The following is a 68,905-nucleotide window of genomic DNA, read 5'->3' on the forward strand; positions in this document are numbered from 1 at the left end:
TGCCAGCTGCCAGCTATCTTGCCATTCTTTATGTTCAATCTAAGACAGAGATGTCCACTCTGCTTGTGGGGAAGAGAGCACCCTATAGTCGCTGGCCCAAGACGCTGCGACCAAACATGACACCCCCAGCCCTTCTCTCCATAAGACCAGAAGATGTAGGAGCAGATTTAGGCCATTCAGCCCATCGAGTCTGCTCCAGCATTCAATCATGGTTGACTTTTTTTCAACCCTATTATCCCACCTTCGCCTTAAGCCCCATACCAGTCAAGAACCTATCAATCTCTGCCTTAAATACACCCAATGACTTGACTTCCACAGCCCTCTGTGACAATAAATTCCACAAATTCACCACCTTCTGGCTGAAGAAATTCCTCCTCATCTCAGTTTTTAAGGGATGTCCCTTTATTCTGAGGCTGTGCCCTCAGATTCTAGACTCTCCTATTAATGGAAACATCCTCTCCACATCCACTCTATCCAGGGCTTTCAGTATCCAGCAGGAACTCTCCTCCTGTGTCAACACCAGGTTCTATCTTATTTCAGTGTTATTTATTTTCTCAGCATGATGCATACCATCTAAAATTGTTGCTTTAATTTACAAGTTAGTTAACCTGAAGGGAATTCTTGGCCTTGGTTATCACTCCTAATGACTTCCTTATGGAGTTGTGTCGTTTAGACTCTTCAAAGTATGATTTTGTCTCATTTTGAAATGCCTGATATCTGACACAGTTGTAGTTTGAATCCTTTGGGTAATGAATGGATGTAACATTTCAATTGATGCCAGCATGTACTGGGGCTTGAGGGGTGGTTTGTAAATCTGTGACAAATTAATGTGAGACATTGCTGTATTAGAATGAGATGGGCACACTGAGGTGCTTATTTAGAAAGAAGATGCATTAGTGTGTATTTAGATATCCCCCAGATATCACACCACAGATATTTTTCTTCAGATGTCACACCCCTGATAACATACTCCAAATTTTACAATCCAGACGAGAAGATCTAAGTATCATTCACCAGATGTCACCCTCCGGTGTCCTGCTGCAGATGTTGTTCTTCACATGTCACGTAACAGACTGTGCTCCAAATTTCACGTAGCAGATGTGACATTACAGATGATTCACCAGATGTTTTAATCCATGTCACAGAAGAGATTTAACATGCTAGATGCTGTACTCCAGATGTTACTTATCCAGATGGTAGATTTCATTCCACAATCATTGGACTTTAGGTGTTACAACACAGCTGTCCTGCTCCATATGTGAAGCCAGATGTTAAGCTCCAGAGATCAAATGTTTGCGTACCTTAATAGCTGCCTCTGACCTACATCTAGAAGCTTAAAATTATGTTGCAGAATACCTAGTTCTTTAATTGGACAGTTAAACTCTGATTGGCTTGAGACAACAATTAGTCCTTTTGGATCACATCTATCCCTCAGCAGTAGTTATACATAATGCACAGCAAGGAATTACATAACTACTTAGAAATTATGCCTGGACGGTTGTGCTAGAACTCTGGTAGTAGGGGCTGTTAGTGGAACTGAATTTTGCAAGTGTAACACAGGCTGTATCTGTGATTCAAAAGCACATTTAATGCTGCAATTAGGGATTGAGGTGAACATCTTTCTAAACTGCAGATGGTCTGACTTACTGTGACCAATCTAATGGAGTGACACAAGTGTATTAGATTCTCATTCTTGGGGTAAAATCCTTGGGATTGCACATTCCGATCCCTGTAATTCTCTACAGCCCTGCAAGCTTCCAAGGTTTCTGCATTCCTTCATTTCCCAGTCATTCTGCATTCTGACTTCCTTGATCTCCTGACTGTGCCTTCAATGGCCTCAGTCCTGAGTTCCAGAGTTCCAGAATTGCCTTCCTAAACCATTCTGCCTTCTCACTTCCTGCTTCTCCAAGAAGTCCTATTCTAGGTTCCTTGACCAGGCTTTGACTGGGTATCATTGTTTTTGCTTGTTATGTGCCTGTGAGGTGTCCCAGGACATTGTCCTACTTTGAAAGTGTGGGATGTTGTTGGAAAGTTAAATTTGTGGGACAACAGGTCTGGCAGGTATTTATCAAGTTTCAGATGGTGCATCCAAAACCTCTCACCCGACAGACAATGAAAGATAATCTGACATTCCAACCAGCTCCAATTCTATACATTTGAACTCAGCAGGAGGGTTCATCACCAGGTCAAACTGCTGTCGAGACTAGAAGTAAATAATTTGGACTAAGTGCCAACAGTGCAGTCCGACTTCGAAGAAAAGGAGACGCAGACACCAAAATAAAACCCGTCTAGCTCTTAGACACAGCGTTGTACAGACAGTCAGAGAGCCAAAGGTCACAGAGAGAGAACAGTTCTGCACCACACCAGGCTATAGTTTAGAACTCAATGAGGTCATTCGGTTTAACTTTAAGGTGATTCATCAAAAGAGGATAAGTTGTATGCTCACTTTTGTTGCAATTATAATCTGATGGCTTTGTTTTTTTTTGGCTATTTGTCTGTTGTGTCTTCATAGTGCAACTCTCAGGCATGAATCAAAAGTTTATAGGATCAAGTACAACTCCATAGTCCGATGTTCCCAAAGTATCACTGAGGGTGTCCGAGATACCATGTTTCAGATGAGACTTTAAACTAAAGCCTGTCTATCCTGTCACCTGAATGAAGCAGATGTCATGATGTTGTATCACGGAGGAAAGGAGATGATGCCCTGATGTCCCCCAATACTTAACCCCTCAGGCAACCCCAATGAGAATGGGATTTCCTAGTTTTACTTTAATTCCGTTTGCAGAGAATTGCTGTGTGAAAGTTGCCTGTCTCTTTCTCTTAGCTTTCATCAATGACTATGTTTCTAAACTTGCAACACTTCTTTGCCAGCTGTCTTTCTCTTGACTTATTACAGTATTTTCGAGTCTAGGTCCTCTGGATTCCTAACCAAGTAAACTGCCGAATATTGAAAACTCTGTGGGGTGGGACTGGTGGAGGGCGAAGGAAGGTTTTGCTCAAAAGGTTACAACCATTTGATATGGTCTATTATGGGAGGGTCTGGAATAAAGGAAGTAGGGTTTCAGTGTGCAGTTAGTGGCTGGGCTGGGGTAGGTAGGTAAAATGGAGGGGCAAGCACTTTAAGCCTGCATTCATCTGGGAGAAAGCGGTAGATGACAATAGTGTGGAAACACGGGCTGAAGTTCCCCTGCCTAGACTGTGGAGGGAAGTAGCTGAATGTGGGGAACTGGTGATTTTCTTCCCAAAAGATTTTTTAAAAATCAGATATTTTTGTCTGGGTTTGATGTTATTTCTTCTTTATCTCATTCTGGTGTTTTCCAGATGTTGGGGGAGAGTGGGTGGACACTTCCCCTGTTCTCAGCCGGCCCTTGACCAGGGCAGGAGGGGGTGGATGAGAAGCAGGACTGGCTGACTTTGTTCTATAATTGGAATGCATCGCTTGAGCTTATGGTTCAATGGTACAGCCAGCTGGTGGGGGAATCCAGAACTCAGGGGACCGGTGCTTAGTTTCAGAATAAGGGGTCATCTTTTGAAATAGAGATGAGGATGAATTTCTTCTCCTGAGGATCATGAACCTTCAGAATTCTCCACCCGAGAAAGCTGTGTAGGATGAATCACTGAATTCTGAGATAAATAACTCTCTGTTCTGTAGGGGAGACAAGAATTACGGGGAACAGGCAGGAAAGTGGAGCTGAGACTAGGTTCTGGAGAGGCATGGTCTTATCGAATGACAGAGCAGGTTCAAGGAGCAGTGTTTCCTGTTTCTGCATCTAGTTCTCATTATTTTTTCCCAAAATATACTTTATAGTGTATTTGCAAATGTTATGGATGCAGGATATTCATGTGTTGCCTATATCATTACGTGCTCCTGTTCCTTTTGTTCTTGTACATTCTGCAGCTTAACTATCTGAACTGTCCACTAACTGCTGTGTCACCATATCTCTACCATTCTCTTTCTCACTCTAATGAGCATGGAATAAATATCAAAGGGCTCTCACATAATAGGGAAAACATTCATATCTTCAATGGAATTTCACAGCTCAAAGGCTCTGTCAAAGGAGGAAGTCTGTGGTTACGACATATTAAAGCAAAACTTTTCTCTTTGGCTATTGATAGCAAGGGTTTTCAAGTCTCTTTAACATCAACACCTGCATCGGACCTTGTGTCTAAAACAAGGGCATGTATTGTTGGGAAATAAAATTAGTTTTCTTCAAAAATGCTATTAGAATTTCTTCCAGGCACTTGGGCGTGTGCAATCCTTTTTTTCTTGCCTGAATGCATTAAAAGGAGAGAGGAGGAAAAACTTACTTCAAGCAGAAGCCTGAGTTTCACTGTCGATGGATTTGTTTCCAGAGCTTATCTCAACCCGTACAATCAGCTTTTTACTGGGTCACATTTTATAGTTGCTCCTTGCATCTATGCACCAATTGCTCCTCTCAGTGTATCAGAGCTTTGAATATACTAATTGGAGATACTAGAGTAGTATTTGGCAATTGCTCAGAACATTCACAGCTATAGTCTACTTCTCCCACAACATTTTTGATTATTCCTCCTCCCCTTTTAAGCTGTTAAATATACTGCACTTCCCATCACGTCTAACATTTACTCCTCTTTGTATCATGGCTGGTGGTGGGCTCCTTATTGTTCTCAAATTTGCCAGATCCATGCAAAAAAACTAGTGGCTTCACTACAGCAGCTCATAAATGAAATATTGTCGATTGGAAATTTGATATCTTAATGTTTCTTTCAGCATTATGAAGTGACAAACATTTCTGGTTCATTTTGCTTAAATTGGGAAATGTGATTAGAGACTTCCTGTTGTTATAAAAACAGGAACTGCTGGAAACACTCAGCAGGTCAGGCAGCAGCTGTGAAAGGAGAAAATGAGTTAATCTTTTGGGTCATGGACACTTTGCCATGTTCAGGTAGAAGGAGAAGCTCTTACTAAAGACATCATTGCACTGAAGCATTTGGCAAGCTCCTGTGGTTTTGGTACCTTCCTAAATGATGCTTTCTGAAATCAGTTTGTTTGTGGTCTCCAAAAGGAAGTTTATAACAAATTGTCACAAGATGATGTAACTTTTAGATTGGACACTGGCTCTGGAACTTGCCGATCGAGATACCAAGGGGTTGGCACACCATTCTGACCCAACCAGGGGTGCTGTTCCGAGAGTCAACACAGTACCAGGAGGGAACACTAGTGCCAAAAGTGGGCCTCCTCCATTCTATCAGCCAATGCCAGTCCTCAAAAGCCTGATACAATTGTCATATGAGCAGGTTAGGGTTGTGGTAGAAACTTCCAACAAAGTTCCTGTAGACACAAGAGACTGCATATGCTGGAACCTGAAGCAACAAACAATCAGTGGGGTTGAAATCCTGCATCAGGACTTCAACCAGGAACATCAGCAATTCCTTTCTTCCCACAGATGCTGCTCGACCTGCTGAGTTGCTCCAGCAGGTTGTTTGTTGCTCCAACGTTCCTGTAGATTTTGTAAGCAAAGGTGTCACATTTGTGAAAAAGTGGGCACTTAGAGTATGCATAACTGCAAAACCCACTGTTTGTACACAGGATGAGATTAACACCAGAGAGGTCACTGAACCAGAGGAAGCTGCCTCCCCTCCATGGACTCTATACTTCTCGTTGCCTCGGTAAAGCAGTCAGTATAATCAAAGACTCCACCCATGCTGGACACTCTCTCTTCTCCCCCCTCCCATCGAGCAGAAGAATCAAAAGCCTGAAAGCATGTACCACCAAGCTCAAAGACACCTTCTATACTGCTATTATAAGACTGTTGAATGGTTCCCTAGTACAATAAGGTGGACTCTTGACCTCACAATCTACCTCATTATGGCCTTGCACCTTATTGTTTACCTGCACTGCACTTACTTTATTCTGCATTCTGTATTGTTTTCCCTTGTACCACCTCAATGCACTGTGTAATGAATTGATCTGTATGAACGGTGTGCAAGACAAATTTTACACTGCACCTCAGTACAAGTGACAATAATAAACCAATTCCAGTTCCAAGAGCAAGTTGGGTTATTAACTGCCTATGCAACAGAAGAGAGAACGTATCTCTGGACCTGACAGGAAAATCAATGAGAATGTAGCTAGACACTGGACATCTGTGTCACTTGTGCCAGAGCATAGGAGATGTACAAGGAGAAATTTATTACGTGGCCCTTGCAGCCATTATACATTCACCTCTTGTCATATAGAGCAAGCAAAATTCCTGGTTGTGGGAGAGATTCAGATTCCAGTGATAGTGAAGGGAAACAGCCCTGCTGTTTATTGGTACAAAGCTAGGAAGAATAGATCAGACTAAACTGGGAAAAGATCTTCAGCCTACAAAGCAAAGCAAAGCAAGTGTTCCACAACATGTACGCAAGCAGGAAGTAACAAGATGGAACAATATACTGTGGACTTATCTGTATCATCAAGCAATATTGCTACAAAATAAAATGGGGTCCAGTCCTTTTAAAGGTTTTTGACTTAAAAAACATGCTGGGCTAAATTCCTAACACAGCATCCTTTCTTTCATTATAAAGGACCAGTTATCCACAGATCAAGGCTGTATTCTGTGGGGTTACACAATCATAGTATCTCCACTGTTCAGTAGATGGTTACTGACTGATGTACATGAGGTGCTACCCTGGTATTCGTCAATGGAGGCCTTGGGACAGGGTTACCTCTGTTGGCCAAGACTGGACAAGATGTACTGAAATTTGGTAATTGGTTTATTATTGTCACTCGTACTGAGGTACAGTGTAAAATTTGTCTTGCACACCATTCATACAGAATAAAGTGAATATACTGAATGCAGAATAAAGTGTTACAGAGAAAGTGCAGTGCAGGTAGACAATAAGGTGCAAGGCCATGACAAAGTAGATTGTGAGGTCAAGAGGTCCATTCAGTAGTCTTATAACAGCGTTATAGAAGCTGTCCTTGAGCCTGGTGGTACACGCTTTCAGGCTTTTGTATCTTCTGCCTGATTGGGGGGGGGGGGGGTGGGAGAGAAGAGAGAATGTCCAGAGTGGGAGGGGTCTTTGATTACATTGGCTGCTTTTCAGAAGCAGCGAGAAGTGTAGACAGAGTCCATGGAGGGGAGGCTAGTTTTTGTGATGTCACTTGTGAGTCAGTGTGGCTGCATCTGTGGTCTGGGGCCACTCCACCATGGACTGCATTCACTGCAGAAGCGGACACACAGCATTTTCTGGTTGTGATTTACACCATTCAACATGGCTGGAAGTGTTTCCCACACAACTGACCACCACTGGCAGGACTGTGCATCTTCTGAGGTATTTCTTTGCATCATATGGATTACCAAGAGGGAGCTTGTGTCAGATCCTGTCCCAAATTTGTTGCACAAGAATTTGAAACAAAATGGGGTCTACATATTTTGTTGCTACCTTATCCTGCAACTAACAGTACAGTTGAGTGGCCTGGTCAAACCTCGAAGAGATTCTGAACAAAACAGAATGCTCAGTCTATTCCTTCTACCCAATAGTTGGCTCAATCTTGCTCCAAGTGGCCTTGCTCAAGCCTGATGTGTCCTCCACTATTTCCAACTATCACCTGCAGTAATTGAGAACTCATAATAAGATGAGCAGGCCTGTCCAGATGTTCTCTCATAGCAAGGGTGATGTCTGGGATTTCAGACATCCAAGGACAGAGGTCATCAGAAAGTGTAAGGGATCTTTGACCTACACTGTATGGGTGGAAAATAGATGTGTTCACATTTACATGGGCCACTTCTTATCTTCATGGGTTTCAACCCTGCTAGCAGATGTTCTTCCTGATTAAGACAGAGTCAGGAAAGATTTTGTTCCTGCTCGTGGGACTAGAGCAGAACCTAGTCCACTTGGTAATGATCGTCTAGCCTCACCGGTATCTGTTACCCCTGAACAAATATGCAATAGAAGGCACCAAGACTGGCCTTTAAACTGGACATATCTGTCTGTGTTAGTTGGCAACAAATTTTATAATTGGGTAGAATAATCCTTTGAACTTGTTCTAGGGTTGAACATTTACTTCATCCTAGGAGTTATTAGCACTGTCTGTGTATTAACACATGTCCTTGTTGGTGAGTAGTCATAACTTGTAAACTCTTTTTAAGGGAATTTTAAGCTAAGGGAAAGGAGAACAGTTGTGCTCTTAATTGAGTTTGTCTACCCTGGGTTGCTGTAGTGCTGATTTACCAGCAGTTAACCAGCGCTTTCTCTGTATTATTTGTAACGGTTATTGCAATGACCTCATTCTCTGCATAACACTCCTTTTGGAGCATTGTTCAGTATCTTGAACATGTTGCCCTGGAACACCTGTTGATGGGCCCTCTTGGAAAAACATGATCTTCATGGATTTGGAATGCATTGCCCAATAGGGACGTGCAACTAGATTAGATAGTAATCTTCAGAAGAGAGATGGATAAATACTTCAGAAAAAAAACATTGCTGGTTTGTGGGAAAAGAGCGGGGAGAGAGGACTAAGAGCAGACCAGATGACCTACTGAAATGAGTTCTGTACCTCCATATTTTATGAAACTAAAGAATCCCTGCAAATTCACCTATTTTCTCAGTTATTCGTTTTCACCCTGCATCGTGCTGCTAAATGTAGTGACCCATACAATTGTTTGAGATGCAATAGTATTTCGATGTCTCAACAGATAGATTTCCCAGAGCAGTTCGTGTGAAGGATGTGTTGTTGCTCAGTACTCTCACCAGATGCCATCTCCATCACACAGGAATAGAACACACAGACGTTGAATAAATATCTCTTCCCCTCTGATGAAGAGAAGCAGTGATATCAACTGGAATGTCCCAACAGAGAGATGAATAAAAGAGAAATAAGAGAAAATTGGGATTAGGATGTGGAAGAGGGAGGTGATCTATTTGCTTGACACAAAACGTTTGTCTTTGTTTTGAAATTCCCAAGTATTACTACTATACAAGTTGACGAAAGTTCACTCAATAGTGCTCAGGAACCTTCCTATGATTGCAGTGCATTTACGCACAAAATTATCTGAATGTCAGGTCTCTCCCTACAATAAATTGTACATTTTGTTACGCTGATATAATGCATTCTGCAGTGGCATTTGAGAAGATTTATGACCTAACATAGAATAGGAAATTGCATCCTGATTCAGCTTTGGGTAAATTTACTTAGCATTCTACTAAAAGCTAATGATAAATGGAAACATAACCTCTCGGTTAGGCAAGATCCTATTAAACTAGTAATTCAGATGTGCAATGCCACATCATTAATATTATGTGTTTATGGAGAATGCCAAGGTACATTCAAGCAAAGGTTTAATGCTCCACCCTATAGTAAAAATGCTGAAAGTACTGTACATCTGTTAAACAACTCCTTCAACTTGCAGACATTCTAGACAGCCATGGCTCAGTGGCAGGACACCTCTGCGTCTACCGGTCAGGGGTTCAAGTCCCACTTCATATAGTACAGAGTGAAATTTCATTGCAGAATATGGATGGGGACTCAATGCATTGGGCCTCTTTAATATTGAGACACAAGAAATTCTGCAAATGCTGGAATCTGGGGCAATATGCAAAAAGTGCTGGAGGAACTCAGTAGTCAGGCAGCATCCATGGAGGGAAATAAACAGTTGATGTTTCGGGCCGGAAAGGAAGAGGGCAGAGGCCAGAATAAGAAGGTGGGGGGAGGGGGAGGGATCATGGAAGGGATTCCTCTTTAAGTTTATGTATTGCTCTTTAATATTGCCAAGTTTTCCAAATTCTTGCATAAAGTAATGCTGTCTTTTGGACAACATGTTAAGTCAAGGTCCTCACTATTCTCACAAGTTGACATAAATGATCCTTTGGATCATTTATTTTGAAGAACGGAGGAATTATCCTTGCCATTATTTATCCTTCAATCAACATCACTAAGACAAATTAATTGACCATTATTACTTGCTGTTTGTGGGAGTTTGTTGTACACAAACTCTCTGCCAAATTTCCAACATTACAATGGAATACACCACTCATTGACCCCAAAATGTTTTGAGATGCCTCAGTTTGTGAAAGGTGTTTCAGAAATGTGTTTGAATGAATCAAAATTTTCTCCAGGGTAAGGTAGGTGAAACCACCCAATATTGGCCACAGTCAGATCCTATCTACCTTTGTCATTAACTTTTTTCAATCTCTCCAAATTTCACACTATGTTACATCTACTGTTGTGGAAGCTGAATGTGTGTTTATCTCCTGATATTCTTTGCCTTCAGATTTACTTTTCCAATATGTTTTTTGCCACTTGCACCATTGGTAAATTGCTTTATTATTGTCACATGTACCGAAATAGAGTGAAAAACATTGTTTTGCGTGCCATCCATACAGATGATTTCATTACAACAGTGCATTGAGGTAGTGCAAGGGAAAACAATAACAGGATGCACATAACAGGATATGTTACAGAGAAAGTGCAGTGCAGGCAGACAATAAGGTGCAAGACCATAACGAGGCAGACTGTGTGGTCAAGAGTCCATCTTATCATACTAGGGGACCATTCAATAGTCTTATAACAGTGGGATAGAAGCTGTCCTTCAACATGGTGGTATGTACTTACAAGCTTTTGAATCTTCTGTCCACCTCTGGCTCTACTCTTTTGGTTAGAATTTCTTCCTTGGTTATTTAAGTTCTGGATTGTGATTCCTGCAGGAGCAAATCCCAATAAACACGGGACATGCTTGCCAAGAACTGTTATTGTTGGACAGTGATTTCTACTAACTCCACTTAAAAATACCCAGCTGATAAATTGTCACTTCACAGTCCATTTATCACTCATTCAGCATCTCAATCTAAACAAAAGCATACTTTTCAGTGATTAACTTTTTAAAATTGTTGTTTTGAGGGTGATAGATGCATCGAATGCACTTTATGTGCCAGATGTTAACAATCAGATAACCAAGAGAATATGTGTTCTCGATCAGGGATCTTATACAAAGCAACTGAATGTGAAAGGGAGTTAGTCCATTGAAATTTCACCAATGGACGGTAGTAGGAATGTATCTGCTTCCTTAAAATTCTATCATTGAGGAAAGGAAAAAGGATTCAAGATTGCTAGACCTCCGGTGGAAGGAAGTTTTGAAGGAATTGTTCCATATACCTAGTACCATGTTCACTGAACCTTGCTCTAATAGGGCATGAGCTATTGTTTAATTATCATTCCTCTGATGCTTTGCCATATCCAAATAATCAATGTTTTTTGTTACCCCAAGGAAGAACTTGCATTCTTTGTAGCTCTTTTCATGAACTTAGGAAAGATTTCAATGTGCCCTTTCACACTGCAAGATCCCATAAACCCGATGAGATGTTGAGGGGTGTCAGTAATGAGTTAGATTGGAGAAGCCCTCCTTGGGGCAAAAAAGCATTTGAGAGGCAATTTGATGGGGTTGTGCAGGATCATGGCAGATTTAGATGGGTAAACAGAAGGAACCTTTTCCCACTAACATATGATTCAAGAGCAAAAGGATACAGATTAAAAAGCTGGGCAAAACATGGGGGTGGGGGGTGAGGGGGAAATGAGGAAACCTCTCTCATGCAGAAAATGGTTGCGATAAAGAACTTGCTGCCTGTGAGGATGGAACTAAATGGATTTCTGTACATAGATTCAGCATAGACTGGATGGACTGGGTGGCCTCGGTGTGCTTTTCTGTCTCAAAGATTCTATTCTATGAGGATAATATTTACTTGCATGTTGGTTGTGGAATAAATATTGGCCAAGGCAGAAGGGCAAATGCTACAACTTGTCAAAATTATCTGCGGAACAGAACTTCAGAATAAAGGGTGGCTCATTGAGGACAGAGATGAGGAGGAACTTCTTCTCTGAGAGGGTTGTTTTCCCCACCTTCGTATATCTTCAGAGAGCCACAAAGGCCGAGTCCTTGAGTATATTCAAGATCAAGATTTAGAGGTTTTTAGTCATTGGGGGAAACGAGGGTTGTGGGGAGCAGGCAGGAAAGTTGAGCTGACGCCAAGTTCTTATTGAATAGCAGGTTCAAGGAGCCACATGGCCAATGTCTCCTAATACCCATGAATTGGTAATTCTGACTCAGATGAGAGTGCGGTCATCACAATAATTTAATAATTTACAATTCTGTAAATAAAAATCACTATTCCTTTTTCCAACTAAATATTTATCCAAACCACTCTCAATTCTTAATTTGCTTGACATGTTCCAAATAACTACTGTTCTGTGCAAGGGGGCAAGGGAATTAATTTATGAGTCTGCATTTGTACTGATTTGCTCATGAGTTTGAAGTAGGAACACAAAAGAAGGTAAACTTGAAGGGAAGCCATCTCAGGTTGTTTTTGGTGATAGTATTTGGTGGGAAATTAATTTATATCCGAAAATAGGCACTCCATCTGCTTGGCTAGAAGCTAGGTAATGGCTAAGATTAGCTGCTCTTGTTGGTTGTATTAAACTCATGGAATCATATAGCACAGTAGCATGCTTTTTGTCCCATCACGTCCATACCAATCATCAATTACCCATCTTGGGATGTCATGTTGCAGCTGTAGCAAACATTGGTCAGGCAGCACTTGGAGTATTATATGCGGTTCTGGAAGGATGTGGTAGCATTAGAAAGATTGCAGAAGAAATTCGTCAGGATATTGCCTGGAATGGAGGGTTTTACTTAGAAGGAGACATTGAGTAGGCTGTGTTTATTCTCACTGGAGTGTTGGAGGCTGAATTTGGTGACCTTAAGAGTTTATAAAATTATGAGGGGCATAGACGTGGTAGCTAGTAAAAGACCCAAGTCTTTTTCCTAGGGTGGGGGAATCAAGACTAGGGGGCATAAGTTTAAGAGGGGAGAAATTTAAAGGAGATCTGAGGGACAAGCTTTTCACACAAAGGGTGGTTGTTATATTGAACAAGCTGCTGGAGGAGATGGTAGTGGCAGATAAAATTACAATGCTGAAAATTACAATGATGAAAAACACAATGATCTGGAGGAACTCAGCAGGCCAGGCAGCATCCGTGGAGAAAAGCAGGTGGTCAACGTTTCAGGTCAGGACTCTTCTTCAGGACTGAAGATAGGAAAGGGGGAAAACCCAATATACAGGAGGGAAAAGCAGAGCAGTGATAGGTGGACAAAAGAGGGGAGGCAGGGTGGGCACAAGGTGGTGATAGGTAGATGCAGGTAAGAGATAGTTATAGGCAGGTGTGGGGGAGGAGGGGAGAGCAGATCCACCAGGGGATGGGTCAAAGGTAAGGGCAGAAAGGTAAAAAAAAAAGTAGAAAAAAGAGGCTAGGAAAGGGAAGAAGGGTGGGGGTGGGGTAGGACTACTCAAAATGGGAGAATTTAATGTTCATGCCGTTAGGCTGCAAGGTTTCAAGATGGAAAAAGAGGTGCTGTTCCTCCAGTTTGTGCTTGGAATTCTCCTGACAGTGGAGGAGGCTGAGGGGATACAATTACAATATTTAAACGGCATTTGAACAGGTACTTGGATAGGAAAATAGCACAGGGATATGGGCCTATGGTGGGCAAATGGGATTAGCGCAGATGGGCATTGGGGTCGGCGTGGACAAGTTGGATGAAGGGCCGGTTTCTGTGCTGTGTAACCCCTATGACTCTGAATTTACACTAATCCCATTTACTGACACTTGGCCCAAAGTGCTTGTTCTTTGTCTTGGCAATTCAAGTTCTTGTCTAGATACTTAAATGTTGGGAGAGTACCTGTTTGCACCCCCACTCAGGTAGCGTGTTCCAGATTCCAACCATCCTCTGAGTGAAAAAAAATCCTGCTTGGATCCCCTCTAAACCTCTTCCCACTGCCCTAAATCAATGTTCTCTCGTTTTTGACACCTCTATTATGGGGAAATATATGCTTGGAGGTTCCATTTTATTTCCCTCTATCTCACCTCCATCTTTCAGCCAACACATCACAGTGAAACACTTTCCCAGGACATAATAGAAAACAAATGCTCTTGGTGGCCTGAATAAAGGATTCTTGACCATCAGTCAATCTGCCTTTATTTTCCAACCTCAAGCAAAATGTAAAAAAACTTTGTGTAACCCTGGACTTAGGTGCTGCAGTGTCCCAGAGTTTAATTTGTAATTCTAGGTCAATATGCGGAATTGGCAACCCAGCGTAATTGCATGCAGTGATGAAGTTATTAAGTATTTAATAAGACATTGAAACTAGGACAAAAACATTTTATGGATCACTTTTGTTTGTGTTGGCAGGCATGCAACCCTTGGGCATGATGAGTTTTTTTTAAACATACAATTCCAATCCACACCCCAGCCAATATCTTGAGAATATTGTGGAAGCAATAATCTGGGCTACAGAAATGAATTAATTGAATTGCAACAGTGTATTATTAGAAATAATCTAGGCTCTGAACCAATTCATGAGGAACAGTGAATTGGTTCAGAAGCTAATTGATAACAAAACTTTGAATTTATACATATATCAAAAAGAAACTCAGAGGCTTTCCAGTTAGTCCCTTGAACTGATCCTTTATTCAATCCACATCCAAATTTTTATTTACCTGCCTCAGGTTTGTACTCCCATGCATTCCTGCATATGCAATACTTGCAATGTGTAAGTTTTAAAATGTTTATATCCAGCCTTTTGTTTTTGGTGGGGGACTAAAACAAAATGTTCCAGATTTCCACTACTACCTGCATGAAGAACTGTTTCTTTATATCACCCAAGAATAGACCAGCTCTAATTTTCTGCGTCTGCACCCCTTGTTTTGGGATCCTCCTATTAAAGGAAATAGTTTTCATCTAATCACCCTGTTAAATCCTTCAATCAACATAAACTTTGATTATATCACCCTTAATCTTCTAAACAAGGGAATACAAGATAAATCTATGCAATCGGCCCTCATACAGTTAACCCTTTTGGGCTAGGTGTTATTTTGGTGAAGGCGTGTTCCACCAATTCCAAGATCAATCCATCCTTTCTGAAGCACAGTAGACAGATCTCTTAACAATACTTGCATTTTAAATATTAAGTAAACATAAAAGTTTGTGTTTTCTTTCCAAATGCAGCTGAGAATGGAGAAAGGGAAGAGTATCTGCTGGTCGCTACAAAACTGTTTGAGGAATGACACCCACAGGATGAAGCAGAGCTACTGGAGAAAGTGGGCAAACACACTGCCAGAATTGAGGGAGGTCATCTGTCTCAGGAATGGCTGAGGAGATCAGTTTTTCTCCCCATGCATAAAGAAATTCATGAGTCCATAGCATTCCTTATAAGTTATGAGGGACTTATTGGGTAGATGTAGAGTACATGTTCCTACTAGTGAAGCAAAAATTGAGGATCATAGGCAGATGGTCACTGTTTCAAAAGATTCAGGAAAAGCTTCTTTCCTCAAGAGAGTGAAATTTGCTAAGGCAAGAAGAAATTGAGGATGGATTTAACAGGAAATTCAGGATAGAGAATAAAGGATATGGTGATAGGTATTCACAAGTCTCCTCCTAGTCACTAACCATGCTGAGGCAAAGGAGGTTTCATTCTACGGAGCACAACCTCAGTAAGGTTCCACACTTGCCATATACTATGTACATAACCTGGTTACTGAAATACCATTTCCTACACTTTAATAAAAAGAGAAAAATAATCAGATTTAAGGCAATATCTTTTATTGTGGCAAATGGATTTTAACCATCTAAAAAAAAATAAATTAGCAATTTACAACAAAAACAAATCACAGATTTCTTCAGTCTGACATTCTGTTTGATACAAATTACTCAGTAATTCAAGGAACACATGTACAAAGCATGTAATCCACAGCAAGTAGGCAACAAGGCAATGTATCGCATTGCCCCAGGAGTTTCAACTTCTGCAGCTGGGGCACAAGCGGGTCTCATAAAGCATGCAGGGTGAGAAATATTGGTATAAACATGATCACTCTATTCTCCCTCCAATTTTTTTTTTAAATGGTCCTGCTCTTTGCTTGAAGATGTAGGATCAAACCCCAGCAATGGATGGATGCCAATATGGCCCTCAAGATCTTGCTCAAATAATCATTTTTAAGTTTGCGTCTGGATGTTGGGCTTTAGTAGCACAGCCAAGGTATCCTGTCCTCACCCCTAACTACACCTTCCAGGAAGTGAAGTGTGGGGGGGGGGGGGGGCGGTGCAATCAGCTGACCTTAAGTAATAAATCCCCCTTCCCCTTCATGCCAGTGATTGGGGTTACTTCAATCCAAGCCAAGCTGGCTCAGCAACAAGCCATCAAAGTGTGGTCCTGTGTAGCAACAATCTTATTGCTATGCTTGAGGATTGAGGGAACTGATAATTTCTCAGTATCTCCCCTATTTTCAAGTGTGGCAAGTCCAGAATAAGGGTAAAGTAATCTGAAAATTAGAGTAGACTGCTTGAGGTGATGTTGGAATGCAATTTCTGAGACAAACGGTAATGGAAATCTGGAACTCCCTCTCCCAGGAAGATTAAAATCTTCCCAACAAAGATTGACAGATATCTTGCTGGGCAAAGATGCTTAGTGTTATAGAGATGTTAAATGACAGATCACTACAAGCTAACAATGGTAGGCAGAGTTGTGGGGCTGAATAGACTATCATGCTTATATGCCTTTGCTATTGTGATTTTTAAATATTTCTTTTTCCTTACAATTGTTAGCTTATCCTCTTCAAATCTCCTCAGCACCTCACATCTCCTGTCAAGGGGCCAAACAAACTGATCATCTGTTCATAGGGGTTCAAGAGTGTGGTAAAGAAATGGCCACTAGGAGGGCTCACAACATTGGATAATATTGCAACAGCTCTCTGCAAACACCAAGAGGCAATTTTACTCCAGACCACCAATATTTCTCCATTGCACAAAAACAAAATTGACAATTATTGGCATATCACAGCATCGTTCAAATTTTTATTTGTAGAGATTAATTCACATATCAAAATGGGTTTTGACATTCTTTTTTCCCAATAAATTCCATACTGGTCTACCGAAAATCAAAGAAAATAAGCTGTTGCTCTATCATAAAGTAAAAAGTTAACTGGACAGACTGGGAAAGGGGCTCATGGTCAAATTTCTGCCTGTTCCTTTCCCCACTCCCCTCCTGCAGGTCTGCCCTTCATTTGTTGAGTTCACATGAGGGAGCTGGAACTGGCCAGTTGAAAATGGACACAGCAATGATGTCCAGTTAACCTTGGTTGCCTCACATAACACACAAAACATTCACAAGGGAACAGAAAGGAAATTAGAGCACTGCCCCAGGCTGACTTTATGATCCTTCTCTCAGTGAGATCATTCATGCTGAATTTTGAACATCTAGCTTTTTAAAGTCACATTGACGTGAATGGGGGGTGGTTGGGGGTCAGGGATGGTGGATTTTAACCAATAGCACTCCCAAGTGGGATTCAAGTACTCACTCAAAAAATAATTCACCAGTCAGAATAACATTCATTCAGTCAGAATGGCATGCAACACCACAGCATATGAATACAAATTAACAGTACAACAACATATTCCTGGAAGGGAATGTTGAGGAGACACCACAGTTCCCCCACACCCTATCCCCTTAACTTCCCTCAAAAAAAAACAAACATCCAAATCCAGAACATTAAAAATAAACTTTCAGTATTCTGATTGTATCTCAAATGCCAAAACTTGCCCAGCGTTAAGATGAGTCAAATAACACTCATCTTGGTGTTAAATCTTCCCCCAGGGAAACAAACACAATTTTCTTGCTTTAATCAACTGGCTTCCATTGCTACTTGAAGATTATATTCATTTTTATTAACTAGTAGAAAAAAAATCTACTTCATTATAATAGTAAACATCTTCGGACTTCATTTATTTACATACAACCAAAAGTTTGAGACAGAGGGAGAATAAAAATAAATTAACTCGCAAAATATATACATGTCTGACACATAAATAGTAAACTCATTTCTCTCTCAGTACAATTTTCCTGTACTTCAATTTTTTTTTGGCAGACACAGTTACGGCAAGTACACAAGGTATCCATCAGCTGACCAGTGACATGGCCATTCTCAACCAGCCTAATGCATTGTGAAAATGCAAGCTGTCGATGGAGCTTTATTTTGACACAGTAAACAGATGGTGGTATTTTATTACCACGGAAATTCTCAATCACTTCCCCTCCTTTACATTTACTTGGTAAGGGAAGGGGTGGGGGGGGGAAGGAAAGCCTTCCCTCTTTCTTTCCTGCATGTTACTTCCTAACCTTACCTCTTAGTTTATATTCACAATCTTATCAACCACCTTTACACAACATTTCTCCCTCCTCTTTCAGGCTTCACAGTGCAAGGGATCCACACGTCTTCAATACTGGGTCTGATCCCATTTTAGGGATCCTATGTATCTGTTAAAGCAAAATGTTCTGCTGGATTAACAGAGGAAGAAATATCTCCTTGCACAATGCCTTGGCTGTCCGACTTTCCCTAACCTTTCTTCACATCCTAGAGCTACGATATTCCTTTTGTGTTTTCTTTTCCTCTTACCCAACTTTCTAACCTCAACTGTACATCTGGCCTGTAATCTTCCTGCTCACATCACATAAAGAACAGTCATTAGGACTCAGGGTGATTACACAGCCACTGAAATTGTCCCATTCAGATCAGCTTATTGCAAATTGCCACAGCCTTTTTGTAGACCTCCGTCACATTATCGAGGTCCGTGAGGGAGAAGTTGCTGTCAGCCAAGTGGTCAGCGAAGCACTTCATCTTGCAAAGGCGTGGCCTGCAGTCTGACTCCGATCCATCCAAGTGGAGCAAGTCGTCGGCGGAGACACAGCTCCTCATTTGGCTACGTTCTTGCCGGCTCTCGGGTAGGTCGAGCCTGTCAAAGGACTCCGAGGAGAGGATGCTGTCCTCGCTCACTGCACTCGATGGATGGCTCCTATTAGACGAGAGCCTGATGTCAGAAAAGGCCAGCTCGTTGAAGGACCCCAGACTCTTCAGAGTAGCACTGCCCATCGCAGAGTCTGTGCTGCTGGAGGAGAACTTGCCGTTCCTTTTGAGGATTCCTTTGCGCCGGGATGTAGGGTCTTTGGAGCTGTCACACACATCACTCTGGGCTGCAGAAGTGGCCGTCTCAAAGACAGAGTTCTCACAGTCCAGCAAGTCTGTTGACTCACTCTGTTCCGGTGAGGAATAATACCCAGATTCTCTCTTTGCAGGCTTCTTCAATATCCCTTTCTTTGGTGCAGGGGCAGTTGGGCTGTCCTGTTGTCTGCTGGGTTCTGCTGTGGACGTGCTCGAGTCTATATGAGCAAACACAGTCTCCTCTGCGGGATGACTGACATTGCCCGCGCTGTGAGATCGATGCTCATAGTTGTTCCTTTTCTTTAGTATCCCTTTCGGCCTCTTCAGTAGCGACTTGCCTGGGCTTTCTGAAGCCCCCCCTTCCTGCAAGGAGTGGGAAATGTCATTCTCCTTCTTTGATTTCTTCAGTGATCTCTGCCGCTCTAGCGGCGAGCTGTGCTGCTTGAAGAAGCAACGCACCTTCGAGCCACTCTCGAAGACGATGCGAGATGACCGTTGCATCCAGTCCAGAGTAATGGTCACTGGCGATTCATAGCCCCTCACCGACTCCATCTCACAGACTTGGGTCTTGTAGCCCCAGTTGACCCACCAGTGAGTGGCAACATCTTCAATGGTGGCTCGACGGTCTGGATTGACCATCAGTAACCATCGGATCAGCCCACATGCATCTGCAAAACACCCACCAAAGGTACATCAGTCACGGAGATTTCTGACTAACGTACAACCACCAATACTGTGTATTTATATAATTAACCCAATCAAACACAAGATTTTTCCCCACAGGAAAATCAACTTGTAATTTGTATCAGATAGTTAGGAAAGGAGACAAAATGCTTGGGTAATGTGGGCTTTAATGAGCTGTCCAATAGGAGAGCAAGGTAGAGAAGGGTAGGCGGGGAGTTTTGGAGTTTCAGCCCCAGACAGCTGAAGGCAGTGTTGCTGATGGTTGGGTAAAGGAAACTGTATTAGAGGGCCAGATTGCCTTTGCTGTGGCGTGGCGAGGCTTGAAGAGATAACAGAGCTGGAAGAGGTAAGAGGTGGGGAGAAGATGAGACGTCAGAGGGATAGGAATTATAAAAAGGCAAGAATTAATTACACCGGCCCTGGGTGATCAGGAGGGGTTAGTGGGCACGAGATTTATCACTGTAGGCCAGCAGTCGCAAGTGTGAAGGGTGAACAGGACTTGGGGAAACAATACTGTAATGGTGAACATTAGTTCATCTGCTAATCAATTAGAAACTCCAACCTTTGGCAAAGTGCTGAGTGCAAGGTGCAAGGTTTAATCCCTGCCCTGGGCACGGTTGCTGATTTTAGCTGGGCAACAAATTCTGTCTCCCCTTAACCTTATACTGACAGAAACGAAGGAATTCAATAAGCCTCCATTGTGAACAACACAGCCTGCCTATATTAATACTTCCAATATTAATCCATGACTATGATATTTAATTGGTTATATAGAACCTTGGAACATCCTGTAAGTTACAAAAGGAACACACGTCTTTGTTTACCTGAAGGTTTGGTTGGCTCACGGTATTCACCATTGGTAATCTGTTTGACCAGGTTTTTGTAATCGTGACCATCAAAAGGCATGGTACCATGGACCAAAGTATAGAGCAGTACACCCAAGGACCAGCTGTCAACCTGTCAAGAGCAGCAAAATAATTGTTAATTTGGAAACCAACTTAAGTTGTTTGGTGAATGAAAGAAACCCTTCCAAGTATAATTCCCTCCCAAAAGATTTGGTGCGATCACTACACCTCCCTGTTCAGCTCTGCAGCCCCAGCTCAAACCCCTGTGAAGTAGATAATAGCAATCTTCAGTATAAACCATGCATAAAGAGACTCGTTGACCCACGGGTAGGGGTATTTCAGTGTTATTTTGTCTGCACCTACCAACTGTTGTAATTGTTGTATCAAGTTGGATTAATAGAAGGGGTTAGTAGGTTTGCTTAAAGCTAACAAAGTGTAAAATGTCAGCATTTGTCTTATAAAGGAAAAGCCCCCTGGCTTTAATTTCCCAACACTCTATAATATGATCTAATATATTGATATATATTCAGCCAAGATTGCCCTTTATATAATATGAATCTATTCCAACCTTAGCTGAGCTCACATAGAATAATAGTTTTATAGAATTTCCAATACATAAACAGGCCATTTGTCTCATCAAATCTATACCAATGATTATCCTCCACATGATCCTCCACCTATTTTATTTCATCTCATCCTATTACCACATCGTTTCTTCTTTGATACTTATTCACATTCAAATGAATCCATGCTCTTTAGTAGTGAGGTCCATACTCTAATCAGTCACTGGGCTGATTTTCTCTACAGTTCCTTATTGGAATTATTCTTGACTCAAGTTTATAACTTATAATTAAAAACAGAAAATGGTGGAAATACTCAAGTCAGGCAGCAACTGTGGATAGTGAAATAGAGTTAACGTTTCATTAGAAAGGTCTGGTGAAAATATTATCTTAAAATGTTAACTTTTCCTCTCTCCACAGATGGTGTCACACCTGCTCAGTATTTCCAGCACTTTCAAGAGAAACAAAGGACTGCAGATGCTGGAATCTAGATGAAAAACACGATGATGCTGGAGGAACTCAGCAGGCCAGGCAGCATCCGTGGAGAAAAGCAGGCGGTCAACGTTTTAGGTCAGGACTCTTCTTCAGGACTGAAGATAGGAAAGGGGGAAAGCCCAGTATACAGGAGGGAAAAGCAGAGTAGTGATAGGTAGATGCAGGTAAGAGATAGTGATAGGCAGGTGCGGGGGAGGAGGGGAGAGCAGAGCCACTGGGGGATGGATCAAAGGTAAGGAGGAAAAAAAGGGGGGGTGGGGGGGGGTAGAGAAAAAGATAGGGAAGAAGAGGCATGGGTGGGGGGATTACTTAAAGTGGGAGAATTCAATGTTCATGCCATTAGGCTGCAAGGTTCCAAGACAGAAAATGAGCTACTGTTCCTCCAGTTTGCGCTTGGAATTCTCCTGGCAGTGGAGGAGGCAGAGGACTGACATATCCTAGCCTCTCTCTTTTCTACCCCCCCCCCCCACCCCACCTTTCTTTCCCCTCCTTACCTTTGCCCCATCCCCCGGTGGATCTGCTCTCCCCTCCTCCCCATCACTTTCTCTTACCTGTATCTACCTATCACCACCCTGTGCCCACCCCACCTCCCCTCTTTTGTCCACCTATCACTGCTCTGTTTTTCCTTACTATATCTTGAACTTATCTTCAGTCCTGAAGAAGAGTTCCAAAATGTTGACCGCCTGCTTTTCTCCACAGATGCTGCCTGGCCTGCTGAGTTCTTCCAGCATTGTTTTTTTTTGTTACACAAGGTTTTTACAATTATGTTTAAAAAAAACACATTTGGACAGGTTCTTGGATAGAAAATATTTAGAATGATATGGCTCAAATGCAGGCAAATGGAACCAGCTCAAGAAGGCACCTTGGTCGACGTGGATGAGTTGGGCTGAAGGGCCCATTTCCCTGCTGTATAATTCTATGATTCATTTTCTGTTTTTAATCTCAGACTTCCAACACCTACACCTTTTATTTGCTCATCTTTATGGCCTCTAGTTGTGGATTACTCAAGCTTGGATCTCCTCTAGAATTGGTTTGGGAGCTTAGGAAGATCGTTGGTGCAGTGTTAGAGGAGGAGAGGCTATGACTGATGGGAATTCACTACTGGGTATCACCACAGCTCAATAGGCTGAATGGCCTCCTTTTGTGCTACAATTGTTCTATGATTTATTCCAAGGAATCATTAAGGGGTAGGGCACTCACCTCAGGACCCCGATAGGGGCGCCCATTGACAATCTCTGGAGACGCATACAAGGGGCTACCGCAGAATGTCTGTAAGAAACGGTCGTGGTGGTATAAATTGGAGAGACCAAAATCAGCAATCTGGAAAGGAAAAAATTAGAATGTTAGAAATCCCAACGTGGTTCAGGCTTCATTAGTTCATCTCTTGCAATTCTTAGTCGCATTGAAAATTCTAACGTCAACCTTGTGTAGGTGATAAGTAACACGTACGTGTATACAGGGTTGCTAAAGGACTCTAAACCACCAAACAGTGCGATTGCAGTATGTTTACTTAGGAGGAGGTTTATGTGCTTGGATCAGATCAAGCCAAGGGGAACTGACAGATGGTATGCGTGTTATTACGTTTTTTTTTATATATCAGAGCAAGTGAAAGTAGGAGAGGCTAGATCCTGGTCTGGACTCCACAGGCTCCCAGAGGATCTTTCTGGCCTAGTTTCCAACACACTAGTCAGGCACAGGGCCAAGAACAGTTCTTTTTCACTTTCATACTTTCTAAAAAAGCAGCTATGACTGGTTTAATTGGATAAACTGGGTGGAGGGAGAGCTGGTCCTTATTGTTATCCATTTGCTATGGTTCCACCACCAACTACATCCACCCTGAATGATCACACCTTGTTGGCAATTCCTGAAAACTGAGGCCGGAAGGTCATTTTCGCATTGGGGGACAGTAGATGCCAAGTCAGGTTCTACCTGGCATATTCATCACGAAATATCATAGCGTCATACAGCATACAGCATGGAAACAGCCCGTTCGGCCCAACTGGTCCATGCTGACTAAGATTCCCATCCAAGCTTGACCCATATCCCTCTAGTCTTTTCCTATCCATGTACCTGTCCAAGTGCCTTTTAAATGTTGTCAATGTACTTGCCTCAAACACTTCCTCTGGCAGCTCATTTCATATCTATGGGTGAAAAAGTTGCCCCTCAGGTTCCTATTAAATATGTCCCCTCTCACCCTAAACCTACATCCTCTATTTCTTGATCCTCCAATCTTGGGAAAAAGACTACATTCATTCACCTTACCTATGCCCCTCATGATTTTATACACTTCTACAAGATCACTCCTCATTCTTCTCAGGTCACAGGAGGTCGGTAGGCAGGGGGATCCCACGCTGCTTATCACCACCTCTTTTTCCAGGGGAAAGTGGTGAAGGTGGCTATAATTCTCTAGCTGAGATTAGTTTGGCAGCAGTGACCAGGGATCAAACCTTGACCTCTGGTATGTGTGGCTCAGTAACATACACAGCCCTATTCTTACTTTGTAAGCCATTAGGACTTCCTAAACCTTCCAACCCATTCATGAAGTCAGAGCACAGAAAGAGGCCTTTGGCCTCATGATATTTTGGCAGCATTCCTGTCAGTAAATGTCATATAGTGAAACTGATAAAATTCCCTCCACTCCACCTCTAAGATGGTGCCTTATGAAGGGACCTATGAACATGAATTACCCCCATAAACACAGATTCTATCTAGTCTGCCTGCTCTCACAGCATCCTCAGATTTCAGTATTTTTATATTTCAAGTCATATTAAAAATTAACTAGTAAATAGAGTAGCAGAGTGAACTTTGAGCAAAGGTCATGGGCCTCGAGATTAGAGAAAAAATATAAATGGCTTCGGAGCGTGTAGAGGTCAAAATGTCCAAAGTGGCAAAAGTTACAACTCACACAAACATTAGTTCTGTTATGGGGAATTCCACTTGAAGGGCAAAAGTACATCAGAACATACAAAACAGAGGTGGAGGAGGCCATTCAACAGCTCATGCCTGCTCCACCATTCAGTGAGTATAGCTGATCCTTTAACACCATTTTACTGTACCAATTCCCCAATATCCTAAAACCTATCAATCTGTTTCTTGAATATACCGAGCAACCAAGCCTCCATAGCCCTCTTGGGTGGAGAATTTCAAAAGATTCACTGTCCTCTGGGTGAAGAAATTTCTTCTCATCCTAGTGCTGAATGACTGACCCTTTATGCTGAGACCATGAATCCTGGTCTAGATACCACAGCCAAGGGAAAACAACATTCCAGCTTCTATCTTGTCAAGTAATGCTTCAATGTGATTACTCTCTAGTGTTTCAAAGAATAGGTAATAAAGGTCTTGTCTGCTTAATATCCCATCCCTGGAATCAATCTGGTGCATCTTCATTACATTTCCTCATCAGAAATGTATCCTTTCCTAGATAGGGAGGTCAGACTGTACACCATATTCCAGGTGCAATCCTATCGGAGTCCACATAATTCCAATAAGACAAATCTTCATACAGTTTTCCTTGTTGTAGTTACATTTTAAATTGTCAGTTACTTGTGCACAAGGACACCCAGATCTCTCAGAACACCAACACCATTCATTGTCTCACAATTAAAAATATTCTGCTTCTCTACTTTATTGCCCAAAGAAGATAGCCTCTCAATTTTCCCATAATGTTCTAGCTGTCATGTCCATTTGTTAAGGGACCTGCAAATCAAGATGCAGTGACAGACATTTAAGGTGGTATTTCAGAATACACAGAGTGGATGCTTTGTTACAAGAAGGAAGACAAAAGATCCATTGGGGAGATCCTGAATCAGAATCAGGTTTATTATCCCTGACTTAGATGAAGTGAAATTTGTTGTTTTGCAGCAGCAGTACAGTGGAAAGACATAAAATTACTATAAATTACAAAATAAATAGTGCAAAACAAAAGGAATAACCAGGTAGTGTTCATGGATTCATGGACTGTTCAGAAATCTGATGGCAGAGGGGAAGAAGCCGTTTCTGAATCGTTGATCTGAATCCACTACCTGAAGTTAACCAAAAAGAAAAGTTATAGAATCAACCTTAAAGAAAAATAGTACACTGCTGTGCATAGATGGGTAGCAGGTCAGAAGACTGGACAGAATGCAAAGAAAAGATTAATAAGGAAGGAAAACTTAGAGTACAAGACAAAGCTAGCCAGAAATATGAAGAGACGGGAAGAGTTTCTGCAGATAACTGAAAAGAATAGGTGTTAACAAACTGAGTATTGGTCTTATTAAAAGCAAGTCCGGGGAATTGATAATGGAAAATGAGGAGATTAGAGATGAATTTTTACATCACTACAAGTAACATCCCAGAAATAGTTGTAAATAAGGATAATTGGAAAGGAGGAAGGAACTCCGAGTCCTGATGGACTTCATTCTAGGGTCTTAAAATCAACACATCAATTTTAGCCACTTTTAATTTCCCAAAATTCCCTAGATTCTGGGACAATTCCAAGGGTGGGCCTTGGAAATTGATGCTGTGACCTCAATTTCCTTACACACACACACACGCACGCGCGCGTAAGATCCTGTGGTGTCTTGACAGGGTGGATGCGGAGAAGATGTTTAGTCTCGTGGGATTATCTAGAACTAGCGGTCACTGTTTAAAAATAAAGGGTTACTCTTTAAGGCAGAGTTGAAGCTTTATTTCCCCTCTCAGGAAGGTTCTGAGCTTTTGGAAATGTCTTCTTTAGAAGATGGCAGAAGCAGATACTTTGAATATTCTTAAGGCAGAGCTGGATAGATATTTTATAAGCAAGGCATGAGATGTTAGTGCAGTTAGACTGGAGGGTGGGGTTGAGGTTACAATCAGATTAGCCATCACCATTAAATGACAGAAAAGCCTTGACGGACTGAATGGCCTACTTCTCTTCCTATCTCATATGTTGGAGAGGGAGAGAGATTTAGAGGGGAGGGGGCAAAAGACGGAGATAGCAACAGAGCAACTGAGAAAGAAGGTGGGGGCAAGGAGAAAGAGGAACAGAAACAAACTCACACATAGAAACCAAACCAAATCAATGGCTATAAAAGAAAACTGGAGCACTCAACTTTTGGCAGAGAATTTGGGTGGTCTTTAACAATAGGTAGCCCTTGATAACAAGCAGTTGTGACCACAGTTTTAATTCTAATTGGGCAGAGGCTCTGTATAGGTGGTCCTTAATGATAAATCTATACACAGGATGATTTAGTAGTTGGAGGGGGTGGTGAAGAGAGGAAGTGAAATTGCCATTACGTTGAAGAGATTTTTTTAGACAAAAGGAAAATGAATAGATTGGGTAACTGATCAGGATGATTGAGTTTGCAAGTGTTTGTATCAGTTGCTAAGAGACAATATGTGTTTGTTACATTGCCATTTTATGGATCCCATCACAAAACAATCTCATTATTGGTTTGCAGGCGATGCAAGGAGGCAGCAGCTACTATTTTAACCAGGTTTAGCCATGTAAGTGGAACTTATTGAACAATAGAGTGCTGCATCATTGAAGAGGCAGAATCAACGAGTGAAATAGATCAGCATCCTGCACGTGGATCCTCCCCAAACTAAAAATGATATACCATGGGTAGCAATGAAAACCTTACCCTTCTTGGGGATTTTTAGGGATTGTTAATGTTCCATTACATAATCTGGGGTACAATACCCTCTTTAGATACAGATTCCTCTGTGTATAAAGTAAGAGATTACAATTCCTTTATCTTGCAAACATTGCCAACATATACAGCCCTGGTGAAGTGGGTGCTTCTCACCTTGACATTGCCAGTGGCATCTAACAGGATGTTCTCCAGCTTCAGATCCCGATGCACAATCCCGTTCTGAAAAACAGGAAGCCGAGCCAAGTCCATGAATTTTCAGTTAAGCTCCAAAAAGCTCTTGACACATTTCTGCATTAATCTGGGCTTTACTACAGCTAGTGCAAGCACAGATTGTCAGCTCCCTCTCTGCTGGGAATGAGGAGCAGTTCTAATTTGAGACGGGCTCCAAGCTCCTGGAGAGACAGAAATAACTTCATTGTCCAATTGTTCACACTTCTTTAATTGGCTTGTGCACTCTCCATGGTGCTCAGCTTGCCGAATTCAGGCAGCCAGCTAAACTTGAGCAGACAGGCATGAAGACCGGGACCTCCCCCAAAGTTCAGGATATCTACCAGCAGATCCGGGGAAGGGATCAGTTGCCCACTGCCTGTTGGAGGAGGTCCAGCTTTAGAGCTGGCATCCTTCCCAGCTGTAGTCAGAGTGCAAACATGATGGGCCCATCATCCAGCACATTTGTAGTGACCCTCCACCCACACTGTTCTTCCCTTTACTCCTGAAGGCATTGGTCCATGCTGGACTACAGTTTGGCATCTTATAGACTCCACTCAGGACAGAATGCAGGAAAAGGTAGGAAGATCCAAAGGGGAGGACAGCCAAGCCTAATCCCAGTTTCCCTAGTGTTTTCAATGCTCCAGGTTCATTCTGGAGCTTCCAGGAATTAACGTCCTGGATAACAACCCAACTTCTTTGAATCTTTGTTGATTGATAACAATTTCTTTCAAAATACATAATTCTGGCAAGGCTGGCATTTATTCTCCACCCCTGGATTCCCTCATGAAAGCTGGGAATTCTAGGAATTTGATGCAGCAGTAACAAGGAGATAGCCAAAAAAAAAATACACGTAGGCGACTGGTGGGAAAGAAGTCACAAGAGACAACCTTCAGAACATGGACCCAACCAGAACTGACACTTCCCGTGTCCTTGTGCAACACGATACATTTTCATACAGGCCTCATTCTGACAGAACAGTGGAGAGGGGAGGGGAGGGATATAGGAAGACTTCAGAGCAATAAAATTTCATAAACAGTATAAAAACAGGCTCTTTAGCCCATGAAATCTGTACCAGCCAGCAAACAGTCGTACCATTTACACATAACATCCCACTTTATTCTCCCATCAACTCCTCCCAGATTCCTCCAGCCACAGAGGAGGGAGGATTTCCAGCAGCCAAATAACCTACCAACCCACATTTCTTTGGTATGTGGGAGGAAACTGGAGCATCCAGAGGAAACCGGAGCATCCAGAGGAAACCGACACAGTCACAGTGAGAATGTGCAAACGCCACACAGATGGCACCCAAGATCAGGATCGAACCCGGGTCACAGAAGCTGTGAGGCAGTAGCCCTACCAGCTGTGCCACACCTCTTCCAGTTAGATACTTCCCTGCCCTACTACCAGGGTGCTGAGAGTAACTACAGTTCTTTCCACCAATGCTTCAGCCAAAATTAACCCAGGCGGACAATCAAACTCACAGTCCATCTCGGGTAACGTTCTGCCAAGTGGTACTTATAGTCACTGGATTAAGAGAGTCCTATTGAACCGTTTAATTTCTCGATGAATCAACAGCTTGTTTTTTCTGCATAGCCTAATTGATATTGTGTATGTTTTGAGTCCAGGTCCTAAATCCCAAACAATTGCCCATTAAGATTCTTAGTTCCCCTTGAATGAAAGTGTTTGAATAATAGTGCTGAAGGTTTCATTCTCTGAGTCCAGTTGAAAGGGAACCAGAAAATGAACCATGTCTTTCATGTGGAGGGCATGTGGGAGGCACAAGAGAATGACCTTTCACCTCTAGTATACTTTCCTCCTCTTCACCACCCTCCCTCCCCACCCTTTTCTCCACCTGCAGTCACTGTGCTTGTGAATAAGGCTCAATTAGAAACCAGCTTCATAAGATCCCCCTACGTGACATCTTCTCTTGTATTTCCCTAAATGAAAAGTGCCAAAATGCCAAGAAGCAGCACACAAAAAATATTCCCTCTTCCTTATCGCTTCCTCTTCCCCCTATCCTATTCTGTCCCCCCTCCCTCATCCCCGTGTCTCCATCCCTTCCCCAACCCATTCCATCCCCCTTGTCCCATTCTGTCCCTCTCCTCACCAGTCTATTCCATTCCCCCCCCCCCCCCATCCCATTCCGTCTCTCTATCTCTCCCTATCCCATTCAGTCTCCCTCTCTTATCACCCTGTGTCTCCATCCCTCTTCTGCCCCCTTCCTCCCTGTTCCATTCCCCTCTTCCCTCCCTCGTCCTCCTCTCTCCTTTCCCTGTTCCATTCCACTTGTTCCCCCCTCCCCCTTTCCCCATCCCTCTCTCCTCCTGTCTCCTTCAGAAGGAACACATGGGGACCAGCAGAGCACAGTTAAAAAGTACAAACTAAGCCGTGTGTCTGCTGTCCTCTCCCCAGTGCCACTTCTGTGTAGCACATTAGGAAAAGTGAACCAATGTGTTTGGACTACTACTAATAAGAAATGATTGTCTATTTTGAGCTTGATAGGTTAGGTTGCCGACATCTGTAACAATTTGTTATTTTTATTTTAAAGTGACCCAGATGCCTGGGAGTGTTTTCTGCATGAAGAATGCTACAGAAAACAAGAGAGGAACTGACGTGGGCTGCAAGTGGGCTATTGGGGGGGGGGGGGGGGGGGAATAGAACACATTCTGATTTTATGGCTTTCTCTTCTCTTAAAAGAAATACTTATTAAGTTTATATACCATGCTCATGGGCAGGGGCAGATACACAAAGCCCGTGATTACTTGAAGGGGATTTGGCCCTTTATCTTCTTGAAACAGAGGAGGAGGAGGAGGAGGAAAGGCCCAGATTATGGTAACATTTCAAACACTGTGTTGCTCTGTACTAGAGAGCAACATGGAAACAAAAGGTGGCCTTTCAGCCCCTCAAACCTGTTTTACTATTCACTTAAGTTGGACCCGATCTGTACCTCTGGCCTATATACTAATGCCCAAGATGAATGAAAAGCTATGAAATGCAGTCTTAAAAACTTAAACTGATCTCCAATTTTCAGTCTTCCCAAGAAGAATTCCTGATTTTTTTTTTACTATCCAGTGTGAAAATATCCTCTCCCTCCTTAACAACCTGGTCCTTAGATATGTTGCCAAGTTCCCGATTCCCAAGAAGAGGAAATGATTTCCCTGCACCTACCCCATCAAATCCCTTTAACATTTAAAATCACCTTAAAGAGATCACCCATCAATCTTCTCCTCTCAAGTGAATACAAGTCAAGTTTATGCAGCCTACTCACCCTGGGTGGGCTGGGTGTTGGGGGGGGGGGGGGGGGGGTGGGGTGCACAAGGAAATCTGCCAAGAGTCCTATTCCTGATCACAACTCAGTCACCTTTACAGGGAAACACATGTGGTGAGAGGGGGTGTTGGGGGTCTCTGGTGAAATACTCCTTTAACTGTTGAAAATCCTGCCAATACAAACTGTGTGGCTCACACAAGAAGGAAATCTAGATTGGACCACACCTGATACAGGAGGGAGTGGAGGGGAGAAAATACTGTAATGTTTTTTAATTATAAGTAAAAAATATTTCTTGATCTTGGATATTCTCAGCTCAGGTTTCAATAGGAACACAAAAAAAAATTTCAGCTCTCCCACGCATTCCTCAGCTTTACATTCAACACGACAATGAACTTGGCTGCATTCCTGGCGGTCTAATTACTCCCAAAAAGGATAGGGCTTGGGTTACACATGAGAAAGGGAAAAAAAAGAGAGAATACTTTGCTACGCTTGCTCCCTTTCAGAACAGACACGTCACCTTGACAACACTGTGACCTCGTACAAAGGGCTGGGTCTCAGGGGAATTTGGATACTGGAACAGTCAAGGACTTCGCTCTTTTCCTTGTTCCATTCACCCATGCCCAGACCCCACACTTCTCAAACCTAACAGCTGGATGCATCATTGCCAGTACGATCAAGTCACGTCAGCCAGAGGCAAGAGCTGGTGTCTGGGAATTCATACAGGCCTGCATCACACCTACTAACAAGCTTAGAGTCCTCATTCTATTTTAAACAGAATATTATCATTCAAGCCTGTGACTTTATCCACAAAGAATCTGGTTACACCTTAGATGACTGTTTCAAAACAACCTGGCTCCCATTATATTTTCATTAGAATACACTGCATGCCAGTTAAGGTTTTACTTTCTGTTACGTCCTCTCTGAGGCACACGGTCCTGGGATATAGTTCCAAACACAGACCTTCCTGTCTCGACAATTTAGCTTTACGTTGTGGACTGAATCTGCAAATTAACGTCGACAGGGTCAGCAAGAGTGAGAAAAAGTGAAAGGGAGCAAGGCAGAGAGAATGAAAGTGCAGCGTGTGTGTGTGCACGCGCGCACGTATGTGCAAAGTTTACATTCAGCTGTTAGAACTGTGAAGTGTTAATAACCTCTCCAACGCATGCATAGTCCATTGACAATCAATTTTTCTGCCACCCACCCAGACAGACAAGCTGTATAGCAGATGGTGCCCAATATCATACCTTGTGACAATAATAAATGGCGGACACAATCTGCCGAAAAAAGTGTCGGGCTTCTTGCTCAGTCAGGCTCTGCTTCTCATTGATGAAGTCATACAGGTCGCCTTTGCTTGCATATTCCATGATGATCACAATCTTATCCTTGTTTTCAAACACTGTAAAATAATTTGAAGTCCTTGTTTATAGAAAGTTGAAGCTGTTTGCAACATGCTTGCTGACTCAGCCCATGCTTTCCTCATTAAGATCGGACACTAATAAAACTCGGAGTTTAGGGATTCACATTCAAAGGAGTCAAATGATTGGAGGAGCTCTCAAAAAAAGGGGTAATTACTTGTGTCACCACCTGTTAAGGAGTTGCATTCCTCTGACTGGCTCTAGCTTTGAGTGCAGTGGCCCACAAGTAGGCACACACACAAAAGGCAGTAAGAGGCAATAAATATCTCTGAATTCAGGAAAACAAATGCAACAAAAACAAAAAAAAAAATCACTATTTTATTGAACCCACATTCATTTAAAACACAAACAAAGAAAATAACCTGACTGATTGCCTTTCCTTCTTCCCTCTCTACTGAATGCATACTGCAGCTCTGGTACCCAGTCACAAGTCACAGGCTGGCCTGTGTCAACTGAGACCAGGCAAGGACAATTATAAAGATGCAGCTATCACACCTTGGGCTGGCGATGTCAGATCACCCAATGACCATTTCACAGGAAAGGTCCATAGTCCCCAGTGTCAAATAGCAAAGAAAAGTGAATTAAAGCACAGACATGGGAATGAAATGACCCTGTTTTACAGTGAAAACTTGCAGATGCTCTTTGCTTACTCACTGCAGATGTTCCTCAAATTCATTGTAAGATCATATTTACGGTAGCCTACTACATATTTTCCTGCCCACCTATGTCACATCACAAGGCTGCAAGCAAAATCAGCCGCCACCCCTGTAGCATTCTCCATGTTGTTCACATGAACTAGAAATATAAACATTCCACTACACAATAAGATGATCAGATAATGTTTATGAAAGGTGGGTGACTCAAAATTTTCCCAGTAACACAGAGCAAAGGGCTAAGAAACTCCCTTTTTCCATATATAGAGAAGAAATTATTCTCCACATCATCACGTAATTCAAATGCAAGCCACTAATTTTAGCTCAACAGCAAAACAAACAATCAAAATAAAATCCACATGCAAAGTTCAGTGTCTACACTGGGAGGCAGGTGGAATGCATTCACCATGTGTTTGGAATCCACTGGTTCAAGTCAATTAGAACATTGTTAAATTAGAACTTGCAATTTTGCAGTGCTTTTAAAATAGCAACACGTCCCAAGGAGATTCGCTGCAGCATACTCGAATCCAAATCTGACAATGAGGCAAAGCAGGAGGTTTTGGCAAGGGTGAAGGTGGCTTTAGGAACACCTTAAAGTGGAGGGGCAAAGAAATTTAGTCTGCTGAAGCTGCCAATGGTCAAGGCAGGGAGCTGGGGAATGCAGAGGGAAGCAGGTTGATGGCTGGCACTACATCAGTGAGCCCTGGAACAGATATGGAGGGTGGGAGTGAGAAAAATTGCACAAGTATTGCTGAGAATTTAAAGTTGGACTATTCCTAATGTAAGCTCAGTATACAGGGAATGTGTATTCACCACGCCAAAGTGAAATTATACTTCCCACTGAAATTGGCTTGCTGAAACCCAATGGAAGAAAACTGGCAAACCTAACAGACAAGTATTTAACCCTTGCTGATGTAATACAAGACCCGAAGATTTCATGGTCAACAAAGGTCAACTTACTGGTTGTGAGTGACCATTAAGGTTGCAAACACTGAATTATTATTTTCTCTAAACTCATGTTCACTAGTCATAGGATTTTGCTTGTTGTATTGCATGACCTGTAGCTACTAGCTCATGGAAGGCAGGACGAGATGGGTGTAGGGTCCTGAAGCTTTCCAACCTATGGATCTGATGAGAGTTCTCCAATGGTCATCAAATTCAATCATTAAAACTGACAAAAGGTCTTGGTCCTGAAACCTTAACTCTGTTTGTCTTTCCATTTAATACCAGATTTGAGCATCTGTAGGTTTTGTTTTTGACTTTCATGAAATTCAATTTCTGTTACAGAAAATAAGCAGCATCCTTTGGTCAGGCACAATAAGACTGCAGACAGTTGCAGAGAGGTACGGCTTGCACAAAGGCAATGAGAATCCAGAAAACTCTCTCAGTCAACTGTGCTGTAGGGGAAGAGACATGAATGCTTTGTCTTGGATGCTAATTGTCAACTGTTAAAAAACATGCCACTTTTACGTTGAAACCTTCATTTACCTTGTCATACATTCACTTTGGCAGTTCCACCTCCCTCACTTTCAGGGAAATCACGGGAGTTGACTTTATGGTCCCATAGAGATCTGCCAGCTTTCAGACCCACTAAACCATCAGAATTACAGGCACTTGTTTAGGACACATTTACACTTCAATGGTAGTTGAACAAAGCTGCATGTCCCTTTGCAAAACGAAGTACAAGTTACCCTGTACCAAGCTCTTTCCCCAATTTATATCCCCCCTATCTTTTTTGCGAATGAGAATGATTTAACAGAAGGTGTTAAATCTTGGCCTCTTCTGATTTATGAAGTAGACATTAAAAGCACTAATCTTATGAATGACCAGGAAGGTGGGGGACGGTGGTAGTGAGTGGGGCAAGTCCACCCATGTCCTGACCAACATTCGTTTCTCAACCAACAATTTGATTCACCTGTTCCTGGAAAAAGATGTGCATTTCTATAGTACTTTATGCCCATGCCCAATGTGCTTCACAGTCAAAAATGCAATTTTTAAAAAAAGTGCAGTCATTGTTGTAGTGTAGGAAACACAGCTGCCAGTTTGTGCACAGCAAGCTCCCACAAAGAATAATATGATAACGAGCTAAAAATCTGTTTTCTTTGAGGAATAATATTGGCAAGGGTATTGGGGAGAACTTATCTGCTCCACTTCCAAATAATGAGACAATGGAATCTTTCACATCCAGCCAAGAAAACACTCTATGGCTTAAAACCTCATGTGACAGTCAGCACCTCCAGAGATCTTGTGTGTGGAAATTGGTTGCTGCATTTCCTACATCAGTGTGGTAACTACAGAAAGACTAAATTGGCAGTAGAGTGCTTCAGGATATCCTGAACTCACTAAAAGTCACTGTGACAATGCAAGTTCCTTCTTACTTGCTGTGCGGAATCACACATTGGAGATTCAGCCGTGGTGCTGGAGACCCATCAACATCAGAAGAACCATAAACCAGCGCCTTGAAAAAATGGGAGCCAGGTCAGGAGAACAAAATAACTCTGAGAAAGCACAAGTGTCAGACATAGGCCAAGTGAGGGCTTGTTTATGACAAGGAGCAGACAGCAGAGAAAGGGGACATTACCCAAACAAATGGAAACTTTCCTCATTTCCATCCAATGAAGTCATGGCAATAATAGGAACTTTATGTGATTGGAGGGATAATGAACAATGGAATGCATACTAGCGAGAAAGAATGTGAAAATTCACAAAACACTCCAACCTTGGAGAAGGTCAGCAATTTCCTCTTGGCCAGTCTTTTGTTAAAACACCAAACAAACATTAGGTTTGTGGAATTTCCCGTAACAGACAGCAAAAGAGAGAGAGAGAGAGAGAGAGAGAGAAAGAAAAGGAAAAGGCTCGTGTTTCGATCTCATGCCAGGCCTGTTCCCTCATTATAGCAACAAAAGCACTCAGAGATTCAAGGAAATGCAATCGGGGGCACTTTCTTATTGCAGCTTGTCACGATACAACCGACTCAGGGACAGCCAGTACACATCAATCACTGTCATCTCCAATTGTTTTGGAGCCACATTCACTGGGCAAGAATCATCAAAAGTGCAGCAGTGGCAGCACATTTTAACATGTTTAAATTATTCTCTCTCTCCATGCAAGATTACAGAGATGCATTTGGAATATTGTGAGCAATTTTGGGCCCCGTATCTAAGGAAAGATGTGCTGGCCCTGGAGAGCATCTGAGGAGGTTCACATGAATGATTCCGGGAATGAAAGGCTTTACATATGAGGAGAGTTTGATGGCTCTGGGCCTATACTCGATGGAGTTCAGAAGGATGAGGGGGGGATCTCATTGAAACCTACCGAATATTGAAAAGCCTGAATAGAGTGGATGCGAAGAGGATGTTTCCAGTAGTGGGAGAGTCTCGGACCAGAGGGCACAGCCTCAGAATAAAGGGATGCCCCTTTAAAACTGAGATGAGAAGGAATTTCTTCAGCCAGAGGGTGGTGAAACCATGGAATTTGTTGCCACAGACAGCTGTGGAGTCCAAGTCACTGGGTTCATTTAAGGTAGAGACTGAAAGGTTCTTGATTGGTAAAGGGGTTAAGGGTTACAGAGGAGAAGATGAGAGAATTGGGTTTAAAAGAAAATCAGCCATGATTTTTGGCAGAGCAGACACGATGAGCTAAATAGCCTAATTCTGCTCCTATACCTTATGGTCTTATCATATCGTTGCTACGCATCTGCTCCCTGCGTCGTGCAGCAACAGAGCGGTCACTTCGGGCGATGCTTGCCCAAGGCATAGTTTAGTCACTCAATGAGGAAACATTTGGTTTGGGGGGGGGGGGGTCATTGAAATTCCCCCTCCATCTCAAGTCTTTCTCCAATGCCCCTATGTCTGCACCTGCCGGTAAGGGGATCATGGGGCGAATGGGGGAGTCACATAACTGCGCTCAGGGAGGGAAGGTATTGGTCAATTTTGCCTGTGCTTGGGTCACAGGTACTAGAGGGATAGCCAATTCATCCAAGACCAGGGGTAGCATCGTGTCTTCGAAGGAACCATGTAACAGAGGGTGACACCATCCCCCACAACGCTACAGCACGACATGGGGACGAACAAGGTGGTGGCCCCGTGCATGCACAAGTGTCACCACTAGCGTTTCCAACAGCTCCCACGATGAGGGCTATTTGCTAAAGAGACTCAGGAGCACTTCATAAATCAAGCCATGCTGTGTGCTTTACAACCCATTTAAAAGCTTAAAAAAAACCCATACAACATTTTTATTCAAAGATCAAGGATGGGAAGGCTGCCAGAAGAGTTATTGGAACTATTGGAGACAGCTGTACACTTTACACAAACCAGATCCATCTCCCCCCATGGGCTATTGCTCACGCACACGCAGACCGTCTAAAATTACAGGTGAACTTTGAGCAGCCAATGAGCTCCTCACTCTAAGTATTTTGGCTGCAGTCACTGTTTTTGGGAGGGGCTGGGCAGAGGGTGGGAAAAAGCAAATGATTTGTTTTCCTCAATTTGCACCACCTTACCTCCTGAAGGCATGGAGGTTCTGTGGGTCACAGGGGGAGGTGGGTGGAGTGGAGAGGAGTTTGCAATGTGCTTTAGATGGGGGTTGGGTTCTGGTCTGGATGTGTCACCCCTCCTAGTACACCAGTTACTGACTCACCCTCACAATCTGGAATCACACACGAAGAAAGGCCTGTACTTTGAGGGGACATTCACACTGCCCGAACTGAATATCCTCTTCTTTGGTCAGGGAGGTTGTCAGTTCAGGAGCCCACCCCTACCTCTTCCCACACTAGTGTAGGAGTAGGAGACCAGCAAACCAGAGCTGAGGAGGGGGATTTGAAACAGACATTAGGCCCTTTGTTGGTGAAAGAAGGTCAGAGACTTGCGGTTCAATATCTCTTTTCACAACCTCTGTATGTCTCAAAGAACTTTACAGCCAATTAAGCACTTTGTGTGCAGTCACTGCTATGACGTAGGAAACGTGGCAGACAATTTGTGCACAGGAAAATTCCAAAAACAACAATGTTTTCATGACCAGATAATCTGTTTATAAATGTTCATTGAGGTATAAATATTGGCCAGGACACTGGGGAGAACTTGCCCTATCTTCGAAATAATGCCACACAATCTTTTGTATCTAACAGGGAGAGCAGATGTTTACATCTAGCAGCTCATCTGAAAGATATCGGAGGAGATAATGACTTCTTCAGATGCAGGAGAAAGCAACCTTTAGTTGTCTTGACCAATCAGTTCCTCAGGATTGACAGACTTGCTTCCAGTCCAATTGAGAGGACTGAAAGGTGTCTGTGCATTAATTCCTTTGAGGCATGGCCCACCAAATTTAGCCAGCAGTCCTTCCTACCCACCATCTTAAGCAGTCAATTTTCCCAGGAAAGTTAGGTACAATTTAACCCTCAGTTATTCAACTATATTGGTGTGACAAAAAATGTCATTGTTTTCTTTGGGAGTCAACAGATGGAGTGAAAATTATTCTTGGAACTTAAAGTCTCCTCAAGCCTCCATTAATAAGACAACACAAGACACAAAGCCCAGGCCTACCTTCATAGATGTTAATGATGTGTGGGTGACTGAGTGATGACATTATCTCGATCTCCCGGCGGATGTGAACCAGGTCCTGCTCATCCTTGATCTTGTCTTTGCGGATCGACTTAATGGCCACCTACAGGAACAAGAACAAACGCCTTTTAAACCAACTGAGATAGTAACTGAATTTCTGCAATTTCAAAACCATCGTTAGATCCCTCCCTGGGTTCTACTTTTCTTCCAGCTCTGTACCTCCTCCAGTACAACAACCCTCCAAAGCTTTTTCACATCTCCAATATTCGCTTTTTGTACATCAGCTATCCAAGCTCACTAAACTCCTCCATCTCTATTATTGTCACATATACCGAGATACAGTAGAAAGCTTTGAACGGCATGCAAACAAAGCTTCTCACTATCTCAGTACATGTGGCAATAATAAAACCAACTACCCTCTCTCCTTCTTTAAGGTACATCTACTCTTTGAGCATTTGAGCAGGGCACCGACCTTCTGAGAACATCGGAAACTATGTTGACGACAAAAGCTCCGAGGTGGTTGCAAGTGAACAAGGCCTTGGTTTTTGCCACCTGCAGTTCACTGTGCAGCTCCAAAAATTAATGCAGCCACAAGACCAGAGCAGGTGGTAGTGGTGATGCTTGGGGCAGGGTCAATACAAGATATCTTTATTAGTCATATGTTCATCAAAATACACAGTGAAATACATCCTTTTTGTGTAGAGTGTTCTGGGGGCAGCCCGCAAGTGTCGCCACGCTTCCGGCGCCAACGTAGCATGCCCACAACTTCCTAACCCATACGCCTTTAGAATGTGGGAGGAAATCAGAGCACCTGGAGGAAACCCATGCAGACAAGGGGAGAACGTACAAACTCCTTACAGACAGCGATGGGATTTGAACCCGGGTCGCTGACGCTGTAAAGCGTTACGCTAACTACCACACTACCGTGCAACGTCCCCTTCCTTTTAGTCAGTATGAATTTCTTTTGCTCATTATGTGCTTCTGAAGTGACTTGAACAGCTGTCATGTTAATGATACTTTATTAATGTAATTTACTGTTGACAGGATGACTTTGTTATCTGAAATAGAAACAGAAAGTACTGGAAATGCACAGCAGGTCAGACAGCAACTGTGGAAAGAGAAACAGATTTAATGTTTCGGGTCAATGTCCCCATTGTAGCAACTCAATCTGTCAAGCACCATACAAGGTCAATCAAAATACAGGAGACAGAAATAAAACACCAGAAAAACACATCAGTTCCAGTAAGAGGAAAAAAAACATCCCTGACTTTCAACAGAGCTGGTCCACACCTGACAAGTTTTTCTTGCTCTCCCTGTGACAGGTGCTCCCTGATTTGATTCCAGTATTTGTACTTTTTATTTACATAGTATTGCAGCCTCAACTCTCCTTGACAAAGATCACACCTACTTGTTTTTTTGTTGCTTACAAAGGTGCACTGCTGAGACAGTGCTCACTGCAGAATCACCACATTCATCCTCAGCAGCATAAAGGCAGGATAGATGTGGGATTCAGCCTCCCGAAGTGGTTCCAGTCCCAAGTCCAAGTCCAAGTCGAGTTTATTGTCATATGCACAAGTGCAATGAAAAACTTACTTGCGGCAGCACCACATAAGCAGAATTCACAAGAAAAACATAAATTATACACAATTTTTACAAGAAAGAACACAATTAGAATTAAAAAAAAGTCCATTTTAGTGCAAAGTGATCAAAATGGTCATAGCGTTGCTAAACTGTAGTGATTAGGGTTGTGCTAGTTGGTTTGAACCGAATGGTTGTAGCTGTTCTTGAACCTGGTGGTGTGGGACTTCAGGCTTCTGTACTTCCTGCCCGATGGTAGCTGCGAGAAGATGGCATGGCCCGGATGGTAGGGATCTTTGATGATGGATGTTGCCTTCTTGAGGCAGCCCCTCTTGTAGATACTACCAATGGTGGGGAGGGATATGCCCATGATGTATTGGGCTGAGTCCACTACTCTCTGCAGCTTATGTTTCTGCGCATTCGAAATGCTGTACCAGACCAAGACACAACCAGTCAGGATACCAACAAATTAAGAAAAAAAAAATGACAGTAATGCTCTGTTGATCAGGCAACAGGGATGGACAGAGACATTTCAGGCTTCATCAGTACTCAAAGATCATCCACCTGAAAATGTTTTAAACTGTTTCTCTCTCCACAGATGCTGTTTGATCTGCTAATATTTCAGTTCAGATGTCCAGCATCTGCATCCCTTTTGTATTTGTAAATCTCCCAGAATGGGAAGCAGCACACCACAGAACTTCAAGGGGACATCATCAAACAGAATGTGATACTCCGCCACGCAAGGAGATCGTAAGACAGGTGATCAAAAGCTTGTGTAGATGTGAAGGAGAGCATTTAAGGGCTTGGGGATGTGGAAGGAAGTGCTCAGGATTCAGATTGGAATTCCAGAGCTGATGTCCAGCAGCTGAAGTCACGGCAACAAATGGTGGAGTGACTAAAAAAAACAATCAGAGATGCCTCAGGAGACAGAAAATGCAGAGGTGGGAGCACTGGAGGAAGATGGTAAATGGAGGCCTGTTAAGAGAACACAAGTAGTAGTAGTTTTAAAAACGATTCATTGATGACTGTGAAGAACAGAGGAGAAGGGTTGAGCAGGTTGGTACAAGGATGTGAAGGTGCCTATATAATGGGAGGAAAAAGAAATCACAATCTACTCAAAAGGAAAGGCTTGGTAAATGGATCATGACTGCTTATTCAACCTGTAGTTATCACCTCTCTATTGAGGCCAAGTACTCTAAATGGGGAGTAATTATATATCCCAGAGATATTTTCCACAATCAGGTAATTAATTATGCTATTTCATTTCTCAACCTTTTAAGAACACAACTAAGCACAGCTTGCTATGGCAGGGCATCGGACCTGTTCCTTCACACTATGGTCAGGCCAGATAACGATCAAGAGCTATGGAATACTGAAGGAGTGCTGCAGTGTGTAGAACTGCCAGAGATAAACCAAGATGCCGTTTGCTTTCTCAGGTGACACCCATGGAACCATTTTGAAGAAGAACATGGCCAATATTTACCCTTCAATCAACACCACGTGAACAGATTTTCCAGCTGGAGTTTATGGGAGCTTGCTGTGCACAAATTAGTTACCTTGTATTCCCCCTCACTATGCATGCAAAAACAAGAGCCACTTAAATAAATGCAAAGTGCATCCAGGCACACTGAGCCTTTCAGACTGGGGGCTTTAGAGTGCCGATGTTCCTTATAAAGAGACGAATGCGAAACATTAGGACGCAGGACTCTGCTGGTTGCACTTTCATACACCGGTGCACTTCACAGATCCCAGGACACTGAACACAGGGGATCTCCTGCCCCTCGGTTTCAGAATTTAAAGGTTTTTAAATCAAGTTCTGTGTGTTCGACCCAAACTGACAGCTCGTCAGGCCATCTACTGCAAAGCTGGCTCTGCATCTGTCCGGGGTCACAGGCTATTATGCAAGCCTTTTTATTGGAGCTTATCAGGGTAGAAACACAGGGCAGGAATTCCTGCAGAACTGAAACAAGTCTCCTGGGAAAGGACCTGGGACTGCAACGATCCTGAAACCACACAAAACAAAACCTAATTCAACACTATTGATCCTGGTCACCTTGACAACAGGAGGAGGAAGGCATTTGGAACAGCGATTAGAGTTTGGCGCAAATCCGTGACGCCCTTTTACATGAAGCCAGTCAGCTGGGTTGCTCTCATTTGAAGAGCTTCAATGTAAATAGACACAAGTCTGCCAGTTGGTCTGTGTGCAGTCAAATGACTGACATGACTTTCTTTACCAAGAGTCCAGATCTGGCGATGACAGAAGGACTTGCATTTACACAGTGCCTTCATTCCAAGGCACTTCACAAGCGTAGTTATCAAACAAAGCCCGATTCCATGCTGTATATTAGGCAAGATGATCAAAAACCTTGAGAAACAGGACCATCTCCCAACAGGAGATTTAAGGCCCATCTGCAAGGAGGGGAGGTAAAGAGGCAGGGGTTTAAGAAGGAGATATCAGAGCTTAGGTCCTAGACTGGTGGGTTCATGGCCAGCTAGGGTGGAGTGATTAACATTAGAACTACATCAAAACTGGAGGGAGTGATGGGGTAGGGAAGGGAAGGGAATGGCAAAAAAGATGTTTGAAAACAGAGCTGATAAACATAGATTAGATTAGTTTAGTGTCATATACACCAGGGTGCAATGAAATTCCTTGTTTGCATGAAGCTCACAGAGTAAATGGTATAAATGGTAGAAAACAGTACAACTCAGGAGCAGCTTGGGTTAGAGAACATTGGGGTGATGGGTGAACCTCGTCAGAGGAATTAAGAAAGTCACCTGCCAAGCCTTGTACAGCAGGATTCAATGATAGACTAAGACCCAGGCTGATCCAGTATGGACGAGTGTGTACCAGCGTAATGGTAATTGAAAAAGAAATGGCGATTACTGGAAGTACCAGTCATCCATGAAGAGAAAGTCTCTGACATTTTGAAACATTAATTTGCTTTTTTCTTTACAGAACAAATTATCCCAGCATTTTAACTCTAAAGCCTCTCTAGTGTGAAATGAAATGGCCTGAATCAGCCCAGGTTATTTAACATTCAACCAGTCTGGTTTTGACCCATAAAAATTGTAAATTGAATGAGAGGCATGGTCGCTCCCAGGGCAGGAGCTCGAGTCTGGGCTTCCCCTACCCACAGCCTTCAGTCCTGAATAGCCTTGCCTTAATTTTGGGGGTTTTCCCCTGGATCTGGAGCATCTAACCACCCTGACTAGCATGCTCACCAATTAGTATGACAGTCAAGGAGCAGCTGGTACAAGGGATTAATCTATTGATCTGGAGGCACAAGTTCAAATCTAACCACAGCAGCTGGGAATTTAAATTCAAGTCATCAAATTAAAAGTAATAAATACCAGTAAGAGCGACAATGAAACCACCGGATTGTCACAAAAACCCAACAGCTACACTAGTGTCCCTCAGGGATGGAAATCCAGCAACCTCCAAGATTATTCATAACCCTCCAACTGATTTGGTAATGCAGGATATCATAGAAACAGAGCATTTACAACACAAGAGGCCATTCAGCCCATTGCATCCATGTCAGCCTAATCCTATCTTCCAGCATCAAATCCATGGCACTGCAGGTCACAACTCTTTGAATGCAGTGAGGGTTCCTGCCTCTGCCACCTACTCTATTCACTCGCCAACCCAATCATGATCTGGGCTCCTCAATTTTGTACACCTCGTGTACAATTCCCCTCACCCTCGTCCATTCCAAAGCAAGCAGCCTCAGCCAATCCAATCTTTCCTCACTGCTAAAATATTTTTAATTCAGTGCAGGCAACATCCCTGTAAATTTCCCTTGCACCCTCTCCCATCACATTTTGATGAGCATAAAACTTAATAAAAGCCTTTTGTTTTGATATTTTTTAAACCCCTCATGCCTGGCCTTTCCCCCCCCCCCCCCCGGAGTTTTAAAGCAAGAATAATGTCTCGCAGCACCCATTATCCTTGGGAGACACCGGCCAGGCACACAAAGGCTGACCCAGTCTCTTTGGTCTGGGCTAAACATTCCTCTTTTGTCTCCAAAGCTGATTCAGCTTAGAAAAAAAAGAAAAACGTCAATGCTTAACAGCTCGCTGCAGGAGATGGCATGCATCATCAATAATCATCCCACAGAGAGAATTCTGATTCAGGTCGTGTGTGTGTGTCTGAGTTGAAGGAGGAGAGCATTATTGGGCAAGGGGGAGGGAGTGAGGGGGTGTAGCAGTGTGGAGTTCAGGCTGAACAGCAGTTGACCCACGTGGTTACTCTTCTAAGTAGATTTCAAGGAATCAGCCTGCATAGGGGAGGCATTTGTGCAGGGATGTATGACATGTTACTTATTAAAGACTGCAGAGTGGAAAAAAAAAGGTTTGTAAAAAGATAAAGCAGCAATCTGTATAGGAGAGAAAAAAAAAGTGGAAAAGTGGTAATGTCTGTGTAAGCAAAGCAGAGGATTATGAGGAAAAAGCTAGGTTATGGACAGCTAGATCTGAAAAGTCAGCAAATGCAAAATAGCCAGAACGCCCTCGAGTTATATTGTTCAATGATTATCCTGTGATCACTGAGGTGATCAAAAGCAAAATACTGCAGACGCTGGGAATCAGAAATAAAATTAAGGAAGTGCTGGAAATAGTTAACAGGTTAGGCAGCACCAATGGAAAATGTAACAGAGTTAATGCTTCAGAGGGATTATCTTTCTTCAGGACTAAAACATTAACAGTTTCTCCCTGCACAGATGCTGCCTGACCAGCTGAACATTTGCAATACTTTATCACTATTCCTCCTCACTCTTCCATTGCTGGCTGCTCACACACCTGACACATTCCTTCCTTGCTTCTTTTCCTCTCCTCCCATGCTTTTGTCCATTATCCACCATATGTCTTTTGCCTTTATCAAAAAAGTACTCCCTGCCTGCGTGGAGTGTGATAGAAGGGCATGGAGTCACAATGGAGTTAACTTTGGGAATTTATAAAGTGCATTTAAGGTGGTCAGTGAAATAGTTTTTGAAATGTTGCCACTGTTATAATTTCCAACAGCCAATTTACATGCATCAAACTCCCACAAAAATCAGTAAGATAATCAGATTTATTATCACTGACATATGTTGTGAAATTTGTTGTTTTGTGGCAGCAGTACAGTGCAAGACACAAGGATGTAAAAATTATTATAATACAAGATAAAGGCCAATTACAAGTTGGTGACCAGGAATGGTTCCATGGCACCTTTACGTCAACCGGAGAGATGAAACCTGGCCTCGATGTCACACCTTATCCAAAACCCGCAAAGGTTGACAGTGCAAAGCTGGAGTGTCTCCTTAGGTTTTTGCTCCAGCTTCTGAACAGAACACAAGAACTAGGAGCAGGAGTAGGTCATCTGGCCCTCCAAGTCTGTTTCACCATTCACCAAGATCAAGGCTGATCTGCTAACTCAATGTCATTTTCCTGCACTGTCCCTTCCTTTGATACCCAGAAATCTTTGGATTCTCCTTTCTCCCCCCCGCCCATCAGGCAGAAGGTACAAAAGCACCTACCACCAGGCTCAAGGACAGCTTCTATCCTGCTGTTATGATTATTGAACAGTAGTACAATAAGATGGACCCTTGACCTCACAATGTACCTCATCATGGCCTTGCACCTTATTGTCTGCCTGCACTGCACTTTCTCTGTAACTACATCACTATATTCTGCATTCTGTTATTGTTTTTCCCTTTGTATTACCTCATTGTACTGATGTGATGAAATGATCTGTATGGATGGCATGCAAAACAAAGTTTTCACTGTACCTCGGTACATGTGACAATAATAAACCAATTGCCGTTTAAAATGAACACAGTGATAGAGGTCTCCCAAGCCCAGTGGGGCAGAGAATTCCAAAGATTCGCATCCTCTAAGTGAAGAAATGTCTCCTCATTTCATTCCTGAATGGTCTACTCCTTGCTCTGCGACCATCCACCCTGCAAGAATGAGATCACCGCTCTTTCTTCTAAACTTTAGAGGGCAGAGGACAGGTCTCCCCTCATGGAAAACCTGTCAGTCTGGTGAACACACACACCTCTCTGACTCAGAGATGAAACTACCAAGACTGACATAATCAAAACAAGTGAACTGCAGCACTCCTCTGCCTGAAGGAGAAAGGTGTAGCAGGCCGCTGGTTTATTTTCTGTATTCACCAGCAGTACGATTAAAATTTGACCACACGACATCAGATAATTCGTTGAGACACAATATAGAAGGGGAAGTAGGCAAAATTTAATAAGCAGCATTTAAAGAGGGGCAAATCAAGATAGAGGACTGCCAAATGACATCAGGGACTCCATACTTTAAGAAAAAGGGCAGCTACCTTGAAGTACAAATGAAAGCACAAAATGGTACTGCTTTTTTTTAAAATTCATTTTTGGGATCAGGTCACAGCTGACAAGTGCAGCATTTATTGCCCATCCCTAGAGAAGGTTGGTGAGTGGCCTTCTTGAAGATACAGGGTTCACTGTGATACAAGCTTCCGTGCAGTATGCATGTGTTACACTCCTGTGGGCCTTCCCAGATCTCACTACAAAGCTTCACCACCCCTTTAAGTAACCCTGGGACAGCATTAATCGGGAGAGACCCAGGAGTGACTCGTGGTTAAAGTTCACTTGCTCTGGCTTGTTTTCTTTTAAAATAAGCCATTACGTAAGAGGACATTGATTTGCTGGTTTCAGTATTTCAAAAACAAACAATTTCTGTTGGATGAAGGTGAGCAGGTGGAAATCAAACTCCTGAATTGATTATTTACCTCCCCGCCAGCCTGCAGGATTGGTCTCTACCCTTGCGTGTATGTCTACCGGATTAAATGTGCCCCCTGAGCAAACAGCACTGGAGGTGCAGGCACACAAACTGGCTCTAGTCTCACTAGCAGGCCTGCAGGGCAGCTTCTCACGGATTTCATTGCAGCATTTAACTTATGCAAATAATTCATGAGAATATTTTTAAAATCTATGCAGCTTCCCTGCTCTGTAGTTTTGTGACCACCTCAGAACTGTGCAGCATGACACTAATCACTGTTGCTCCCACACTACTGACGTGAGATCAGTAAAATAATTCTCACACTACTGCACTGCTGTTACACACCTCACAGGGCCAAGGAGGCCATTCAGCCCACTGGACCTGTTCTACCAACAAATCACGTCAAGGCCAATTTGTACCTTATTTCCTTACCCATCTTGCTCCACACCCCAAATCCTGATGGGACAGCTCAATGTACCTCTGCCCCAACTGTAGGGGAACCACGTAGTGCACTAGTGTAACATTTCCTATTTCACGGATTATTAAGTGGAATCCTCAAATTAATATACCAGTGTTGACCTCTACCATGAAAATAAAATAAATAATATTCAAATTATAATATTCAATTATTCAGTAAACTATTTTCATCCTTACACTTAGTTACTTCTCTGCATCTATACCTCCTCTTCGCTCTGCAGGAGGCTTGGATGATTCCATCTACAATCACCCTCACAAATACTTTGAATTGTGCTTTTTTAATGAACCAACTTGAGGGGGGGGGGGGGTGAAGAGAGGGATGGTGAAGTTGGGAGAGGGATAAGCTTCAGCAGTGCAGAAAAAGGCCTTTTTACCGGTATCAGTCCCCTGTGGTCTACCCTTTGCACAGAGCACTCCAAATGCTGCTCTTGCTGAATCAGAGTTGTTGTGGCACACTTCAGAACATGAGCAAGCTTTGGCTGGCCCATCGCCATCCAAATCAAAATCTCAAATTGCTTCTTGTATTTACAAGTGATCACTTAATCATAGCTGCCTCTGGGATCGACATACCTCAAAGGTGTCTGAGAATTCCTGAATGGGACCAATCTCTGCTTCTTAAGGATGGATGGTCCATCCATTTTGACAAGGCCATGGAGAAATCTCCAAAGCGAAGAAATAACTGAAAGGCTAAAGCTGTCCAAGTTGGTTCTCTGGTTCTGCTGCTCTCAATTGTTTATTCTTAAATTGGACAAAGAAAAATACTTTACAAAGAACAGCCAGCACCCTCCACTGCCACTACCCCCAACCATTCTCCTCCTACTAAAGAAGCTTGTACCATTTGGCCGATGGAAATGTTTATCAGCTAATTGCTCCATAGTTCATCTCAATTGGAATCCATTACTCAACTGGATAAGCCACTGATGTTTTTCATATGGTTATACTGTCATTGTATGACAGGGAGCAAATGAGGTGCAATGGAATTATCAATGGTTATCAAATGATATTTGGCAGCTCTCCTGGAGTCTACAGTTACATGGTGCCTTTCATGAGCTGAACATTGGACAAAACATTTTTTAGCAAAATGAAGGACTTTTGAAGTACAGTCACCATTGTCATGCAGGGAGCATGACCACAGTCCAATAGAGTGGTACAATAATAACCAGATAACCTGTTTTAGTGATGGTGATTGAGGATTAGCTACTGATCCTGTTCCTCTTTAAAATGGTGGCAAGGAGCTCTTGCAGGTCATAGTCCCATCCAAAAACCAGCACCTCTGCCAATGCAGCACTCCCACAATATTGCATTGCAGTTAACAGCTAAAAGTTTTGTGGACAGGTCACTGAATCACGTCACGAACATGCAATGTCCCAGCTCATAGGCGAGTGTGCTACCCAGTGACATGTGCATAGAGGACAGGCTCATTCCTCATTGCTGTTGATCTACAGGATGAACTTTAGCCATGGAAAAATTGCTGGAATCTGAAACAGAAGTGCTGGAAGAACTCAGCCAGACAAGCAGCATTTGTGGAGGGAGAAACCAGTCAATGTTTCAGGTCAGCGACCCTTCCTCAGGACTTTAACCATGGTCAGCCTCGAGCCCTGGGTCAGCTGGTGATGGTGCCTATGGCCATGCCGCTGAGCTATTCAAGACTAGGATGCTTCCAGGTTCAATCTCTTTGGGGAGAGTGATTCGAGAGCTTTGAACTACCCTTTGGGTAAATGGAGAGGAAACATTTCCCCAAAATACACATCAGGCTTCCTAACGCTGTGTTGTGTTTCCACGAATCTTTGAGCAGAAGTTGCAAGGGTAGGATCAGCTTGGATGCGATGCTTCCCATGGTCAAATAGCCCTTTGAAGCACACACCTGAATCATGGGCACTTGAACAAATTTCGGGGAGGTCCTCATCACACTTGATGAGCATCTCAGCCCAGAGGGGTAAAACTGGGCAGACAATTGTCAACCTTGCCTTTCAGCATCCAATTCAGTGCACTCTCTTTTTCACTCTGTAAGCAACCTAGCAACAGATTAACAGTAATTGCACGAGAGAGACATTTTATTGCTTGTTACTTATTTGCTGATATTACATTTCAGTTATGCATTCTACACCAGTACAGCCTTTTACGATGCAATTCCTGGCCGTTTTTATTTCCAAATGAGATCAAAGGGTAACATCCCCCACTTGATACCAATCCAGAGTAAAAATAGAACCGAGAAGAAATGAACAATGTGGAATTGTTTCCTTGTTACCTTGGTCAAGGCCATGAATTTTTCAGATGCTCTGCAATTAAATTAGGAGCTAGAGGGCAGCTTAGCAAGGAACAGAAGGCTTTCAGCCTCTCACTCCTGCTTACCATTCACTTAGATCAAGATGAAGAGAGTCATGGAGTCACAGAAACAGGCCCTTCAGCCCACCACATCCATGCTGGCCTTTTTGCCCATCCACACTAATCCCATTGCCCGTATTAGGACTGTATCCATACCTCAATTCCACTTACCTGTTGTGGTTCCACATCCTAATACTTGTTCCTATAGAAAATGCTATCAGTCTCAGTTTTTAAAATTATTTTAATTAATCCCTGGTCTCAACGCTTTACTTTTGAGGGGCTGGGAAAAGCAGACCCAGATTTTCACTAGCCTGCCCTGAAGGAGTGCTTCTGGTGAACAAATACTCCTCAGGATCGAGTCATTTGCATCCACTATCACAACGTTATTCTAAGCTACCACAAGACACGTCAGAACCTGCTGCATTGAGACGATCGCAGTCAAGCTTTGCACTGTTTGGCATTAGTGTCCATTCAGGAAGGCTCCTACAGACTAGACCGTGTGAGTCACTAAAACAAAGAAACTTCTGCTCACGCTTTTGACAGAACTAAACAAGTTGTTGCACCGTCATCCGCCTCATATCAGGGGGGGTTTGCACAACATACAGTACAAAAACAGAGACCTGACATATGGCAAATGCAGCTAGTTTGGGAGAAATTAATGAACTTGGACCCATTTCCTAAAGCTCTGGGGATTTTTCCCTCGCCTCTTGTCTGGCTCTGGGGTCTGTTGTGGACTGTTTGATAGAGATCAGTTGCTCTTAATTACACCACAACTCATTATTTGTTAATCATGTGACTCCCAGGATGGTAGAAGGCAGATGGGTCTAGACCTCTTTCTTTGCAAGCACTCCTTATATTCCCAGCACAGGATCTGGCAAACATAGGCCACCTTGAGATGGGTGTTGATAGGTTATAAGAAACCCTAAACCTCCCTCAGTTTTGCTTTCTGTTTACAATTCACAGGCTTAGCACTAACCTACCAAGATATCTCTCACCTTCTTCACTTTTTTTTAAAAAAACATGTTGGCGTTCAATACAACAGACCCAGGTTCCTAATCTAGGATTTCCCATTAGAAAAGACAAGTGTCTCTAAATAAAAGGAGAGAGCTCAGAAATCTGGTGGCCTGAGGTAATTTCATGTCTAGCTCAGGGAGGTGAAGAATAAGTATAAAGAAAGGTTGATGAACTATCCCTCCTCCTGGGTCAGTGCGCAGTATTACAAATGCATCTTAATTATACTACTCTGTAATTGAACTTTCTCCAAAGTGAAAGCAGGTTTCAGAAACAGAGCAAGTGCAGAGTTAATCAGCACATTTACCTGCTCCATGCTCTTTGTGAGCTCTCTTCCATATTTAATGAACAGGCTAGCTTTCACACAGCCGCACCTGTTTGAATAATGTCATCCAGGGCTCCCATCCAGAAAACCACCAGCTCAATGAGAGTACTGTTGTAAGAACCTCTGATCACACAGGCCAGCTGACACAGTGCTAAGGGGCAGCGTCTCTCCAACAAGTACAAAAGAGCCACCGAACACTGGCTAGGCACTGTGTTTATCTGAACTATAATAAAAATTCCACTGTCTGATTAAATTTAATGATATACATCTATAACATTAATATTTGCATAATGCTTTAGAAATAAAGAAAATGACAATACACTATCTTTATATTACAAACAAGGAGCAGTGGAAAAATTGTTGCTTAATATTTCCCCACAGTGTTTGGGGGAATGCAACCTTAAACCAAATTTCCATGGGAATTTACAACAACCCATCCCCGTCTGGGTACAGAACGCCATTACTTCATTGTTAATGAGCTAAAATCTGGAACTCCATGCTTGAAAGCACTGTGGGACTACATGGACCCAGTAGTTGAAGGTAGTAGCTCATCCACTTTCTCAAGGGTGATTCAGGAGAGAGAATAGAAGTTGGCTTCACTGGTAATAGCAACATACTTAGAATAATTTTTAAAAAATCAATTTAGAATTATTTGGTTACCTTTCTCCTTGGTCTGTCTAACCACACTTAAATGGATTTCTACTCAATCCACTATTTAATGCAATCCATCTCACTTAGTATTCATGCACGAGGCCACAATTGGCAACAGCAGGCTGTTCTGGCCTTTCTCAATTGGGTTCACTGCTAACACAAAGCAATGATATGAGAATTCAACCTATCACTTGCAATATCTAAATCCTTCTGTGAGCATAAGGCTTGACTGAAATAGTTTTTTCTCAAATTGACAGTTTACTCTCCCTCAACTGGGATGGCCCGTGTTGTGCGCGACCTAACTTGCACCAAATCCCATTCCACCGGCAACCTTGTGCTTGGGGATCTACAATGGCTTCCGCTTAAATAATGCCCAAATTTTTAAAAATTATATTCTTCAAATCCATCCATGGCTTTGTTCCTCTACTGCTCTGTAATCAACTTTATAATCCTTCAAGTTATTTCTGCTCCTCCTTGTCTGCCTTCTTGCTGATCCCCGATCTTACCCACTCCACCATTAACAGCCACCTCTTCAGCTCCCATGCTCTGAAATCTTACTCTACATATGTCACTGCCTCAAAACCAGGCAACCACCTCTACAGTTATTCATGTAGCTTGGTATCAAATTTTGCTTTGGGATGCTTTATTGCATTAAGGGCACTTCATAAAAACAAATGTTATTAGCTCGAGTTTTAGGATCCAAATATCATTATCAAAGAGCCCTGAATCCCAACCTAATTCTGCAATGTTCTCTCTGCTGCTTTCACTGTAAATTGGGTGCAAGTTCACTGCTACACAACACAATAGCTGGATTCTAATCCATGTGTCACTCTGTCGTTGCATTCTCCTGAAAGCATTCATTTAGATGAATAATGGCGCAGAGTCGGCCCTTTCGAGAGAATGCAATCCCATCAAGATGCAACAAGCAAAAATTTAATTTGCAGCATTCCCCAGGTACTGTATAGATAAGTAAACCAATATCAGTGTTCTTTCTCAGGCCAACATTCTTGGCACTGAGGCCTTAAATACAATTAGACAGCTGTAGGGCAGGTCACACTGTCAGCATGTCCGACAACAGACTCTCAAAACACTCTACTCTGAGCTCCATGATGGGAAGAGATTACCAGGCAGAGAAGAAATGGTTTAAGGATGGTTGCAAAGCTTCTGTGAAAATAAAATGCAAGATCCCCACTGGAATCCCTGGCCCATTATTGCTCAAAGTGAAGGAGCAGCAGAATTTGGGATGATATTGAGAATCTCAAGGCCATGCATCAGGAGCACACAGAAGCCCAGTGTAAATAGTGGATGGAGCACCACCTCCCAAATTACCCACCCACCTATCCTGTCAGGCATTTCCAACCTGGTCTATCATAGAGTTTGTGGGTCCAACAATGGTCTTATCGAAACACAGAAAAAGTAAATCTTCCTCATTTTCAAGGATATTCTTCTTCTACCCAAAAAGGATCCCTTGCTCATTGTTTCTCTGTTCAGCAATTCACATAATATAAACAAAACCAGCAGTTGGAGTTTCATTGACATCAGTATCATTGGACTGCCCCCAGTCCCCATCCTTTCTGGCATGTGGGTAGGAAGTCATTTGAGATTAAGATGGCCCTTGAAAAGAATTTGGCATCGTTGTGGTCAAATAATTCACCCAACTCAATCGCCTAGACTCAGAGTTGGGGCAATTACCCAGCCCATGATACACTGCCAAGTGGCCAGTCACATGGATTGGTCTCAAGATTGAGCCAGGATACCGGAGGATGGGAAGGCAGAACATTGCAGGAGTATAGGGAAAAGCAGCATAGAACCAGCTAAGTGACAAAAAAAAACACAAACTCCTGCAGCTTGCAAAAAAAAAAGCAAGCGGACAGGAATATTTGACATGTGGAGGTGGATTTTGTCACTCATGAGTGGGTGAGAATAAGCCAGCAATTGGAGTGACTGACAGATTAGCCAGTGCAGATAAAAATATTTATAATTCAATCAAAAATGAAGGAAATAAAGACTCCAATATAAACATCATCTCAATACGCCTCTCTGTTTCTTTTTCCCTCCAAGTAAAAAATGACAGAGGAATGGCTTCAATTACCCAGTAGATGGATATTGAGCCAAATGGCCTCTTCCTCTGCTATATCATCACACACAGCTCAAGCTGAACCGTCCAGATAGGTACAGAAAACTCTCAATGCACTGTACAGACTCAAGTTGCAGGCAGAAACTTCTATACAGGAAGAGTTATGCCACAGTAGTTCCCATTTCAGGGGTTTTTTTTACACACCACAGGTGCAATCCCCAGAAGTCCCCTTACTTGATTTCCTAAAATCACCAAGTCAGATCTCAGGGAATCTTGCAGCCTCACATTTGGTTCTACAGGAGTCACGAAGCAGGGACCAGAGTGGAAACTGCCCCTCCAAAGCCAGGTCAGGCAAGCAGTTGTGGACTTCCAGCTTCGTCCCAGTGACTGCAGTTGCCTGGAATTTCCACTTCTACGTCTGCCCGATTTCAGAAGAGCGGAGAAGTCAAAGACTGGTGCAATGGAAGTTGAAAGCCGAGCCACCCTACTATCTGTCCACAGTCTGTTTCAGTAAAATCCCTCTGGGTATCTGAAGTAAAGTGACCATTGTCTGAGCCAATGTCTGGCAGATATTCATTCTGCTTTGTCCCATCCTATCTTACAATTATATTTCTACAAGTCTACTACAGCTTGCAAGTTTCAATGAAAGAAAATTAAACAATAGGGTAGCCTGACTTTATGGCTACATGTTGGGGGGAAAGAGGTTGTTTACAGCCTGTCCCTGAGAATGAACAAGTTCTGTTTTTACAGATGGCTGCAAGTTGGTTTTGTCCTCAAGTCAGAAAGTACACAAAAATCACTTGATATGGTAACCAGACCTCTATTGCAACAAATGGCATCAAAACCACACAAGACCGATAAGAAAGAATTGCTCAAAGTGGAGAGAGAGCAGAAACTAGTTCTGCTGATCATAAGAAAGTATGTATGTACATACGTTGGACTAATTTAATAATATTATGGGAGCTTGTTCACATGTAGGGGTGTTTATAAGTTGGGTGTTCGTAACCTTGGGACGGCCTGTGCAGGAAACAGGTCAAGCTGGCTATGCTGAAAAGGGAACAGGAGAAGGTAATTCTGCCCTTCAAACCCATTCTATAGGAGCATGGTTAGTCAGTACCAATAGTAAACCTGAATATCCCCAAAATCTACCCATCGCAGTTTTGAACAATTTCATATACATCACCAGGATCCACGGGTGGGGGGGGGGGAGGGGGGTGGCAGGAGGTGAGGGATTTTTTTTGATTTTATGGTTTGGAAATCTTTTGAGATTCTCAAAGTTTCCAAGTGGCTAGACACCCTGATAAGTAGATAGCGCCAGTTCTTGGTGAAAAGGTCATTGACCTGAAATGTTAATTCCTCTCCTTCTCCACAAATGCTAAATATTTCCTATATTTTCCGTCTTATTTCAATCTTCCAGCACCTGCAGTATTTTATGGATTTGTATCGGGGGGAATTCAAATTGAGTCTTAGTGGCAATTTGCATAACCTTTTTACTATGGAAAGGGATCTCGGCGAGACACCTGGTTGCAAAAGGTAACAATAGCCAAGGCAGTTTTCATAACAAAATCCCATGTAACAAAATCGACATTTGATCTCTGCAGCCACCGTAATCCACCGGCTCTGCTTCAGAACAGTGGGATCCGGTTCCCAGACACTCAGAAAAAGTGCAGGAAATCACCGATTAATGTTTGACTGATGCAGACTTCAGCAGCGATCCTGGCGATAGCAATGCCACGGGTATCTGCTACCGCTGGAAATCTTAAACACGGTAAAATTATGCCTTGGGATCATTTAAGCAAAATGCATTGAGGCAGATTGTTAGTTCTTGATTACAACCTATCATCTGACCCACATTAAATGCATTAATTATTAACTTGATCTGCTATAAGCAATTCCAAGGTGCCCTATAACATATATTCCTCATAAACCATAACATGAAGAAAATAAACTACAGAATATGTAGTATAGAACTATAACATACATAATATAGAACATATGCAATGCATTGCAGAAAATATGTTCTGTAATATTTTGGAAAATACTTTGTAATATTTTCATAGATTTTTTTTGCAATAACAACACAGCTTTTTTTTAACACAAGAGGAATTCAAAGATGTGTGGAGCTGTTAAAAACCAGCATCTCGGCCTCGACATGATGGTCTCTCTCTCTACACAAATAACATCTATTCCAAATCTGATAGAAACGGGCTGGATTGCGAGCAGAACCGCTGATTAGGCAGGTTGGAGAGGCCCCGATCTGCAGGATCTGGGTGTAAATGGAGCGAGTCATTAAACTTAAAGGCGCCCTACTCCAGGGAAATTAACGGCGAGTCAGTTTCATTGAAGTTGACTGGAACGCTCGGGAGAGACGCCGACAGCATCTTACTCCCCACCCAGCCTTTGTGCAGCAAATTCCCCCAGCGGGAAAATAAACTTGATGCTAATGTGCAAACAAAATTAAATGACAGAATTATTATTTTATCTATAGACTAAATTGCAGAGATTCTCACCACTCGGCCGGATCTGTCAACCGCCTTCTTCACTTTGCCGTAAGTGCCTTTCCCCAAGGTTTCTCGGAACTCGTAGCGGTGTTTCAGGTTGTGCTTGTGATGGTGCCGCTTCACCGCCTGCCGCTTCAGCTCGGGCGTCTGCGCCGAAGAGCGGGCGCCCGCCGGCGAATGGTGGTCCCGGCCGCCGCTTGCGGACGGGGAACAGGCGGCACCCAGCGTCGAGCCCCGGCTCGGGCAGGGAGATGCTGGATCCATGCGGGGGGAAAGGAAAGGAAAGGGATCCGAGGGGAAGGCAGGGTGGAAATCTAAGAAACAAAAGTGTCGAGACACCGAGGAGGAGAGAGAAAGAAGCAACGTGACTCCAGACGGTCAGAGCTTCGTAGTGAAGCGATACATATTCGGAACGTTGCTACTGTTCCCACATTGTGCACTGACACAATGTATCCTCTCCCTCACACTGTTGCAACAATCCAGACCCCAGTCGCGTGTGAACCCTTCAGCAGACGCCTAATTAGCCTAACCCCGCCCTTTGCAACACCCCAGGCCAATCGCCCAGTCGCCCCGCGTCGTCACCGGCTCAGTGTCAATCATTCCATCTGGGCTTCCTTCTACAAAATGCACCGTCAAATTCAAAAAGAAAAATTACAAAATATGCTCCATTTATTTCCCTTTCCCCCGCCGCTTGCTTTGCTGCTATGCAGGGATCCGACACTCCATGCACCGTGAACTGAATGGAGGCACTTTTTAACCACTTGCTCTTCGGCCACAGGGGGCATCAGCATGTATAATTGACTGCGGACTGGTGCAACTGGTCCGAGAATTGCAATGAGAATATATTCTCAATTCAAAAAAAAATTAAAAATATGCTCCATTTGTTCCCTTCCCCCCGCCGCTTGCTTTGCTGCTATACAAGGATCCGACACTCCATGCACCGTGAACTGAATTGGGGCACTTTTTAACCCCTTGCTCTTCGGCCACAGGGGGCATCAGCATGTATAATTGACACCGGAGTCCATGGACTGCGGACTGGTGGAACTGGTCCGTCAATTGCAATGAGAATATAGGTATTTTTACACCCCGTCGTCACCCTTTCTCCATCTTCCCGCACCCTTCGCCCAGAGATGTCCAGGCAATCCCGGGTGAGATCAGTTAACTGGGAACAGAGTGCGCACTGACACTGTTGGCTCACCGGGAGGTAGAACAAATGAAATGATGTGATAGTGACTCCCATGGAAGAGTATGCGTGTGAAGGCGTTGGGTCAGAATTCGGGGAAATTCTAAATAAGAACAGAATTCGGAGTAAAAGCTCAGCAGGTCAGGCGAGAGATAAGTGTGGTTAATGTTGAGCTGGGGACTTTACATCAAAACTGATAATCAACATAGCCCTCCAAAAAGCCACCACCATGCAACTTCTTGCCAGGTACTTACCTGGATAGTTTGGCATTATTGCACCCGTGATGTCGCACAGAATTAAAAACTAAAAGTGGTAACCGACGTCATCAGAATGTGTTTACGAAACTAAAAAATCACCGGGTAGAAACACGTGCTGAAAGTCCTTAGGATGAGCAATTCCTGGAACTAACTAAAACGCAGCTGGGAAGGAAGGGATGCTTTAAGAACAGCAAGTCCTGTGGTTAAACAATACATACCCCATGATGAACCTCACACTGTGGATAGGCAGTTGGTATTTAGGACTTTGATTTTTCACCAAGCTGCTGATTCAAAGCAGATTCCTCAGGAGGCTAAAGAAATTTGGCGTGTCGCCTTTGACACTCACCAATTTTTATTGATGCATCATAGAAAGCATCCTATCTGGATGCATCACGGCTTGGTATGGCAACTGCTCTTCCCAGGATCGCAAGAAACTGCAGAGAGTTGCGGACACAGCTCAGTGCATCACGGAAACCAGCCTCCACTCCATGGACTCTGTCTATACCTCTGGCTGCCTTGGTGAAGTGGCCAGCAGAATCAAAGACCCCACCCACCTGGGTCATTCTCTCTTCTCCCCTCTCCCATCAGGCAGAAGATACAGGAGCTGAGGGCACATAACACCAGGCTCAAGGATAGCTTCTATCCCACTGTGATAAGACTATTGAACAGTTCCCTTATACGATGAGATGGACTCTTGACCTCACAATCTACCTTGTTTGACCTTGCACCTTATAGTCTACCTGCAATGCACTTCCCTGTAGCTGTGACACTTTACTCTGTATCCTGTTATTGTTTTACCCTGTACTACCTCACTGCACTGTGTAATGAATTGATCTGTACGAATGGTATGCAAGACAAGTTTTTCGCTGTTCCTCAGTACAAGTAACAATAATAAACCAATACTAATACCAAATATATCCGGCACCTGCCTCAACTCATTCCATTTGTTTCACAAGCTTTTAGGATTCCCTCAGGGTTAACTGGCAGGTTGAGTCTGTAGTAAAGAAGGCAATTGCAATGTTAGCATTCATTTTGAAGGGACCAGAATACAAAAGCAAGGATGTACTGCTGAGGCTTTATAAAGCGTTGGTCAGACCGCATTTGGAATATTGTGAGCAATTTTGGGCCCCGTATTTAAGGAAGGATGTGCTGACCCTGGAGGGGGTCCAGAGGAGGTTCCCAAGAATGATCCCGGGAATGAAAGGCTTAATGTATGAAGAGTGTTTGATATCTCTTGGACTGTACTTGATGTTCAGAAGGATGAGAGGAGATTTTATTGAAACCTACTGGATATTGAAAGGCCTGGATGGAGTGGACGTGGAGTGGATGTTTCCTATTAGTAGGAGAGTCTGGGATCTGAGGGCACAGCCTCAGAATAAAGAGACGTCCCTTTAAAACTGAGATGAAGAGGAATTTCTTCAGCTAGAGGGTGGTGAATCTGTGGAATTTCTTGCCACAGAGGGCTGTGGAGGCCAAGTCATTGTGTGTATTTAAGGCAGAGACTGATAGGTTCTTGATTGGTAAGGGGGTTAAGGGTTATGGGTAGGAGGCGGGAGAGTTGGGGTTAAAACATCAGCCATGATTGAATGGCAGACCAGAATCGATGGACTGAATGGCCTCATTCTTTCCTATATCTTATGGCCTTTACCACAGTTGGGGTATCTGTGCTCTGATGCAGTTTCAGGTAATTCCTGCAATCTGAAACATTATCAGTGAGAAATCCATTGAATTAACCCTTAAAATTAATCCCACTCCTCCCCCACTGAGGAGGATGCAGGGTCACAATGCTATGGATGTCCAGCAGTATAAAATTTGTCATTTTTCATGGTTTGCCACTGAGTGGTTATTCCACTATATATGGCACCATAGCCATGTCTGATCCTGGTCCTCCAGTGAAGTTATTTTACCTGGGGAAGCAATGTAATCAGAGGACAGAGGCTGATTTCCTTCTCTCACCCCACTTCTCCAAGGCAAAGAAAGAGCCAACCACAGTGCTGGTATTCAGCCCCTGCCAGTGCAATATTAAACTGCCCACTAGGAGGTGCAGTATTCCGCATGCACTCCCAGTGGTATGTGTTAATATAAGCACTCCGACCCTGAAGCAATGGGCTTCACAAAGTACAAAACCACTGATTTCCTCAGAAAAGATTCATTATGAACAACATCTGTCTATTTAGAAAACATTGGTTAGTATTATTTAGAAAATCTTAAAGGTTTGAGTTTAGGGTATTTGTTGGTATTTTAAAGTACACAAACATAGCTGCTGCTTCTGATTAGGTGGTCCCTTGAGATGGAGGATGACTTGCTTCTACTCCTGTTCTGTGGGTATAGATTTCCAGCTGATAGGGCCAGCGTAGGACTTACGGACTGTGACACTGAAGGGGCGGGATATGCCTGGTGGGACAGGCGCTGGTGTGGTTTGTGAGGTGACATCATCCTTCCACAGTTCATGCAGGACCTGTGTGTGCTCTCGGCCTCGGGTCTGTCAGAGCTGTCACGAATGCTCCTTCTCCACTTTGAGCACTGATGGGCCAGGGATTCCCAGGAGTCTGAGGGGGTGTTGCATTTCTTCAAGGAGGCAGACTGGTAAAAGGACATGGGGCTGTGACTGCTCCACAGGATTGGTAAATGCCTCTCCCCAGCTGATGGTGAGCAAAATCGAGGATTACCACCCAGATCATGGAAATCTCCCAAAAGCAGATGGATGCTGGGGGGGGGGGGGGGGGTGGAAGCGGTGGGGTGAGGGGGATGGGTGGGGGTGGGGTGGGGGGGAAACGTGTGGTAACAGTGGAGGGAGCTGGTGGAAAGGAAAGCATTCAGCACTGGGACTGCCCGATCAAGATTTGGAGCAAATTTGAGTAAACTGAGTTGAGGTATTGGTCAACCTAACTCTAATTAAATGAGGGAACATATCGGAAGAGCTAAATATAAGCAAATAAAAAGCTCTCTCTGTTCCACAGTTAGTTGTAATTTTACTGATAAGCGCACTGGGGTGGAGGTGGGTTAGACAGACTAGGAAGAATATTGGTTGGTTGTATCCTTGCTCCGTGCAACTAAAGATGGGGAAAGATGAGTGAATTCCCACTTCCTATCACTATCCAGTTCACTCTGATAGGGCAGATGTGCCCAGAGCTAGAGCAAGGACAGGACTGAAGGTAACACTAATGATTCATCCGTACACGAATGTAAAGGTTCGCACTGTTTTATTGTCGTATATAGTTTGTTTTTTATGATGAATAAAGTTTATTTTGGAATTTTAAAAAAAAGGACAGGACTGAACCCTCACTGTGTTGCCCACCCTGGATAAATAGCTATTTCTTGACCTGGCAGAAGGCACATGTAGCACATCTGCAGAGGGCAAAAGGGACTGAAGAGGGAGAGGCAGTAGTTTCGCAGTTGTTTAGTTTGGCGGATTAGTGGTTTCTGTCTCACTAGTTTCCCCAAGAAATTGATTAAGTCCAAATATGGGCAGAGTAGCTACACTGAGTGACCCTGGGAAGGGTCTGTGTGACTTCCATTGCTGCAGTGACATCAGGAACTCAGCATTGTTTTATTTTCCTGAGTCTGTTTGACTGACATGGTGCCTGCGATTAATCACCAGTGACATAACCATTGAAAAACAATGAGCTCCTAATCAAAACCAGAAAAGTCCCCCATTGGAATTCCTTGAACAGGAAGGCATGTCTCTTGCGCTACTATACTATACAATAAACACATTATGTTATACTAATATAGGGTAATTCACACTGCATTCTCCAGTGTGATGTCCCTGTGCACTCTAGTTCTAGCCGAAAGCATTCTAGACTGTCGTCTTCAGAAGGAGCTGAGTACCACTGAGAGACTTCAGCACATAATCCAAGCTGAGTCTTCCTGTGCAGAGAGCTCAGCACTGTCGGAAGTGTGTTTTTTTTTGCATAAAATGTCAAACCAAGGCCCTATCTGCCTTCACAGGTGAACACTAAAGATCACATGATGGTGTTTTGAAGAGCAGGGAAGTTCTGGGGATGCCGGCCAACACTTAACCCTCAACCAACAGCATTCAGATTGTTTCAGTCTGAACCAGAGTCATAGAGTGTTTGTAACCTGGTGTCATATTTGACCCAGCAATGAGTTTTGGTCTACACACCAATGACATGACTAAGACTACCTGCTTTCACCTCTGCAACAGCATCCGAGTTTCAATTGCTGCTGGGTCATACATGCCTTCGTTTTCTATTCAAGTACACTGCTGACCCAGGAGACACAAGAGGTTGCAGATGCTGGAATCTGGAGCAATGAACAATCTGCTGGAGCAATTCAACAGGTTGAGCAGCATCTGTTGGGGGGGGGGGGGGGGAGGAACTGTTGATGTTTCGGGTCAAGTCCCTGCATCAGGACTGAGAGTGGAGAGGGGAGATGGCCGGTATAAAGAGGAGACGGGGAGTGGTGAGACAGGATTGGTGGACTGAGGAGGGATGAAGGATGATGGGCAGATGGACCCAGGTAGGAGAGGGGGAGGGGTGGGATTGGGAGACTGAGGCAGGTGGATGATAGGCGGAAGCAGACAAACAAAGGTGGCAGATGGGGCCGGGTGGGGTGGGGGCTGGAGGGGAGGGGGGAGAGGGTGAAGGTGAAAGCAGCTGGGAGGGAGATAAGCAGGAACACAAAGGCTACCAGTGCTGGAATCCATTTCCCATATTCTATCCTCTATAAAGTTGATGGGAACTAAATCCTTGCTGCCCATGGGGAACACAAGACACTGCAGGTTCTGGAACCTGGAGAACAAAGGAACTCAGCAGTCTGTGGGAACAAAAGAATTCCTGATGTTTTGGGTCGTAACCCTGGTCCTGATGCAGGGTTACAACCCGAAACGTTGACAATTCCTGTCCTCCCACGTGCGCTGCTCGACCCACTGAGTTCCTCTACCAGCTTGTTCCTTGCTGCCCGTGTCCTGACTTACACCATTCTCTTCTATCGACCTGCCCCCATTGTACAAGACTGCTCCCCCCTCCCATTAATAAAGTTCCACGGCAAGACCCTGGAAAATGCAGACCTCCATATCTTGGTAACCAGCTCTTAAAGAAGGCAGAAATCAGCAATTGCCTACAGGATGCAGGCACAACCTTTGGTTATCTGAGGTGAGGAGTGTTTGAAGATCAAAACATCAAACACAAAAGGTTCATATTCTAACTTGGATCAGTGATCCCTGCCCTCCAGTATGTTTCTGAGACCTGGACCATCCATAGCAGTCACTACCAAACACTGTCACTGCAAAGTCCACTAAATCCACCAGCAGGATAAGCAAACGGGGTGTGTGCAACAATTGCTGGTCTCCAATAGTTCTCTGTTTGTCACTCCTAAATGATAGATAGAAAAATATGCAGCAATGTGGGAGGGAAGGGTTAGGTAGATCTTAGAGCAGGATAAAATGTCGGCACAACATTGTGGGCCGAAGGGCCTGTACCGTGCTGTAGTGTTCTATGTTCTATGTTCTAAAAGCATCCTGATGAATAATTGGATAGGGTCAACCCTTCTGAGAAAGTTCAATCTCATAAAGATGCACAAGCAAGTTTAATTTCCAGCACTCTCTAGTACTGCGTGATAAGCAAACCAATGTCAGTGTCTTTTTCCAGGCCAACATCCCCAGCACTGAGGCTTTAATTACGCTCAATCTGCTCAGGTGGACGGGCCACTGAAGTCACATGGAGACACAAGAGACTTAAGATGCTGGGATCTGGAGCAAAAAATAAACTGCTGGAGGAACTCAGCGGGTCAGGCAGCATCCATGGAGGGAAATGCACAGTCGACGTTTCGGGTCAAGACCCTCTATCTGGACTGAAGGATAGAGCTGAGATTTGAAAAGGTGAAGGGAAGGGGTGGAGCAAAAGCTAGCAAGCGATAGATGGATCTAGGTGAGGAGGGGGTAATAGGTAGATGGAGGAGGGGAGAGCAGAAATGGCGACAGAAGCTGGGAGGCGATAGGTGGAGGTGACAAAGGGCTGAAGATGCCTTACGTCTGCCACCTCAGAACCCACAGAACTGAAGCAAGTCACCCTCAATCCTGAGAGACTGTCTAAGAAGAAGTGCCTTGGGATGTTTTACTATATTAAAGGTGCTAATTAGCCTGACACACACAGTATTCTGAGCTCCACCATGGCATGAGATTACCAAATGGACAGGGGAAATGATTCTCAAAACCTTCTTGAAAGATTGCAATCTCCCCTTGGGCTCATTGGAATCCCTGGCCTAAGACTGCTCAAAATAGTGGAGCATCTGGGAAGGCACTGAGAACCTTGAGTTTGTCAGCAGCAAGTAGAGCCCAGTGTAAGCGGCAGAGTGAGTGCGCCACCTCCCAAACTACCCACCCATCCCACCTCTCATGCACCTCCAATGGCGGAGTCTGTGGGCCCCACAACGGCTTCATCAGCACCTGAAACCTGACAGGACTGAAGTGGAAGCAGGTCATCCTTGATCCCCAGGGACTGCTTAAGAAGAAATGCCTTAGGATGTTTTCTTCCACTAAAAGTGCTAATTTGTTTTTATTCTCCTTTTGCTCTTGCAACTTTATTGTGGGAAGACCCACTACTTTGATTCTCAAAAAACCATTTGAAGACTGAAGATTTTTCCAGCTGTCTTATCCAACTTCCCTCCTTTAATTTATTGTTGTCCATGGGATGTTCCTGTGTACGACGGTGCTATAAACATTATATAGATCCTTGTACACCAAATATAAGTTATCCACTCATGTGTTTCCATGATACGAAAGAAGTTCAATACAAACGCGTGTTTCTTTCCTTTTAACAAGCCACAATTTTCTTCTCTCCACACATAAAAAGTCTTGCTCATCTGTTATAAAGCTATTTTAATTGCTCTCATTATATGCTGTCCTGCAGTGATTTCCCCCCCCTGTGGTAAGCTTCTTTCAGGAACTGATGATAGATCTTTTAAAAGCAAACAGTGATGTCAACGTTACAAGCCGTCTCTCTCTTGCTTCCTTAGCTACACGGTCCCGATGATGTAATCCTTCAGGGCCAGAGGTTATCCAGCATCTGACATCAATTGTCCTTCAGGGTCAAAGGTTAGTGCTCCTCCTGCCTCCTTTCTTGAGACTCCTCTTGACTTCAAGTACACTGTCTGCAAGTTCTTCCTCCTTTCTGTATCTTTGGCTATGTTGAAATCAAGACTCCCAACTCCATCTCCTGCTGATTCTGTCCCAGCAGCCAAAATCCGTGAACCTCTTTCAGTATTCCTTTCATCTCCAGTCTTTATCTCTCTTTTACAATCTACTGTCTTTTCAGAGTGTTTCATTTTTTATTTTTCATTTGTAATTCTCAATGGAAATACTTCCCAGACTGTAATATCATTCATTATTCAGGCTCATGGGATACAGTTGTCCTGTGGTCACTTAAATGCTTTCCACACATTCATCTCAATTAATATTTATTTCTTTTTCAATATTAAGAGAGATTTGAAAACTCTTCATATTAAACCATTTGCCAGGAGTCTCAAGGTATTAAGTTATATTGAATTACATAGAAATTACAACATGAAAGCACTGCACTCGGCCCAATTTGCTGTTCACGTAAGCTAATTACGTGTTCATCCTGATCCTTGTTCATTTACCCCCTTCATCTTCATGAATCCGGGTGAGGCCTCTGCCTCAATCACCAGCAGTTCACTCAACAGCCTTCCCATCCTTGATCTTCACAGTGGGTGAAATTTATCCGCAGCATCCCCTGCCGTGACAGTAACAGGGAAAATCATTTCCAAAACACACCAGCATTCCTTGCATTCCTCACACGAGCCAGTTTAGGAAAGGACTGTCAGGATGTGTTGTTATTAGCAGCTCTGTGTATTTCAGCTGGTTTGGGCAAGCTTTTCTCAGTAACCACAACGCAAAGCCACCTGGCCCACACAGCAGTGTATTGTATAGCAAATATGCCACACTTATTCCTCCCTTCATCCTTAATTTGACAAAATCTGGACTCATCACTTCACCCCACTGTATTTCATTATGACCCTGACACTGACATCACTGCCACATCCCACCAACCCCTCCCCTCCAGCTAATTCTTTTAAAACCCAAACCATCATCTCTCCTTCAGTTTCTCCTTCTAGAGCTTTGTTTGATGCTCTGCATCATAGATGTTGCCCTTCAGATCTCCTGCAAACATGACTGTTGACTCAGTTGAGTCACTGAGTTATACAGCACAGAAACAGGCACTTTGGCCCAACTCGTCCATGCTGACCAAGATGTCCATACAAGCAGGTGATTGAGTTGCTTAGCACTCATACCTCAAAATCAGAAAACTGTGGGGTCAAGCCCCACTGCAGAGATATAAGCACATGTTCTGGGCTGAACTGTCCGTAAGGGAAAGCTGCCGACTGGCACATTCCAGGCTGCGGGAGTACGTGCTGAGGGATGCACTGAAGCTGGGTGCAGCCAATGCAAGGGCTCGGTGGGGAAGGACCTCATTCTAGGGTTCTTCTGCTACTGGACATTGAGGGGCTGAGTCTGGTGGGGAAGCCCTTTGAGCAACAGAAGGATGTGTCATCCCAGGGGGCCACATGAGTGGCAATGGTTCTATGTCAACATAGAACAGTACGGCACAAGAACAGGCCCTTCAGCCCACGATGTTGTGCAGAACTACTTAAGCTAATGACACCTAATTAAACTAATCCCTTCCGCCCGCACATGTGCTTGTTCATGGAGTGAAGGAGGCTGAGGGATGACGTTATAGAGGTCTATAAAATTATGAGGGGCACAGATAGGGTAGGGAGTCTGTCTTCTTCCCAAACAAAATGTGCTAACACTACTGAATGTATTGATCAAATGACATCAAGAACGTAAAGACCTTTCCATTGTTTATTCCTTTGTATATAGTTTTTATTATGAATAAAGTTAATTTTTGAAATTAAAAAAAAGCTCTTGTTCTGGGCTGACAGAAGATACCACCTGGAGATACCACCTTACATCCTATAGTGTCTTTTCACAATCTCAAACTCTCGAAGAGCTTTAAAACCAATGATGTCTTTGTGAAGTGTAATCACTCTTCTAAAGCAGGGAAATGCAGCAGCCAAATTTTGTCAAGTTCCCACAGACACCAATGAAATAAGGACCAGACCACCTGTTGGAGTGATATGGGTTAAAGTATAAACGTTGTTCTGGATGCCAGGGAGAACTCCACTGCTCTTCTACAAAAGCACAACACAGAATCTTTCACATCTATCTGAGAAAACAGGCAACACAGAATCTTTCACATCTATCTGAGAAAACAGGCAAGTCCTTGCTTTATCCAAAAGGTGGTAGCTCTGACAACACAGCACACCCTCAGTACTGTACAGAGTAGGGCCCATGTCTCTGGAGTTGAGATGATGTCATGCAAAACCCAATTAACGGCAGGAAATCAAGGGCTCTTTAAGTTTCCATTTAAGAAGAAGAGAACAGTGAAAGCTATAGAAAAGGCCAGCCAGGATACTGAAGTTTGTCCCTCTGGTACCCACACTCTCATGTGGCCTGTGTATCCAGACTGAATGCCAAATAATAGCTAATTAGCTTTAAAAAGCAGATTAGAGCACGGCTAAAACAAAAAATAGAAGCAATGTTATCGGGCTACTGGTTCCATGGGGCAGAGGCAGCTGTTATTAGATCATCAAGGAAGACTGCAACTCAGGAAATGTCTTTAACTGGACTTTATTTCCGTCCAATAAATGTGCCAATTCCCAGTGGGACATGGCTGCTTAAGAGTCTAGATAAGGAAGTTGGTAGTTTATTTGACTGCAAAAGCATTACAACTCCATCTTACCTGACTTGACATTAGATCTGGGAACTGGGGCTGATTTCTTTTAAAATTCCATATTGATGAGTTGTTGTAATGTCCTTGTCTCCTTCTCCTCCTGCCCCACCCCATCCTACGAATTTCCCCATGGTCAACGAGTGATCCTTAATAGTAACTGTGTTCAGCAGAGGGAGGCTGGTCTGGTAATGTCTCTGGATGTGGTGATAGAGTTATACAGCACGGAAAGAGGCCCTTCAGCCCAACTCATCCATGCTGACCAAGATGTCTAGCTGAGCAATCCCATTTGCCTGTGTTTGGCCCATATCCCTTTCCTATCCACGCACCTGTCCAAATGTTCCTTTAACGTTGTAATCGCACCTGCCTCTACCACTTCCTCTGGCAGCTTGTTCCATGTACCCACTACCCTCTGTGTGGAAAACTTGCCCCTGAAATCCCCTTTAAATCTCGCCCCTCTCACTGTAAACCTATTTCGTCTCAATTTGGACTCCCCTACCCTGAGAAAAAGATCTATCTGTGCCCCTCATAATTTTATAAACCTCTATAAGGTCACCCTTCATCCTCTTCCACGCCATGAACAAGTTGACCATAAATCTATATGGGCTGGGATTGATCTAAGGGCATCAGTGAACTGCACTCCAGAATAAAGACAGCATCTTCAAGATGGGAGTGAATGAGGGGTGGATGTGGGGAAACAATGTGCGGATTCAAATCTTGCAATGCTCAAGGGCTGCAGTTCCTTCCTTTCCATTTTGCTCCTATTCCCCAACTCCCCATCAAAGACTGATGCATTTCTGTAAAAAGAAAGGCACAATGCAATTAAAAGTGGACAGGAAGAACATGCAGGAAGCTGATAGGGATGGAAGAGAAGAAAGAACAGTGTTCATCTTTGCAAACTGCAGCCTCGTCTGTCTTGACACATTACACCATTGTACAAGCATGTAGAACATTGTAATACATACCAGTGGTTTTTGTAAATCTAATTACTTGGGGGAGGGAAGTTGGGGGGAATTTGCTGTATGTTATTTTTAGGGAGTAGTGGGGCTCAAAGTTGGGGTGTCTATCATGACTCATGCTCTGTACTGGTCCCGTAGAGGGAGAGGGTAGGATGATTCAATAATGGGGTTGGTCACTCTCTCTCGCTCTCTCTCTCTCTCTTACTGCCATCTAGTGACTACAGAAACCAGAATGAAACATCCACAAACTCTAGAACCTTGAACTCTTATTCAAAGTAGCACACACCATTGAAGCCTTTCAGATTTCTCATCTGCTCATTTGTTACATTTCTACTAGGCACTATCCACTGTTATATTGAGCTGCATGGACTTTTACTGCCAGTTATAAACCATGGCCTGAAGAGGCCTGAGCACATAACATGGTAGGAGGCAGGTGCCCCCAGAGAGGAGGTGCTGCACCATCAGAGGTGCAGACTTTCGGATGAGACTTTAATTTGACACCCCATCTGCATGCCCAGAGACAATTAAAGACCCCACGGCACTGTTTAGAGATGGTGTTAGGGAGTATCTTATCCCAAAATCAACATAAATAAAACATTATCCTGTTATTAATCTAATTGTTATTGGCAGAGTTTCCCACATCCAAATTGGTTGCCAGGTCCTTAAAGAACAATCCAATTAGTCCCAATATTCCACTTGTCCAACACTTTCCCCATTGCCTAACAAATGACCTTTTAATTT

The 68,905-nt window shown here is 43.3% G+C and overlaps 1 protein-coding gene across 1 annotated transcript; it reads right to left on the reverse strand.

Annotated features, from left to right (window-relative positions):
- Positions 1–15,597: 15,597 nt before the first annotated feature.
- nuak2 (NUAK family, SNF1-like kinase, 2) lies at positions 15,598–56,586 on the reverse strand. Its single transcript, XM_052034938.1, has 7 exons — positions 56,002–56,586; positions 38,286–38,406; positions 31,922–32,073; positions 27,353–27,418; positions 22,788–22,907; positions 20,512–20,644; positions 15,598–19,671 (listed from the first exon to the last, which is right to left on the reverse strand). Exons 1-7 carry the CDS (start codon positions 56,254–56,256, stop codon positions 18,572–18,574), a joined length of 1,947 nt encoding a protein of 648 aa, XP_051890898.1. The 5' UTR covers positions 56,257–56,586; the 3' UTR covers positions 15,598–18,571.
- Positions 56,587–68,905: the final 12,319 nt, after the last annotated feature.

Source organism: Pristis pectinata, chromosome 20, assembly GCF_009764475.1.
Source record: "Pristis pectinata isolate sPriPec2 chromosome 20, sPriPec2.1.pri, whole genome shotgun sequence".
Lineage (NCBI taxonomy): Eukaryota > Metazoa > Chordata > Chondrichthyes > Rhinopristiformes > Pristidae > Pristis > Pristis pectinata.

Bases quoted from the DNA above. Each gene is read 5' to 3' on its own strand.
- nuak2 (XM_052034938.1), bottom strand. From the start codon at position 56,256: ATGGATCCAGCATCTCCCTGCCCGAGCCGGGGCTCGACGCTGGGTGCC. The intron at 32,074-38,285 runs GTAGGCCTGGGC...ATTATTTTACAG, and splicing joins CATCATTAACATCTATGAAG to TGTTTGAAAACAAGGATAAG. The intron at 22,908-27,352 runs GTGAGAAGCACC...TTTCCTTTCCAG, and splicing joins ATGCCACTGGCAATGTCAAG to ATTGCTGATTTTGGTCTCTC.